At 42.9% G+C, this 72,089-nt stretch overlaps 1 protein-coding gene across 1 annotated transcript; it reads right to left on the bottom strand.

Moving 5' to 3' along the window:
* Positions 1–34,278: 34,278 nt before the first annotated feature.
* BOD1 (biorientation of chromosomes in cell division 1) lies at positions 34,279–46,396 on the bottom strand. The gene is made up of 4 exons (XM_048491559.1): positions 46,062–46,396; positions 41,245–41,369; positions 37,028–37,227; positions 34,279–35,105 (listed from the first exon to the last, which is right to left on the bottom strand). The coding sequence occupies exons 1-3, from the start codon at positions 46,251–46,253 to the stop codon at positions 37,029–37,031; spliced, it is 516 nt and encodes a 171-aa protein (XP_048347516.1). The 5' UTR covers positions 46,254–46,396; the 3' UTR covers positions 34,279–35,105; position 37,028.
* Positions 46,397–72,089: the final 25,693 nt, after the last annotated feature.

Raw genomic sequence — 72,089 nt, 5'->3', positions numbered from 1 at the left:
TAACATGAGGTTTAAGCATCCAGACCCCTCGGGGGAGGGTGGCAGCTCTTGTGTTGCTGTGGAAAGAAAAGGTTAGGGTGGGGGTTAAGTGGGGGGGGAATTAGCAAAGCCTTTGTCCTCTATGGCGTGGTTCCAAACTGGCTCAAACAGGGTCCTAGAGGCAGGCACGTGTTGAATTTTTTTTTGAGAATGGCTGCACCTAAGCTTGAGAAGCTCATCATCTGGGTCTCACTTGAGGTTCCCTTGCAGGCTGGGATCCTGCTCCTTCCTGAGGTACTGGCGATTTTGCTGTTACTGGAGTGCTTTGAGCTTAGAGGGCCCTGCAGTGCTCAGAGGCTATGAAGTCTGGCTTGAACCTTACAGCTGGAGGGGCCAAGGGGGCTTCAACTTTTATGAAGGACTCTAGGCTTAAGGCCATGCGTCTGGCGTCTTCCCCTCTCCATGCCTCATTGTCCTGTATGTGACATTCTGAGGAGGGGTTACAAAGCGGCAGTCCTCTTGGTTAGTGGGAGCCGGACTGGGCATAGTGCCAAAATATTTGGTGTTTTCTTCCGTCCAGCATTTCTTCCGATACCCAAGTCGAAGTGGTTTTGCAGGGGATTTTGAAATGTGGCGCCATTCTGTGGCAGCGGAGGCATGGTGACTTCAGAAATAGAAGGAGCACGAGCAGAGCTGGGAATGGAAAGCATGAGAGGGAGGGGCGAGGAGCAGCGAGATTTAAGATCAGCTGAGCTTAGGTGGAATTCAAGTGAAGGCATAGAGGCAGGAGGATCCAGGAGGAAAGGCAGGCATTGGACACCTTGAGGAGGCAGGCATCATCTTCCGTCAGGAGTTTCCTTCCTCCATAGATCGTGGTTAATCGCTCTGCCAGAGTTTTGAAACCCAGCGCCGTGCGATGGCTGAAGAGTCGTTGGCTCCAGAAAATGAGGGAGGGAGGTGGAAGGCAGGCCCGAGGAGGAGGCGGCCGAACTGAGTCTGGCCAGGGGAGAGTTTGAAGGAGGCAAAGGGAAGCAAGTGAGGCGAAGGAGGACAAGCGTCCAGCTTAGAGGATAGAAAAATTCGGGGGGTGAAACTGAAGTTGAAAGATCGAAAGGAGGCCTACAGCAAGGAGCCATAGGTCTGCAGGCTGATGGCGACATAGCATTGTCTCCACGTCAGTAGCAGTGACACCCGACGCAGCGAGCTCTCTGTCTTGAAAATTAAGTCGCCCGATGTTTTCCCAATCCTTAAGATTCAATGTCCCCCCTCCGGGTACCATGGACATTGAAGCTTCCAATCTCCTCAACCAATTTGCGCAGCTCCCCTCTCTTCTGGGGACCCTGCGGCTTTTAGCTACGCGCTTTTAGTTGGATTAGCGTGCTTGTCATAAGCCCTGCTTTTGCAAGCTCCCATACCGGTGTTCCGTCGGACGAGAGAGTGTCCTAGGACTCGGGTCCCTGGATCGCCGATCCAGCGGACAGGCGATACGAAGGTGGAGTCCCTGGATGCGCCCGATCCAGCGGGCCGTCCCGGTACCCTGACCCTTTCCCAGGCTGACGGTAAGCAGGGTGGAGAGCTCAAGGATTCCCGGGTTTTCGGCACCAGCTTGTAGTCATCCCGCGGAGTCGTAAGCTAAGGAAAGAGGCGAGATCACGGAGGTTTCATCTGGTGGAGAGCGCCAGCAGCGGGAGGCCGGGTGTCCGTGTTCCTAAGCGACTCTGCAGCGTGCTGGTTCCCTGGCACCTTTTATTATGATTCTAAGCCCGAGTGTAGAAGAGGCGGAGCGAGGGAATTCGGAGAGGCGGGGAGACTGAGAGATCATCATGTGATGCATGATCTCACCTGGCTGCTACGTGCGGAGAGGAGCATCAGCGTCTGGGCCTAATCCTCACCTGGGGGCAAGACCATTGTCCCTTTGTCCGGGACACCCGGTGGTTGTGAGCCAGGTAGTTCATGACCTGCGACTCATCGGGGGATGAGGGGTGGGGGAGCGGTGCGACCAGAAGGCCGTAGGAGCGCCGGTGTGCCATCGCTCTACTTACGGTGCTGCTGGGTCAGCAGTGCATCCCTACATCACGGCTAAAAATTACGAGCATTCTAAAGTATAGTAAAATGTTACTAAAGCAATCTGAGTGTGTTTTTATCAGGGCAGAGGAAAGGAGGAAGTGATTCATCATACAATGACGTAGATTGCCACCCCCAGTACCCTCTTCCCAACATCTCCCACTGGTTGCCAGCAGGGGCCTGGTAACCCTACCCCCTGCCCCCCAAGTATGACTGTGATACGAACCATGTGTCTAATTTTGTAATTTATTTGTGTGTACTCATACCAAAACTCTTGTGATGAAGTGTGTTTTGGTTCACAAAAATTTCATAACAACAAATCTTCAGTAAATAAATCAGTAATAAATCTATCAGTTTTACCTTGACCTACCACAAAAGGTGGGGCAAATGGATTATGAAGTGGTGCTAGATGAGAAGTACTTGGATCATTGGGACTGATTTTGCCAATATATTTTAAAAAATGTTTATGCCATTTGTCATGCAACATGAAGCTCGATGTCTACCATGGCAAAGCAGCATTGACAAAGTAATATTAGATGTGTTACCAATATAACAATAACCCATTGCTCAAACACCATTTAAAATGTAATTAAATGTAATGGGAGGAGGAGTTTTAACTTTGGTTCTACGTGTGTAACCACTAAAACAGATCAACATTCCATTACAATCCATGTAAAGGGTGGGCAAGCATCCTTTTACAAGTTAGATAGATCATGGGGAAATATTAACTCCCCACCCCCCACATACACACACACGCTTCTTTTCATAATATTGCCATACTAAATTATAAATTGCCAACCTGGGATAAGAAGGAGTTGAGACCAAGACTGACAAATAAAGGTGGGATTAGAAGGGGGGGGGGAAGAGAAATTAAGGTGGATCATGAAAGGAAGAGAGCTAAATGAATAAAAACATGGAAAAAAGGAAGAGATATCAGTGAAACAGGTGAGGTTGTTTTATTTTTTTACAATACACCAACAGGGAAGATCTGGCTGAGAAGACAAAACTATGAAGAGCAACAGGGAAACAGACTGCTGGAAGCAACAGCTTTGTTAGGAGGCTGCAGCCTGGCAATGACTGTAGCTGTGGTGCCTAAACTTGCCTTGCTCCAGGACTGGCCTAGTTGATAGGTTTATCAGGATAAGCAAGTATTTGCCCCCTTATAGGAAATTTTGCAGAAAGGCATAGGCAGCCCAAAGAGCTACTCCTCTTCACTATGCTTTGCCTACCCTTCCCCCTATTGACTACAATGCTAAACTGCAGTAGAAGCAAAATAAATTGGATGCATTCCAAGAGCGGCCTGATGCTGGCTTCTGGGCCCCACCAGCTGATGCGTACATGGTGAATTTCATTCCTCTCCAGTCTGTTTCCTAGTCACCAGCCCTGAACTTGCCTTAAAAAGGTTTGGAAACAGTGGGATCATGGAGTACAGGTGTGTCATATTTCCATGCTTATTAAATAGCATTGTGCACAATCAGTTAGGAGTTGTGATGAAAAACAATCTGGCAAACATCTGCCCAGAATACTTTAGGTATAAATGGCTTTGGGGGATGTAGGCTGGAACTGTAGACTTCTGTAAATATCAGAAATTCAGCAGATACGGCAGTGATGGCGAACCTTTTCGAGACCGAGTGCCCAAATTGCAACCCAAAACCCACTTATTTATCGCAAAGTGCCAATGCGGCAATTTAACCTGAATATTGAGGTTTTAGTTTAGAAAAAACAGTTGGCTCTGAGGCATGTATTACTCGGGAGCAAGCTTGGTGGTAGTCAGTGGCTTTGCTTTGAAGCAACCGTGCAACTCTTCTAATGAGTGAATCACGACCCTAGGAGGATTAACTCAGAAGCAGCCCCATTGCCAGCAACCGAACTTACTCCCAGGTAAAGGATTGTGCTTTAGTTCTGTTCATGCCTACAGAGCGGGCTCTGAGTGCCACATGTGGCACCCGTGCCACAGGTTCGCCACCACTGTGATACGGTGAGTGAAAACTTTGATGAAAAGAGCTGCTTCATGGTGTAAATATGAACTTTCCATGCAGCCAGTTTTCAGTCTCTTCCTCCTAGTCTCTCTACCCTGATTGTATGCAGAAATGTGGCTGTTATTCTAAAGAGATTTAAGGATTATATCATGGTTCTTAGGGTTGGAAAAAGGCACAACTAATATTGCTTGGGTCTTGAACTGTATCACATAATGCATTGTAATGAGGAGTACGACTGTTCTGGTACAGCCCGTGCTCAAGAGAACAGCAGGGCTGTAGGCTAAATAAGGTTCACAGGAGTCCAGAGAGACAGGGAAATTAAATTCTGTTGAGTGAGTTCTCTTAGGTCAAATCCACATATACAAATAGCCATGTGTGAGCACAATGCAGCTGAATAGCACACTTGGGCAACGTAAATTCCTGCTGTCTTGGATTTAGTATTGCTTAGGTGTGCTACTCACATTACCTCACTCAGTTGCAGAGGGGATGGGTCCAGAGTCCTCAGCCACCCTAGAATAAAACCCTCTGTGGCCAATCCTAGTTTCGTACATGGCTGAAACAGCTGAGGAGAAGGATGCAGATTTTGTGACTATAGTGTACACGCACGGCATTCTTCAACACTCTAAAGCCCCTGAAAAATGCCTGTAAAAAGTAATAGCCCTGAGATGAGACACCACTGAGGACAGCCTGTAACAGCAGACTAATGTGGCAGAGTCAGCAAGCTGATCCTTGCTCATTTGTGCACAGCTGTTCCCAATTTAGGGTTTTGCCAAAAATTACCAAAATATTTGGTTCAGCTGCCCAGCACCTTATTCTGCCAATCACCTGAGGTATACTTTGCCATCTTCAGAACAAACTGTAGTACTAGGGAATGAAAGGATTTTTTTTTTTTTGCTCAAACCAAAATATTTCTTCTGAAGGCCTTTTTCCAAGAAGTTTTCATCTTCTTTATCACATAATAAGGACATAACTATTTTCCCTTGGCACCACAAAAGTACAGCATGTATTTTATGTCAGACAAACCACTGAGTCTGAGAGATTAGGGGACTGCTTTGCTTTTCGTGATGCCAAATGCAATGGTTTTTAATTGAGGAAAAATTCCCTTGGGCTTCAAGTGACTATTTCAACCATGTTTTTCATCTATTGTTAATTCCTAAGAAAGTGGCAAGCTAAAACCCTAAAACATGGAGCCAGCCCAAGTCCCATTAGTTTCAGTAGGGAAGAATTATGCATGCGGTCCTGTCTACTCTACAAAATTAAGGTCCTGTTGCCTACTCTACAAATTTAGTGTATGCTGTTTAACTCATTACTGCCTGTCATCTCCCAAATCCAGGGCACTGTGATTTGACAAGATCCTGACAATTTTCTGTAAAATTTCCCTCCCCACACTATCGCAAAGCCACAATTTCAGGATTTCCTCAGAAGAGGAAAAGACTATTAAACCAGTTTCAATCAGTAATTTGAATGGGTAGCACTGACTTAAATGTGCATGTGCAAGATGTACTGTAATTACCTTAATGAAAATGTAGCAGGTAGAGACTACTCAGCTATATAACACAGATAGTCATTTAGGGCCGGAAAGTTATGAAGAAAGGAGAACAGCATGGGTCTGTGTAGGTGACTGTGGGCAGATGGGCAGGTGTACCTTCTGGTTTTGATTCAAATTCAATATTTGTGTGTATTTAATAGGTATAGACTGAATCACACAGTTATAATACTGGTGTAAAGTTTGGCTTATGTTCTGGGTGAATTATATAACATCCTTTTAATGGAGTCTAGTCTGCATGATTTCAAACTTGGAGCAAACTTTTCCTCTATGGAGCACTCTGAAACTGGTACCTGGCACTGAAATACTTCAGATGATTTCTGAAAGAAAACTATGACTAATCAGCACTAAAATGTTACTCCTTACCAGAACATTTAAAGTAACTAAAAAAATGCTGATAAAAAAAAAAGATTGTTGGGCGAAACCAGAGAATTACAAGTCCGGTGTTACAATTATTCCAGACATACTGGTGGAAAGCATTATAAAAGGCAGAATTACTAAGCATATTGAAGAACACTGTCTGTTTTATTAATGAATGAAACAACAGCAGAATTATCACCAGTTTCATCTTTCTAAGTCCTATAAAGTCAATGGTCTTAGAAGAGTTAATTCTGTTTATGATTGTGCTATAAATTATTCTGGTTGAGGAAAACCAGACTGGGTAAATAGCAACAAAATGGCTGGTTTTATATAACTGAGTGAGCCTAGACAGTGACTGCCTAGATACAAAATCTTGAAACTCTGGTGGATAACTTAATGAAAACATTAATTTAACAGTCAGAAAAAATTAAATACTAGGGATTTTAAAAGGTGAAGATAGTCCTCTGTGCAAGCACTGGGGCAATACTGACACATGGAATGTTGCCATATCGTGACATTTACTCTGCTTATGGGGTGGTCAGCCATTGCCTTCCCCAGTCATCTACACTTTAACCTTCAAGCAAACTTGGTACTCATTTTACCAACCTCAGGAAAATGGAAGGTTGAGTCAATCTTGAGTAAGCTACCTGAAGCTGACTTCCATCAGGATCGAACTCAGGTCATGAGCAGATTTTTGACTGCAGTACTGCAGCTTACCACTCTGCATCATGGGGCTACCTAGGGATAATTAGGAAATGTTTTATTTTATTTATTTATTTTTATGTATTTATTATTTAGATTTGTATACTGCCCCATCCCCAAGGGGCTCTGGGCGGTTTTAAAAATAAAATGTCCTTTTACCATCTTTATATAAAACTATGGTGTGACTGCTTTTTGAATGCTGTGTAGAATTCTGGTTACTTCATTGCAAAAGGAAAAGGGTAATCAAAATGATCAAAAGAAAAGGCTCACGGAGGAAAAGGATGGGGGGTGGGGAGTAACCTAGAAATAGAAACATAAGGAGGGATACTCTGAAGGAGTATGAAATTATGCAAATTCCCCCCCCCCCCCCAATAATTCTAGAATTAGGAATCATCCAATCTGGGCAGTATATTCCATAGAGACAAAAATAATGTAAGAGGTACATTGATTCAAAGGCATGTTTGCCTCACAGATTTCAATGGGCTGATTATGCATGAGGTGTACTTCTTGTGGCTCATATCTATTGCTAAGCATGGAATTTAGCTGTTAAACATGATTACAAAATAAGCTAGAAAAATCTCAGAACTTATCTACGATTGACTGAAGATTCAAATATTCAGTATTTACACTTCATTCTCACATCAGAAAAGTTTGGAGTTGGAGGATGGCAAAATGCATTCCTGGAAATAACTGTATGACTGAATGAGGAATTTTATAATTTTATAACTGAGTTTTCCATGACATCATAATGGCTTTTCTAAAGTCTGAAATAATGTGTCCAAAGTTGCAAGCTTCCTAAGGTTTGAAAGGCTTGTTCAATAAATGGATTTGCACAAGTTTTTGGGCTTTCCTTGACATGTATTCATTGGGCGATTATTTTCTTCAGAACAACATGTGGATATGACTCGCTAGGAACACAGATCAACCATATCTTCCTGAAGTCTTATGGCATGGATCAAATTCTCAGATAATATAATCTGGCTCTCCAACATACTGGTTATGGTAAGTGGGTGAGCATGAGCCCTGTGTGTGCTTCTTACATAATTGCCATTCAGTTCACAGGTTCTGCTCAGCCAGCCCTGTTGAAATGAGCAGAGGTCTACCTGAAACTTTTTGAAAATGTGCATCAACAACACATTTGGACTTATTCCCCTACCTATTGCAGAACCTGGAATAATAATCTGGCTATATGTCTTTTTTCACTTCAGCAGCATTTTGAATGGATATTTTAGTAAGTAATATATCGTGACTCTAAAATATCTTTCTGGGATGGTTACAGCTAATGTTGGAGAATAAAAGTACATTTTTGAAAATTCCAGTATACACCACTTTGCATTTGCTTGTGATCAGTATTATCTGCCATTTTGTTACCCAGATACACAGTACAGAGGTATTCTTTGGAGCTCTCTACAGATCTTTTGATTATCCTGAAAAATGTGTGCAATCAGAAAATTTGCCACTTTACTACTCTTCCCTGACTCCAATAAGTTAAATCAGACCCAATACAGATTCTTGGGAACCTCCACTGTTTATGTTGCTCCTTAATGAAAACTGGCAATTAATGAGATTCTTTAAAATAATCAAAATCTATCAATTTCCATCTTAATTCAGCTGTACAATTATAAAAGTGTGGATGTGGCTGTTCTAACTTGGACACACATGGACATTGGGTGTTCTCTGCTGCTAACCTGTCTGAAGTTATCCTCCTTAGTGAAGTTCTCTGAAGCTTAAAACCTTGTTTATTCACTCTTGCAGATATACACATCAACAAAAAGTATCATCTTTCCCATTTTGTCTCTTGCCATAGTAATCACTGCTGTAAAGACAGATGTGGCTGCCCTCCAGTGGGCAGCAGAAGGCAATGTCAGAAGAATGGATATAACTTAGAACATAAGAACATAAGAAAGAGTCTGCTGGATCAGACCAGAGTCCATCTAGTCCAGCACTCTGCTACTCGCAGTAGCCCACCAGATACCTTTGGGAGCTCACATTCAGGATGTGAAAGCAATGGCCTTGATACCTTCATAGAACTAGAGATGAAAAGGAGACTGAAGTAATGATAATATGAAACCAAAATGTGTTGTTGCCATCATCACTGTCAAAGGATGGTCCCAATGACATGCCGTTAGAATATTATAAAATGTATTCATTATTTTAGTTTGCCTGCTAGTAACCTGGTTTAGTGAATATGTAAAAGCATAATCTAGAGATCCAGTATGGTATAGTGCTTAAGAGGGGCAGACTAATCTGGAGAACCGATTCAATTCTCCACTCCTCCACATAAAGCCTGCTGGGTGACCTTGGGCCAATCACAGTTCTCAGAACACTCTCAGCCCATGTGGAGGCAGGCAATGGCAAACTACCTCCAAACATCTTTTACCTTGAAAACCCTATGTGACCTGACAGCACTTTTCACCTCCAAAAGCATAATCTATCCCACTGAGTGAAACCCAAGATCATGATAATACTGGAAGGAATGTTACACCAGTAGCTTCTTACTGTCCACCAGCATCTACAATAGTATATCCTCCGGCACCATAACATTGAAAGGTAATATATGAAACAAGCAAATATGTGGTAAGAGTTAGTAGTTGTCCTTATAATACATATCTAGCACTGTGGCATAGTCAGTGAACAGGCAAAACCACTCTTACTCAGGATTTAAACTGGTATGCAGTACTGATTCAAGGTTATCTTCAACAGAGCATCTTCACAAACACTGTGAACAGCTCCTAAAATCTGTCCTGATGAATAAAAGATCCAATTTTATAGCAGTGTGCTCTCAACTGATACCCTTTACCTTACAAGCAGGCTCGTAATGGTAGCACTGTGGTAATTATAACTACAACTCTCTACCACGCAGAAAAATTGTAGAGGTGTAGTGTGAAAAGTACCTCAACAGATTCAGAACATCTCCATATTTAGTCACAACAGCATTGTAGATTTGGCTCATAATTCTATGGAAGGCAATTAATCTTTCTCTCGCCACTCTCTCTCCCCTGAAAACCAGCAGGGCCTCTCCCTTTTCCCTGCTCCCTTCTTTCCTTACCATCAACCACCCAACCTCCCTTTATCTATCCCCCTGTCTTCAGCTTTCCCTTCCCTCTCACTGGCAATCTCTAACTGGGAAATATATGGCTTCTAGTACACTCAGTTGTATGGTACCAGCCTGTCTTCCAGGCTAAAAATGGGAGGTATAGCAATCTCTGATGACATAAGAGGTTCGATTTAATCATGGTCCGGTAGATGTTCTTTTAGTTCAGAAAGCATCTGTCTGTCCTTCCTGTAAAACACTCATTTCATAGAATTTATGAAATCTTCCAATGTTTTGGGTTATGTGTGGGGAAATTATATTCCAATCATTGTGTACCCTTTACAAAGGAATTTGTTGGGACTTAATCCTGACAAAATCTGTAAGGGATATGTCTTGAAGATAGCTGGCCTTTTGTCTGACAGGATCTCTTGAGAATGATATTTATAACTTTGAGATTATCCTATGGCCTTTAATTAGCATTGACTCCATTGAGGTTTTTTGTAGTGATATCACCAACTTGTGGAGCTCTTTATACTGCCATTTGTTTATTTATATTGATATTCTACTTACATGGCCTGTCTGTCTCAAGAGTTCTGACAAAAGCCACTGAATGCTTAAAATATAGAATCAATCCAGGGGGCTTTTTATTTGATATTATTTAAAGGATAAGCTGTAATAGTTATGAGTACATTATAGTGACTGCATTGCAGAGAGGGAAAGAAGCTAACCTATGAATCTGAAGGGCCCTAATTAGAATTTTATCTCTGTGATGAATTCACTTGTTGGTCTCAGGTAAGCCATAATCTCTCAGTCTCCAATCTGTAAAATGGGAACTGTAATACTGATTTATTTTACTAGGCTGTTATACAAGGTTTGTGAAGAGCCCTCTGAAATACTGTATAATGCATAATGGTGGTGTTGGTGCCAGCTATAATCCATAGTCACTGAGACACTACTAGAGATGTGAACTCCCAAGGCAAATTTTTCCTCTCCCCTCTCCTTTTTTCCCCTAGCCCCCACATCTCTAAGTACAACACACAAATCAATCAACTGATTTTTTTTCATTACAGATGAGAGTCACATAGATGTTAGTAGGCTCAAACATATCTGGCCTTTGCAGGCTGATGTTCCATCTGCCTAACACTTACCAGAAGTGCAGTGTCAAATCTGCCAAGAACTCTGCAGATGTGGTCTTAGCTTCACCATGTAAACCTGCTGCATTTTAAGCAAAACTATATGCAAAGGGCTCTTTCTCCATATACCTGTCCTTTTCAACAACCTTTGGTGATGCTGTCAACAAGCAGGCTGGTGACTCAGAATGTCGAAGATGCTGGCTGCTCCCATCTTCCAGTGTCCAGAGAAAACTGTTGTTCTCAACTCCCTTCAAAGTGGATGCTCCCACTAGCCAAGGTTGAGGAAACCTGAGTTCTCCTTCCTTCATATCTTTGCTGACCTAAATGCTTTGGAACAATATGCTCCAGAAAGAACCCAAGTGGAAAATTTCATTGTTCACAAAATTCCTCTTACTAACACTGTAAAAATAAATGTGAATGACTGAGAATGGAATGAGACTTAAGGTGTGCCCTTTTCTCCCATGTGTATGGAGAGCACACCAGGTCATAACACTACTGTCTGTCATGGGATTGGGACAGATGAAAATTGTCACATTTTCAGTTAACTGGATCAGATTCCAACAGTGATGAGAAGGCAGGGAATAGTAATGGAAGAGCTCAATAGCCCCCTACCCCTCACACTGGGCTAAATATTCTGGGTCACATAGCTGAGATCCTCGTGATGAAATTCAATACTGAGATGGATCAAGCAGTGCTCACCATATGGAACTAGCATTCTCCTGTGCTGACAAACTTGGTATGTTCAACCGATCCTCTGAGAAGGCTAAGCTAAGCTGTTAACCATATCAGTGCCTACCTGATCTGGGTAGGACAGCTGGTGAATGGAAATCAGGGACATGCTGAGCCAAGGTGGCCTACGAATGCCGCACACTCTATATTTAGTTTTGGTTTTGGAAACCAGCACTGGGCAAATATGATGTCACCCATATTACTGTTTTGGTACCAGTTAATAACACAAAATACACTCTGAAAATTTCCAAAGATTTGTTGTGTTTTCTTCTCTCTTCTTGTAACAGACAGTGTTGCACGTATCTCAAAAAGTTTATTTTAAAAACATACTTCATATTTTCAGTTCCCAAATTATCATGAAGAGCAATTGTATTCCAATAAATAACCATGTCAAGATTTTGTGCAAAGAGAATGTAAAAGCCTTCCAACCTATAAAATTTTCACTAACACATATATTCCCAAATCCAGACACAGTAAATTCTAGGGTATCATTTACAAGCGCATGGGAATACAAACATGTCTATTGTAACAATGTCATTGTTACAATAAACAATGAGCCAGTAGGAGAAACATGGGTGGTGGTGAAAATGAAATTAGGCTATGCGCAAAATTGTGGGGCAGTGGGTGGAGCCAGTCACAATATGGAAGCTTGTGCAAAAATCATGACATTTCAGAGCAATTCTTCTGCGCTTGAGTGGGCAAACCTTTTATTTGTTGTTTTCCCAAAAGCAAACCACACCACCCCCATAACATCTTGTCTGGGCAAAAATCTGGGCATGACATCAACTAATGTCCTGGAAATTCTATGGTAATACCATAGAATTTCTAGAATGTCAGTGGATGTGCTGATGTCACATTTGGATGTAGGCATATAGCTCAACATCATTCCTATCCCTTGTCCTACATTCAAAGCTCCTAGGGATGCTAGGCCACCATATGACACCCCTATTTACTCCCTTCCAGCAACAGCAAGAATGGAGGGTGGTAAGCAGTGCATCATGACGTTACAATGTTTTCACCATACAGATCAGGGATTCCTAGAATGCCCATGAAGTTACTACTGGGTACAACTGGAAGGGATGTTGTACAGTGTTACTCGGCTCTCCCCTTTTTGCTCTCACTGGAGCAAATGTCACCTAGCAACTCTTTGTTGGCTTCATGCCCTCAACAATCCTGAAAGCAAACTTGGGTCAGTGTAGTTTCAACTCAGTTAAAGGAGGGAGGGGTTGCTTAACCATTAAAATACCATAATTTCTAGACCTAGTCTTTTAAAAATGTTGGAGACAATTAAGTTGGTTTTTGAATTTTAAATAGTTAATATTGCAATATCTAGGTATTTTAATTTTTTTCAGATTTTTATCATATTTTTCAGTTAGAATTTTGTAAATGGAATAGGCCTATTCTGATGTTGGACCAGAATTGGCGGGCAGGGGGAGTGTGGACAGCGTAATGTAATAGAAATAGTGGTAAGCTTTGTTTCCAATAGCAAATGGTGCATGTGCCCTCAGAAGAAGAGGAACTCCAGTGGACTTTCTGTTGGACAATTCCCCACAAGCAAAATCATCCTGGGATAGCCCTGGCAGGTGTCCTGGGACAATGGAGAACTCCCCATGTCTCCTGGGTCAAATTCGACTCAGTCCCGGCCCAGCCCTGAGATACCCCCCTTATCCAGGGATTTTCAGAAACCACCAGGAAGGTACATCTTTTCTGGCAATTTCTGGCGATCCCGGGATGAACCAGGTATTGTGAGGAATTGTTTTCCTGCCCTGTTCATTTCCTGTTCATTTTGGCAGCCAATCATAGCACAGTGGCCTGGGCATGTGCAGAATGGGAGACTTAGGGTGGGCAGGAACATGCACCTTTAAAAAAATTATTCCTGCATACAAAGCCACGACCATACAACTAATAGGTGCACATTTGTGTGCTGTTCTTGGCCCCAAAGCTCTATGCTTTGTAATAACGTAACTATGTAGCCGTTTTGGGGAAAAAAGGGAACACCCGTTCACGTCCCCGCCCTAAAGCAACAGCCAATCAGGAGTGAGGAGCAAAAGAGCCGCAGAGCTGATCCCGGGCTCTGATCCCGGTTTCAACTCCAGACCTCGGCTGTCGTGGGGAATGACAGACCGGGATCAAAAGGTACTGTATTTCATGGTCCCGGTCCAATCCCAGAATGATTTTCCCCATGGGGAATCGGCCTTAGTCATATTCATGTTGAGAGGGACCCAGTGTGTTCAACATAATTCTAATCACACTAATAAAATGCTTAGGGATGGTTTAACCAAAGGCACATTTTACTCCATTGAAATTAATAGAATTGAGGTAATATAATTTTAACAATTTAACTCTTTAAGCTTGTTTCATTACCCCATTTGGAGGCATGAATCGTCACAGGCCAACTGACTTCATTAAGACTGAGTATTAGGAACACATCAGGATTGAAGTTGTGGAAGACTCAAAGCAAAGTTTGCTATTTCCTGCCACTTCTCCAGGTCACTTTAACCTTACTAGTTTTAAAGAGATAATAATAGTACACAATATATAGAAAAGAAAGCAAATTGTCTATTTTTTCTTGAGCTATCATAATGGTATACTAGAACTTCATGTTCAGTTACTGGCTTTGGTAGAATGTCATTGCATTTTTCTTACCTTCTTGTTTCTGCACATTTTGCCCCCGATGGAAGTAAAACTTCAGATGGATACCATTTGAAAAATGAACATGAACTGTTAGCTTTCTATTGTCTAATCTTAGAATAAAAGTTTATTAAATGGCTATATTCATTAACAAAAAGAATTTATTTCTGTATTTCAAATGAGCAAACAGAAATGACTATAGTATAAGGATTGATCCTGCCCCAAGAATGTGAATTAGCCAATCCCTCCACCCTGAAAAATAATCCCTACCACCTAATCACGTCCAAGACCACATTCTTTCCCCAAAATTATTCTCTGTGGCATGCTCAGTTTCCAACAGTTTCTAAAAAATAAAAATATCTTTCCTTCTGACCCAAAGTGCTAAGTGTAAAACTAAAAAGGGTTTATTGCACAGTCATGCCTTGATGTCACGATCTGCTCAATGAGTTGGCCAGTTAAGGAGGCTCCTTATTTTGCACAAGTGAGCCATAAAACTTTGCAGACATTATATGAAGTTCCCCAATATGAAAGAACATTTTTTTAACAGTGGAAAAATCATACTTAGCCAATGAAACCCAATGCTATTTTAAATGCAGGCTAGCTATGTCACCTAATAAAATACTCAACGTCCTTAGAACCTTGAGGACTTCATGAAACTTTGTGGCAACTCCTGGCCATCCTGTCTTTTGGATATTATGAATATAATCTTCCTTGATCGTGATGATAATGAGCGTGCAAATTGCAGTAATGTCAAGAGCATTTGGGTTTGGAACAGGAATCTGAGATCCACTGAAAGGCTTTGAAGTTTGCTGTTTATGACTGGTCTGGTAGGATTAACACAGGAACATGGATACTTCTGTCCATGTGTCCCTAGGAGGTCACTTGAGTTGAGTATAATAATTAAGTGTTGGATACTCCCTACTTTCTGAAGTGGGAAACTAGCTAAAATGCCAGCAAGCTTAGCTTCCTTTGGAAGAGAGAACTTCTCATGACCATGTGTCCCTAAGAGGTCACTTGAGTATAATAATTAAGTGTTGGATACTCCCTGCTTTCTGAAGAGGGGTGCTAGCTACAATGCCAGCAAGCTTACCTTCCTTTGAAAGAGAGAACTTGGGAAATGAGATGCCAGCACCAGAAAATCAGGAAGTCTTTGTTATATATGTATTTTAATATACACATGCAAAATGGAGATGAGGAAGGAGCAAAGAGCCACATCTATGAGACAGTAAACCTTGCATCAGATCCTGAGAGAGAAGAAACTGTTCATCAGAGATGGCTTTACCTTCAGCCAACTCATAGGTCTTTCTTTCTGACTCCCTCTCTCTCTCACACACAATCTCAGATGGAAGACTAGCACTTCTCCAAGACCAGAACAAGAAATCTATCATGAGACAATCTCTGGAGAATTCTTCACCCTTGTGGAAATGTTTACAGCCATTAACAAGCATTCTTTGGCTGATGTGGATTATCCGGGCTGTGTGGCTATGTTCTGGTAGTTTTTGCTCCTAATGTTTCGCTCACACCTATGGCTGCCATCTTTAGAGGCATGTCACAGTGAGATATGTTTCTCTCCAAGGCACAGTGTGGAGTGATGGGTATAGTTTTGTCCCCCTTACAGGGGGATGAGGCACATTTGCATGAGTCTGGGTTGAGTTCTCCCACAGCTGGCAATGGAAACTTCGATGGCTGGCATTATCCAAATAGCAATGCAAAGACTGGGGAAGATGTTCTTACCTCCATACTGAACAATTCAAGAAACTCTTCAGATCTTGATATGTTCAAGTTGGCTCACCTTGACAGCAACATTCTCCAGTCCAAAATTTCTTCCTGTAGCTACTGTCCATCATCAGAGTGGTACAATTCATCCAAATTTTCACACATCTTTAGCTTGTTTCTGTTGGCATTGTAACACAGTCTTTCAAAATAAAGAAGGAACCCAAACACGGTGTCTGTGTCATGCAAAAGAGCTAACCTTCTGTCCATTTATCTAAGAAGATGATTGAATGTTCCCTTTATGACTCTTTCAATTTCCTCCCTACCTGTTAACTCAGAATCTCTCTAGTTCTTATCAGTCAGCATCTTTCTAGTTCTCATCAGTCATTCATTTATTTTGTCTGTAACATCTTTCAACTTCAATATTACATTCTTGACAGAGACCAAGCCCTTCTTGGAGTGACTCACTGACCAACCCTTCTCTTTCATCATCAAAATGATCTCAGAAGGCAACTTACCTTCTAATCCTTCCCCAGTGTTGCGCAGAAGTTCCAAAACACTGTATGGAACTGAGCTGCCTGGGAGAGTTCCCCCCTGCCATTCCACTGACTCTAGCATGATCTCCACAAATTGGGTGAGTGGGTGACAATGTGGCAAGTGAAGTTCAATGGTATTAAGTGTAAGGTGATGAAAGAAGAAAAAGAACATGAATTGAATCAAGGACCAAAAATGTTAATGTATGTACAGAAACACACATTACAATACTCCTTGAAAACACATGTTCTGGGCCAAATGGTGGCCTCACAAATGTGCATAAATATAAAGAACCGTGATTGTCCCTGACCAAATGCATTTTGGCTCATTGGCCTTCTTCAGTGGTCAAATAATATAGATATTAAACATACAGGAAGGCTCCAGACATTAAAATGATACATACATAATCCCTAAAATAGACCAAGGTGAAGTGTAATAGTCAAAGAATAGTCTCACCTAGTCAAAGAATGAAATGATGTCTGGAGCCAATATTCATGTTATAGTGCTGGTTACATTACATGGCTGTAAGTCTGTACTGAAAAACCAAGGGTTTGGGGACTAGGTCTTATTAGTAGACCACAGTCAGTTAGATACGCCAGACTTATCTTCAAATGCCTAGCAGATAGCTGATGTGTACATAGACTTGTGTTAATCTGCATGATTAGCAACAGCTTATGGGAAGGGGCTCTTGAAAGATTACCAAGACATTAAAATGTGGTATAAAGCAGGACTGAGCTTTACTGTTTTCCATCAAAAGATCTAAGTGGAATTGTGAATTCATCTGCTGCCACTTCCCCTCCCTTCCTCCAACCCTCCTCCCATCCCAAACACCAAGCTGGCCCTGGAGGGGCAGCAGTGCTCAAGCCAGGCCCAGCAGTCTTCCAAAGCCACCTCCAACCCTTCCCCCGCCCCAACAACAAGGGACCATTTTCTATTGTGGAAGCATGCTACTCTCTCTCTTCTGCCGAAGCATTACTAATCACACTTAGATATTCCAATGGAAAAGGGTATAGATGGAAAGACAAAAAGGGGTTATAGAAGGGAGGGGGAGACAAGATGTGATGGAGAGACACTGAAGGTAGTAATCTCTGAATGGCAGAACTTGACTACAAACTTTGGATCTGCAAAGGATAGAGCAGATGAGAGCTCAACAACTGTCCTTGAAAGTTGCAGCAGCTGGCAAGAGCTGAAGACTAGTATTTTGCTGGCAGCTGAACTTTTCATTGACTGTGCTGAAATCAGCACCCTAGTACTTCATCTGGCCAGGAGACAAGGGGAATTTCCCCTAGGGTAATGAACAAGTTTGAAGACTTGCCTAGATTTTCACAGGAAGAGCTGCTGCTATGGCAAGTACACCTTTCTTATATCTGGGACTCTGCTCCAGACTCAGCATTAGGACGGGTACCTAGTCCTGTCTGTACCTTCTATGAAGTGGATCGTGAGTAGGACTCTGCTATGAGAAAATGGTTAGTGAAACCACATTGATATATATGGAAACGTTTTCATAGTAGAACATAAGAACATGCCAGCTGGATCAGACCAGAGTCCATCTAGTCCAGCTCGCTGCTACTCGCAGTGGCCCACCAGGTGCCTTTGGGAGCCCACATGCAGGATGTGAATGCAATGGCCTTCTGCGGCTGTTGCTCCCGATCACCTGGTCTGTTAAGGCATTTGCAATAGCTAATAATAAGTAGCTAATAATTCCTACACACACACACACACACACACACCCCTTTTCTTTTTAATTTTTTTTAGCAAAAAGCATTTTTAAACTAATCGTCTTGCCTTTGATAAAAGGTATATATATTGCAAGAAAAGGGAATTTGTTCCATTGCCAGGAGCAGAACAGCTGATTTGCTGGCAGTGATCAAGGACAGATGGCTGGGGAGTCCCAGAAATCCAGTACACATGGTCCTCATAAATGTCCTGTCTCACAGGTGGCAGTATTAATAAGGCATGTGGCATCATTAATCATTAATGCTCCAAGAACTATCCATTAATGCTCAATAAGTTATTGGTTTTTGTCCTTTCCTGTATGATTATAACATTCATACAGTGATCAGGACATTTCGAACAAGAAATTTCTAGTACTGATCCCTGTTTATCCTACTTTCTGTCTGGGAAGAAGTTACAGCAGGTAAGGATTGCAAATGTATGCCATTAGTTAAATATACAGTCCAATATTTGGTGGATGTCAGCAGGCAAGATTAAGAATGTATGACTGCCCCCAAGTAGATTTGTGCAATTAGCAATGCAAAGGGGGAAAGGGGGGGGGGGCAGGCAAAGACAAGAAAAAAAATCTTCTTTTTGTTGCCTCTTCCCTTAACCATTCATTCGCTCTCTCTCTCTCTTTTTCACATACACACATTTTCTGTCATACATTGAGCCTATGCTTCTCTCTTGTGCACATATCTATTCTAAAGAGTTAGTTCTCATATTTCCTCTCACACATATGGGAACTCATGTTTTCATTTGAACACACAAGCAGATGGACTTCTTTCTCCAACAGAGGTGACAATTGAGGTTACCAATATGACCTTGGTGATGCAGAGGGAGGGAACCCATTAATGTTGTGTTGAGTTTGGGATCAACAGGAGAGTGCCCTTCGGCACCGCCCGGAGCCCTTCGGGGATCGGGCGGTATAGAAATTGAAGATATAAATAAATAAAAATAAAATAAAACTTCCCCAGCTATATAAGGCAGAGCCCTCCTCAGACTCTGAAATAGTTGGAAGAACAAATTCGGCAAAGCAAAGTAACATATTACAAGGATGTGTTAGTTTTGGCATGCGAGTTGGCCAGCCTATCTGACATTCACATACTTGCAGGATCGTCTTTCTTTGTATGCACCCCATACACCATCTTCAGTTTTCCCAGTGGAGTTTCTTCTCTCTTCCTTTCCTCAGGCAAGTAATATCTGTTGCGGCCTAGTCTCAGGACTTTTCTGTAGCCAACCTGCTTTTTTGGAACAGTGCATTTGGCTATTCAGAATAATCCCATCCCTTTAGGGAACTGTAATACTAAGCTTTTTAGGAGGGCATTTGAGGACACAGTGATGTGAGTTTGTGGTTCTGTTTGTCTCTGGCTTCTTTTATGGGGTTTATTTTACTATTTGGATCTGCAGTTTTATATTTTGTTTTGTATGCCACTTTGAGGCCCATTTTAGGAAAAAGTCTGGTTTATAATATTACAGATAAATAAACCGGTAAGTTAGTAGCAGTCCTGTGGAGCAAAACATATGACAGTAGTGTGGCTGGAAAGAGGCATATATTCCCCTTTGGAATATATGGCAACCCAGAGGCCCAAAGTGAAGAGGGCTGACTGGTAGAAAACTATGGTTACAATTTGAACCCTCAGGTACAATTTGTTGCATTTCCCGCCCAATTTTCTGTGTGAATTGGTTACAGCACATTCAGATTTCTATTGCAATAAAAAAGTCAGGCCCAGTTTTGTGGTTGAACAACAGCTTGCATGCTCTGGGATTACCCTGACATTATTTATAGTTAACCATAAAACTGAGATACTTTCATTAAACCTCTTCATTCCAATATCTGCATTTTTAAAGGTTTTCCAGATTCCTGTGTGTCACATGCTTGCTCCAGATTTTTTAATATTTACTTTGGCCAGTCTTCAAACTAGTCAGCCAAAAATTTGAAAACTGCTGCCGCATACACAGAGTAGGCAACTGAAAAATACTCCCCAAGGAGAAAGTTATCCTGAATTAACTGAAGCCTGAAACAACTAGATGCGTTTCATAAAACTACCAACTTCTAGATACCCAGGGCAGCTTGAAAGCCTTGAAAAAGTGGGTCAAACGTTTGGCATCCAACTGATTCATTTCTTAAGGTTCTGCTTGCCAGGAGAACCAGCTGGAGAAAGCTAATTAGCATGACTAGCTGTCACTGTGACACTCTTGACCAAAGTGTAACCTGCTGTAGGTTGTCAGAATGTGAAGGCCAGCTGCTGAGCTGGTGTTGCTGCTGAATCAGCACGTGCTGTCACTTTAAGTGATACAGTAAGTGAACTCAAAGCCCGCTGGCCATTTTCTGGTTCAATATTAGATCACTTCAGACTACTTGAACCCACCAATGCGGACAGAATTCTGGCTGCAGTTTGGCCTACCACTTGCCTCTTTAATCCATGCCCCTCCCGGCTGACAAAAGCCAGTGAGGAAATGCTGAGGGACTCCCTGCTAAAAACTGTTAACTTCTCCCTTGAGCAAGGAGAATTTCCGGGGCAGTTAAAAGAGGCAATGGCCTGCCCCCTCTTGAAAAAAACATCTTTTGATCCTTGGGATCTGGCCAATTACTGTCTAGTTTTTAATCTACCATTTCTGGGCAAGGTAGTTGAGAGAGTAGTTGCGGAGCAGCTCTAGACTTATCTGTGTTGGTCGCCATTGTGGACGAGGTCCGTCAGCAGCTTGACAGAGGTGGGTTGGTGCTGTTGCTGTTATTAGACCTTACCACATTGTTTGACATTGTCAATCTTTTGGTCCACTGCCTTGCTACCATGAGGATTCGGGGGTCAGTTTTATCTTGGCTGGCTTCCTTCCGTGGTTGGGGGTCGCAGGTGGCATCAGGGGCGAGGTCTCTAAATGGCATCTCATAAGAACAAGCCAGCTGGATCAGACCAAAGTCCATCTAGTCCAGCTCTCTGCTACTCGCAGTGGCTCACCAGGTGCCTTTGGGAGCTCACATGTAGGATGTGAACGCAATGGCCTTCTGCGGCTGTTGCTCCCGATCACCTGGTCTGTTAAGGCATTTGCAATCTCAGATCAAGGAGGATCAAGATTGGTAGCCATAAATCGACTTCTCCTCCATAAATCTGTCCAAGCCCCTTTTAAAGCTATCCAGGTTAGTGGCCATCACCACCTCCTGTGGCAGCATATTCCAAACACCAATCACACGTTGCGTGAAGAAGTGTTTCCTTTTATTAGTCCTAATTCTTCCCCCCAGCATTTTCAATGAATGCCCCCTGGTTCTAGTATTGTGAGAAAGAGAGAAAAATTTCTCTCTATCAACATTTTCTACCCCATGCATGATTTTGTAGACTTCAATCATATCCCCCCGCAGCCGCCTCCTCTCCAAACTAAAGAGTCCCAAACGCTGCAGCCTCTCCTAATAGACAAGGTGCTCAAGTCCGTCAATCATCCTTGGTGCCATTCTCTGCACTTTTTCCTATCTCCCTCCAATATCCTTTTTTGAGATCTTGGTGACCAGAACTGGACACAGTACTCCAAGTGCGGTCGCACCACTGCTTTATATAAGGGCATGACAATCTTTGCAGTTTTATTCTCAATTCCTTTCCTAATAATCCCCAGCATAGAGTTTGCCTTTTTTACAGCTGCCATGCATTGAGTTGACATTCCCATGGAACTATCAACTAAGACTCCTAAATCCCTTTCCTGGTCTGTGACTGATAGCACTGACCCCTGTAGCGTGTATGTGAAGTTTGGATTTTTTGCCCCTATGTGCATCACTTTACATTTTGCTACATTGAACTGCATTTGCCATTTCTGAGCCCACTCACCTAATTTATCAAGGTCCGCTTGGAGCTCTTCGCAATCCTTTGTGGTTCTCACCACCCTACATAATTTGGTATCATCTGCAAACTTGGCCACCACACTACCCACCCCTACTTCCAGGTCGTTTATGAATAGGTTAAAGAGCACTGGTCCCAAAACGGATCCTTGGGGGACACCACTCCCGACATCTCTCCATTGTGAGAACTTCCCATTTATACCCACTCTTTGTTTCCTGTTTCTCAACCAGTTTTTAATCCATAGGAGGACTTATTCCTTCATTGCTGAGTTTTCTCAACAGTCTCTGGTGAGGAACTTTGTCAAAAGCCTTTTGGAAATCCAAGTAGACAATGTCCAGCGGTTCACCCCTGTCCACATGCCTGTTTACACCCTCAAAGAACTCTAGTAAGTTTGTAAGACAGGATTTGCCTCTGCAAAAGCCATGCTGACTCTTTCTCAGCAGGTCTTGCTTTTCTACATGTTTTATAATTTTATCTTTAATGATAGATTCTACTAATTTACCAGGAACAGATGTCAAACTGACTGGCCTGTAATTTCCCGGGTCCCCCCTAGATCCTTCCTTAAAGATTGGTGTGACATTGGCCATCTTCCAGTCTTCTGGGATGGAGCCTGATTTCAGGGATAAGTTGCATATTAAAGTGAGAAGATCAGCAATTTCATGCTTGAGCTCTTTAAGAACTCTTGGGTGAATGCAATCTGGGCCAGGGGATTTGGTAACATTTAGTTTATCAATGGCTGCCAGAACTTCTTCCTTGTCTACCACTATCTTCGCTAGTTCCTCGGATTCGCCTCCTAAGAAGCTTGGTTCAGGTGCAGGAATGTTCCGCACCTCCTCTTGGGTGAAGACAGATGCAAAGAATTCATTCAGCTTCTCTGCAATCTCCCTGCCATCTTTTAGCACACCCTTTGTTCCTTTGAGAGCGGGGCCCTTTGTTCCTTTGTTCCTTTGTTCTCATTGAGAGCGGGGCCCTGCAGGGGGCCATCCTCTCCCCAACATTGTTTAATATCTATACAGTGGAACCTCCGTTTTCATTGCCTTCGGTTTTCATCGGTTTCGATTTTCATCATTTTTTTCAGTGAAAAATTTGTCTCGGTTTTCATTGATTTGCAGTAAGGTGCAGGGGTTTGTGGAGAAAAATCACCCGAACAAAGCTGTTGCAGGCCATGTCTGGAACTTGTTTAATGACAATGTCTTGCCCCATTTCAGACGTATCTTAAAGAGGCATCAGAAACAGACCTCTTTGGACAGCTTTCTGGTGCGACATTGGTCCACTGGTTCTGAAGCTGGTCCTAGTGTTATTGTTTGTTACTGTTTTCAGCATTAAACATTATGTTTATTCACCAAAAAATGTTTTTGGTATGTTTTTTGGAGTGCCTAGAACGGATTAATTGGATTTACATTGATTCCTATGGAAAAGTTTGCCTCTGTTTTCATTGGTTTCGGTTTTCATCGATTCTTTTCAGATGGATTACTAACGAAAACCAAGGTTCCACTGTATGTATCCTGTTGCTCAGCTGGTGTGGAGTTTGGGGCGTGTGTCATCAATATGCAGATGACACCCAGATCATTCTCATGATGGAAGGCCAGCCGGCCCCTGCCCCTGAGGCTCTCCAGCATTGTTTGGAGGCTGTGGCTGACTGGTTGAGAATGAGCAGACTGAAGCTGAATCCAGCGAAGATGGAGGTTCTTTGGCTTGGTTGGGGGGAGAGACCTATGGCTGCCAACCTTAAAATTGTCCACATCAGTAAAGAGTCTGGGTGTGATCCTGGACTCTGGCTTAATGCTGGAGGACCACATCACTAGAACAGCCCAGACTGCATTTTTTCATCTTCGCCAGGTACAGCAGCTGGCTCCAAATCTCCACATCAGACCTTGCCTTTGTAATCCATGCAACGGTCACTTCAAGAATAGACTACTATAACTTGCTGTATGCTGGCCTACCTTTGTCTTTGAGCTGGAAACCAAAACTCATGCAGAATGCAGCTGCTAGGCTGCTTACTGATGCAGCCAGTTGCGATCATGTAACACCGATCCTGAAAGAACTACACTGGCTGCCAATCAGTGGCATAGCGCCAAGGGGGTGGGAGGTGCACGATGCACCGGGCGCACGCTGGTGCAGAGACATGGCATTCCGGAGCATGGCGGGGGCACGCTTGTCCCGGGCGCAGTTTCCCCTTGCTCCAGTCCTGCTGCCGATTGAGTTCTGGATCATTTTCAAAGTATCAGTATTGACCATTATGTCCTTGAGCAATGTTGGACCCACATATCTCTGAGACCACATCTGCCCATATTGCCCTCAAAGGCCCCTCTGCTCATTAGAGAGGAACCTTTTGTCCATCTCCAGCCCGAAAGACATCTGGATGGCTTTGACAAGAGCCAGCGCTTTTTCAGCCCTGGCTCCGGCCTGTGGAACAAGTTGTCAGGTGATGTCAGAATCCTGCGCAGTTCCACAGGGCCTGCAAAACTTGGCTGTTTCACTGGGCCTTTTCCACCTAGCCAGCCGGATGGAATAGAATATAGTCATCTTATTTCGGCCTCTGGGGCGGGGGAGGTGGGGGGGAGGGAACAGGGTGATCTGGGAGGAAATATATTTCGCCATCTTTTTTGGGTAATGTATAATTGTGTTTGGGTGCTTATAGCAGTGGTGTAGTGGTTAAGAGCAGGTGTACTCTAATTTGGAGGAACTGGGTTTGATTCCCCACTCTGCTGCCTGTGCTGTGGAGGCTTATCTGGGGAATTCAGATTTGCTTGTGCACTCCAACACACGCCAGCTGAACGACCTTGGGCTAGTCACAGTTCTTTTGAGCTCTCTCAGCCCCACCTGCCTCACAGGGTGTTTGTTCTGGGCGGGGGGAGGGAAAGGAGTTTTCTTGCAGGAGAGAAAGGGGGGAATATAAATCCAACTTTTTCCCCTTCTTCTTCTATAGTAATATTGTTTTAATTTTTGTATGGTTTTATTTTAAAATGTTTTAATGAATTGTATTAATTGTTGTGACCCGCCTTGAGTCCTGCGTGGATAGGGAGGGATAAACATTCAATAAATAAATAAGAACTTTATTGAAACAGCAAAAGGCACAGTTTGACTCAACACTGATGGAATGAAAGTAGAAAAGTTCAATTCTGTGACTGAATTTCACACAGGATTGGCTGGATATAGCCCACTGTTCTTTGGCTTTGTGGATCCCATCTGCATAATCCACAGCAAACTCTGGAATCATTGGCTGTTAATGCATTTCAAATTCCCAGTTTGCTCCTCAATTAATTAAGATGATCAATGCTCTCCTTCTATGCAAGATTGCTGTATTTTCCTGAAATCTACACATTAATTCTAAAGGACACTTCTCCCATTATAAATCATTACAAAATGTGGCATATTTATGAATGCACCTATTTTTGAAAAACAAGAATGGCTTTGCAAGTTTCTTTATCCAGCCTTGAATCTGAGTCTCTAAGAAGTGCTAATTCGTGCTTCCGGACATACATATCCATATCAGGCCAAAAATGTTTGTAACAGTTTGGCTGTTCTCACATCACAAGTTGCAAGCATCTTTATAGACTGATAGGAGATTATTATCCTGGAAACAATTTAGCTCAAGGACAGCCTGTCTGAAGGACTGGAATGTTCTGCTTGTCACATGGACTTAAGGGCCCTGTTTAATAGCCCAAGTTGTGGAGTGTCTTTCACCCCTATCCCTTCCCTGCAAAAAATGAATTTAAAACCTGAAATCACATGCCAACCAAGTTCATTAAAGCAAGTACAATTTCTTTTTAAATGGAATGAGCTGGATACCAACAAGTCTTCCTTCAACAAACAAGTCTCCCTTAAACAAAGACATTTTTTCTATTAAGAATTTATCCAATAGAAAAAGGCATTCTTCGCTGGATTAATCTTTCACCCTTGAAGGAAAATTTGGCATAAGATCTTACTCTAAACGTTAACAATGCTTATCATCTTGAGACCTATAATGTCGGTCATATTTGACATCGCATTTTCTGACTTAAGTTATATTTCTAGCAAACAAAATGCACAGGGCCTTTACAACCCAGAAAACTTCAGGCCCTGTTGGAACTAGTTTTTAAATGCCATTTCTACTGGCTGGTCAGATTTTTAAAAGAATAAATCACAGCTAGTCTCCTGTGACTCGGCAGATTAATTCATATGGCCAGGACAGAGGAAAGCTGAGGGCAGAAAGTCTTTTAAGTTATTTCACGTCATAAATGTATCAGATGAAAAATGCAGCAGTTTCCCGAGGCCTACTAAAGGCATAAGTGTCCTCTTCAGACTGAGCACATTTAAGGTATTAAGTGACAACTCAAAGAAGCAGAAACTTTTTCAATTAGAATTTATAAAATATTCTTGTAAGCAGAGGACCCATTTGATCTTGTAAACTACATCTTCAAACAACTGTCTGTTCCTTGGACACCTTTTCTAAGGAAAGCAACCAATTCCTTCTTGAATTACACCTTTGATAAGTCTCTTCCATCAGAGTACACAAGCTACTCACAATCCCTGGCCTCTTAAACTTAAGGCCATTGCTAAAAGACAGACAAGATAAATGACTGATTCATTATCTGCCCAGGACTACTATGCAGAAGAAAAGCATTTTCCATTCCTGAACTGTACACTGAGAAGAGGGGGATCCAACGAAGATTAGTGATGTCCATTGAACTGTCAACTAAATATCCTTCTTGTTTTTATAGCTCCACTCATACATGGCTTCTGTTCCAGAAATACCATGTAAACAAATTCCAGGATCTCTCTGTGAGTAACTATGACTGATGCGGTCAAAATAATGACAAGCCTTGTGGCACATTAAAGACTAACATACTGTTACATAATCTTTCATGACCAGAGTCCACTTCATCAGTTACTTGACATGTTATATTCACTTGGCAGACAGATTTATACCCAGGGCACCAACAACAGGAGGGAAAGAGGAGGGTGTTGCAAAGAAAGGCCAACTTTCCAAAATAAGGTGAGTTACATTACATTGCAGAACACAGGTGAAACATAAAATCTAATAAAAAGAGTAAGCAATCCAATTAGCAGTAGCTATAGATTTTTGCTATGTGGATATATGTGTGTATATTAGTCATCTGATGAAGTGGGCTCTGCTACAACGGTTCATGCCACAATAAATGCATTAGTCTAAGGTGCCACAAGAAACTTTGTTAAAATGTAAACAGCGACCCTACACAAATCTCCTGAAAAGTTCAGCTTAAACCAGTGCATCCCACTTCCGAGGAAATGTGTTAAGGATTAGGAGTTAGAACTAAATTCACATGGCTGTTGACTAATATTAATATTTGAGGCATACAGGCTTAGTGCAACAATTTGGTAACATACAATTTATGCTAAACCCTGTTGCTGCACTTTCCATTATGGCTTCCAGGAAACAACTGCACTTCTGTATATGAATCAGAAAGGCTGCTTGTGTGAGACAATTTAAATTCACGGGGACTCAGTAGTTAATTTACCAATAATTTTTACATTCAAGAAGCTGATACACCAAGCCTGAGCTTCAACTGTACTGTAGGATTTGTGGCTTTGGAAATCTCAGCAGAAAGTCTCAAGGATTCCCTTGTTGAATAATAATTATCCATCTTCATGCATTTCACCTTAACGAAGGATACATCTATATATAACCTACATAACCAAGGATACATACTCCACAGATACTAGTTTTATTTTTTGCACATCTCCTGTTGCACCTGGCCTCTGGGGATCAGACACTGAACTACTCAAGCACTACTTTGCTTCCAAGAGCACTGACGATCATGCCATCAATGCACATCATAAGGTCGCCTCTATGTGTTTGTCAAAAAATCACCCAATATATAATTTTTTACAAGGCTCACTCAAAAGTTGACTCATTTGTAATCACCATCATATCCAGACAGGAATGTTTTTATTTGCTGTGTCTTAAAAACTTGTTTACAGTGACACCAGTGAGAAGCACTGGAAGTTAGAAGCAGAAGGGGCTACATTACCACACCACATAAATATTCTATAACATTAAAGCTGCACTCAAATGACCCTGCTTGTGAGGAACATTGCAAGCTGACGAATGATAGGAAGGGCTAGAGATGGATGCAGGAAAAAAAAGCCTCAAAAGCACAGGTGTCAAACTTGTGGCCCTCCGGATGTTATGGACTACAGTTCCCATCATCCCCTGCTGATCCCTAACATCTGGAGGGCCGCGAGTTTGACACCTGTGCTCAAAAGGGACCAAACGGAAAATGAAACTGCCAGTATTATAATGTCTCTGTATAGACCTGTGGATGGGAAGGAAAGTAGTAAAGCTTGATCTCAACAGTTCTCCAAAGCTAAGCAGGGTCAGTACTTGAATGGAAGACCACCAACGAAGGCTCTGCAGAGGAAAGCAGTGCCGAATGACCTCACTTCTCACTTGCCTTGAAAGCTCCTTACCGGGGTCACCATAAGCTGATTGTGACTTCATGGCACTTTACACAGACTTAAATTTATGGTGCACATCATTTGAAATACTGTGCGCGGTTTTGGTCCTGCATCTGAAAAAAGGACATTGTAGAATTGCAAAAAGTACAGAAGAGGGTGATCAAGATGATCAAGGGACTACAGCACCTTCCCAATAGAGAAACGAAGGAGACCGGAACTTTTCAGTTTAAAAAAAGGACAACTTTTGGGGTGCGTGCAGTGCCAAGATATTTACAAAATTAAGCATGGCCCAAACTACGAGAACTTGAGTGCTCTCAATAAAGTTGATGAGTAGTAGATTCAGAACAGAAACAAGGAAGTACATATTTACTTAACAAATGATTAAAATGTGGAATTTACTGCCAAAGGCTTTAGTAATGGCCAGAGGCATAGCTAGGTCAACTCGAGCCCGGGGTGGACTCTTTCAGCCCCCCCCCATGGGCCTCCGCGCACTGCCGCCTGTGTCCCCCCCATGCCCCACTTAACTGTTGTAGCCCTTCAACAAAAACTGGTACCTTTTTGAAGTCGGCTGGGGGTGGTCACGGCATGAGAGGGCTGGCCACGGCATGAGAGCCAGGCAGAGGGGGTGGTGCAGCTGCTCTCGTACTGTGGCCACCCCCTCTGGCCAGGCTGTGCCATGAGAGCTGGTTGCGCCATGGCCACCCCCTCTGCCCAGCTCTCACGCCATGGGGCAAGAGCCGGGTCAGAGGGGGTGGCAGCAGCCACTCTCACATGAGAGCCAGGCAGAGGGGGGACGCACAGCCTCGGCCAGGAAGAGGAAGTGGCCATGGCCCCAGAGAATTGGCCAGGTGCCTGGGCAGTCCCCTCGCGTTGTGGCCAGCTTGGCTGATGCCCGAGGGGTGGGCTGATGACCTGGCCGTGGCGCAGAGCAGATAGGCGCTGCCCAGGCAGGCCTTGGCCCACCCCTCAGGCAATGGCTGAGCCACCTGACGGGCTGAGAGGCCTGCCTGGGCAGCACCTGGGCACCTGATCGTCTGCTGCCCGAGGGGTGGGCCAAGGCCCGTCTCTCAACCAGAAGTGTAGAGGGTGATTTTCCACCCCCCACGTGATTCAATGGTGTGCGCCTGAGGCTTTTGTTTCTGGATGTCCCCATTGTAGCTACACCACTGGTAACAGATGAAAGCATAGATGGCTTTAAAAGATTAGATAAATTTATGGCAGATAGATTCATCAATGACTACGAGCTCCAGTGACTAGGCAATAAACCTCTGAATACCAGTGAAAGGGGGAAACATCAAGGCAAGGCCTTGGCCTTTTCATCTTATTGTTTGTCCTGTAGAGTAACTTGCTGGCCATTGCATAGGACAGATTGCTGGACTAGATGGACCACTGATCTGATCCAACAAGGCTTGTCATATGTTCAAGAAGCAGGCTCTTCCCTGGTTGTGTTAGGCCCAGAGCAAACCAAATCTTTCTGGTCTGGATAAGAATGTCTCTTAGAAATTTAGACGGATGCATAAAATATGGAGCTGTCCTCAGACACTCCACGGTTTGTAACCAGGTTTACAAAGATGTTAAACTTTTATGGCTATCTGCACATAAAAGCTGAGCCTTTCAGAACTACCTGAGATAAACATCGGTTTGTATGACTCCATGCCATGGAATTCCATACACAGATACTAGATCATGCACCTCACCCTTTATTTAGCTTTTCTCAGGCACATGCAGGGTCTTGTTCATACTGTATACTGAGCTCTCAAGCAAACTAACCCACACTTGTTGGCAGAGCTGTGAAGGGAGGCCAGAATCCTGCCTCTTTGGATAATACCCTTAACACAAATAGCTTTTATTTGCTTATTTAGAGTCAACACTTTGCGGTGTCAGATTTTAGATGATCTCAGCTTGTGTACTAAAACCTTAAGTCAATATCCAAACATTTATGCGAATTTTTAAAAGACAAATTAGTAGGCTTGCTCTAGTTTTTTTCCTCTTCAGTATCATTCCCTTCTGGCATATGATTGAAATGGACCAGAAAAAGCCCAGGTATGAAAAGTCAACAAGAGATGGGCATCAAGATACTGCAGTATCCATAATCACTGTCCTAGAACTTATTTCAAAAACTTTCAACACCGTCATTATAAAAGACAAGATAAGAAAGCTACCAGTCACCAAGGGATCTTCTGTAGTCAGAAGCAGGAAACCACTGAATACCAATGCCTTGTTTGTTAGTTCTGCAGGGGAACTGGTTCACCATAGTGTAAAGCACATTGTTGGTCTAGATGGATCACCAGTCCAATCCAGAAGTATTTTACAATCTTAATGCCAAAAAACTCTAAAGCTTCCAGGACCAGTCCCCACAACATTTCTAAAGATGAAGGGGACAGATACACAAGGACAAAGATATCACAAGGATAGCCATACAAGGTTGTAAAAGGCTGTTAGGAGAGATCAGAGCACCATGTTCCAGGATTTCAACATTCCATTAAAATAAATAAGAGCTCTGGGTCATCATAAAGGCTATTTTTCATTCTAATATATGTTTTTGGGGACTTGAGACTACTTTGTTTATGCTCTAGGAGTCAATAAAAGGACATGGTATAACAAAAAGGCTAATGTTTAAGATGCCAGAGATTTCTGTTTAATTTTGGTGCAAGTGACTAACACGGCCACCCATCTAGAAATGTTTTATTGAATCACCAGTATTCCATTCTTGGGTAAGAGGATGATAGTGATTGCAAGCAATTTCAAAGGGAACATGAATGATCCGCAATGATCTAGATTAACGCTTTCCATAGCCAGCCCTATTTTGCCTCACATTGGCCAATTGGCCGCAGGGCCGATGGGAATCTCTGACTCCTCAGATGTTCCTGAACTACAATTCCCATCAGCCTCTGTCAGCATGCTTGTTAGCCACATGCCTGGTAGAAAACTGATAGAATGGATTCAATTTATCTGGATGGCTCATATTCCCTACCCCTGATCTAGATCCATCTAAATGTGAGCTGAGATTACCTTGGTTGCCCTAGTAGATGACCCATGCTAGGAGACAAGGCAAGGAGTACACCTCTTTTGTTTTTGTGAAAAGTCATGCTTTTTTTTTTCTCTAGTTCTGCTTGGCAAAGGGATATTATGCAACAGTGTTTCAGTCCTTTCAACTACTGCTTCGCTTCATGGCTCATGGTGCTTCTAGTTTGACTCATACACTGTTTAACATCCACAAAAAGTCACTGGGGAAGTTATCTAAAAGACTGTGGATACAGTAAGGTACAGAGAAAGTCATTAATTTCACAAACAACTTCCTAAGCAAATAAAACTCTGCAATGCAAAAATTGTTCAGTCATGCAGCTAAGACACTGCAATATACATGGAGGTAGATTAAAGGCTCCATTTAAGGCTAAGCAATATAGCTGGATATAACCAATTAAGTGTGCAAATTTGTTCAAGAGATAAATAAATTACAAACAAGGAAGATGATTAACACCAAGCATCACTTAAACTAATCTTTTTGTGGAAACGGAAATGTCAAAATCAATTCAACCTGCAGAAAGCTTTCACAGCATTCTCATTATCATGCAACAGTTCTTATGCTTTCATAAGCACTTGGGACTCATAGTTCTGAATTTAGCACATTTAGTTAGTGTTAAGCTGTGTGCTAGGCACTAATTCCCAGAAATCTCTTATTCCACTCGGGAAAATGGGAAGGATCCTCTCTGCTACCCAGAAAACAAATAGTACAACTACAGGTATCCTCATACATGCAACACCCAGTACAGATTTAGGTTTCTTAAACCTGTGATGCAGTCAGATCTCTGCTCATGACTTGAGTTTAATCCCGACAAGTCAGTTTCGAGTATCCGGCTCAAGGTTGACTCTGCCTTGTATCCTTTCGAGGTTGGTAAAATGAGTACCTGGCTTGTTGAGGGTAAAGTGTTGATGATTGGGGAAGGCAATGGCAGATCACCCTGCAAATGTAGTTTGACTACTAAATGTTGTGATGCGTTGTCACCCCTTGGGTCAGTAATGACCTGGTTCTTGCACAGGAGACTACCTTTTTAAACTTGTGTTTATGCAGAAGTGTGCTGAAGCACTATCCTCTTTGGAAGACTGGTATCTTTGGTAAAACAGAGTTTTTATTGACTATGAAATGATATTGGAAAAAGGCAAATACAATTAGGGACAGTAATAGTCAAAGCCAACACCAGTTGCTGTAACCCCTTTTATATTAATTATAGCACTCCAATGCAAGTCATCCAGAACTAGTCCTGAAAGGAATCCCACCAAGGAAGGAAAGTGTGTTTGTGCATAAATGTGTCTAAAGGGGACTGGACCTAAAGGGAGCTTAGCTACAAGAAAAGGAAACAATCATGAAATCAGACTATGAGGGAAAGTTGGAAATGGGATCTGGGAGGCCTGGGACCAGGCGCTGTGGAGGGAACAGAGCACAAAACATTCAGGAGACTGAAGAGAACAGATTTAGCTGGGCCATGGTATGCAACAGCAGGTCCAAGGAGGGATGAACAGATGGGGTGGGGGGGGAGGGAACAAGCCAAGGCTAGGACATCTCAGGCAGACTCTGCTTGATCCTGGAGAGTGACCATAATTTCAAGCAGAGGAAGCAGGTTTGAAGGATGAACCTAACCTAAAACATGTCTCAAAGCCTGCAATATTTAGGCCAAATTGCCCGGGTTCTCGGAGTCTTGTGAAAATGGAAGGAACTCAAAAGTTAACTCACAAACTATTCTGAGGCCTATTTTAATTTTGAGAGAAGGCTGAATTCTCTCTGTATCCGGAAGATTAGATTGCCCAATCTGATGGGCTGGTCTCCAAGTATTCGGGAAGTCTGCTGAAATCTCACAAGTACAGACCATTCTTATGATAATGGAAATCTGGGAGAGATCTCATGTAGTGAAAAAAGCTATATCAATAGTTTCTCATGGGGCATCTGTCTGCTTCACCATGACTTGGCATCTGTTTTTCAACAACAGTCTTCTCATTTATCAATGATAGAGTCCCTCTCATGCCCACCTGGAACCTCTGGCCATGTGTTTTGCTGGGATTATGAAGTGCAATTTCTCTTATATCCATTTGGTATCTTATGGCCTGAAGGGGTAGCACATAAGGAATGTTAAAGCATGTCATTCTGTTTTTCTATATTCTGTCCTAACAGTAGCCTCTTTAAGATCTCCCCACTGAGCCTTTTCTAGGATTCCTCGCTCATGCTCACTGCCAATGAGATTTATCTTCAATTTAAAAACAAATTATTTGAGCAGGAATATCATTATCTTCTCAGCAAGGCTCAGAGTTCCTGTTCACCCCTGCACTTTGGGATTATTCCCCGAAAGCTCTGTGTTGCCCATTATCTGAACCAACTCCTTAATTATAAACTCAGAGGGGCATTTTCAAGAGCAAGATGCAATTTCTTTCCATTGTCACTACTTCAAGGCCGGTTTTCAAACATCTTTCAGCATGAGAGACACTGCTCTTTCTGCCCTTCTTATATTAACTCCTGTGATCATATCTTGATCTTCTGCCCGAAGTACAACAGCTTTAGGCCTGACTTCTCTGCCTTAACCTCAGTTGGGTTCTCGGATCTTTCCATCAATGCAAAGATTACTTTTTTGCTCAACAATCCTAAGGCTGAAATAATTGAAACCAGTTTTTTACTGTGTGTTTTGAACTAGGTATCCTTGGCTTCTGCTCACATTACCTTTACTGTTGTTTTTTACTGGATTTGCTTTTCGATTCTGTCCCTTGCATATGCCTAATAAAGGTCTCTGAATTATCAGTAGCCTCTTGCCCAGAGTGCAGGTTGCACATGAAAGCAATCAGATGATGTGGCACGCCCATTTCCTTTAAAACCAGCCACAGTTATAAAATGACATTATATCAACAGAAAAGTCCTCACACAACTAAGGTCTTTCAAACATTTTATTATAAAAGTTCTGGATTTTTGCTAACCAAATACTTGAACACAAGTGTCAACTTGAGAGCTTGTGTGACTCTCTAAGCAGAGTCTAACAGGCACCTGAAGAATCTCATGGTCAAGAGAACTTCCCTTGGTTGTAAGGCCTACAGAAAAACCTCTTGTACCACACCCACTTTGTCAGACTTCCCTAATGAGTCTGGGAAATCAGTTGGGCTGTGACGTAAGTCAGACCCCATTCTCAGAAATCTGCAAAACTTGTATCTGAGTATTCCTAGAAAACCAGCAATGAATACTACTTCCAGTTGTAACAAACATGGACAGGCACTGTGAATTAATAAAGTTGACCTACCACATAGTGCTCAATGATCTTTTGCTGAGAAGTGATCAGCCTCATGCTTGTATGCTGAATGGTCTTTTATCCAGACCCCTTCCCAGAAGGCTTTCTAGCAGACAGCAGCCTCCCAGGATACCAAGCACCCCAAAATGCCCTTCTTCCTACCGCTATACTCCTACCACCAGTTTCACCAATATCACACCAGAACCCTCTCCCCCCTAGTGGTTCCTTCAAGAGAGGCAAACACCCAACACATAATTAGCAAAGACAGATGCTACTTCTGCCCAGATCAATACTTCCACATTTAGTCTATCCTTCCAAACCATGTAGAAACCACATGTGACTTCTGCCAATCCTTCCCCCAAGTCATGGTTGATATTAGCAAACAAGCTGCAGTCCTGCAACAGGCAGGTATATACCACACTGCCAATCAGATTCAGCCTGGGTTTTGCAATCGCAGCCAAGAAATACCGGAAATGCACTGCAAAAAGAAAGGAAAAATATCAGATTACACAATTTAACATAGCTGTTGGCCAGTCATAGAATTACCTATACCCATTTCAATATAGTTACCCCTTGAAAGTCAACATTTGTACAAAGTTTTCAATTAAAACAGAAAAAACACTAGGGCCATATGATTACGGTTAGGGCCAAAAATTAAAAGCCTTGAACCCAATTTAAACTTGCCCGAATTACAACTTAATCTTATGCTCTGCTATGCAGGGACTGCAGACCACAGTTGTGCAACAGACTTGTAAGACTGTTATCTAAAAAAGCACATAATGTATGGACTGGACTCTGTGGCACATTTCTCTAACAGCAGGCCTTTCCTCCAGCAAAGCAGCCCTCTGCTAGTACAAGAGTGGAAAAGTTCTGCTAATTCTGCCAGTGGAAAAGTTCCACAGGATCTACCTCTGATGGCCAGCCAGTAACTATGGCCCCCATTTCTTGGAGCTTTCAATGGACTATGAAACAGTCTGTCTTGCTGCTTTGGAACACCTTCAACATAAAAACATAATATCAGGGATCTCCTTCCCTTTTTCCTGAGCTACAGAAGGACAAGGACCTTCCCTATTCTCATCATCAGCTTGTGAGGCAATTCTCCCATGGAGGTGGGGGGTAGGGGGAGGGACTGTGCTCTCCTTGACCTTGCAGTGTGGTTTGCAAGTGTGACAGCAGAAATATGCCCCTCCTTTCTCTCACCCCTACTGGATCCCTCACACAAAAGGTCAACATTTATCTCTCCAGTGGCACAAAAATCATCATGTTATCTGCTTTACTGAAACATTAGAAAAGACATCTGAGTGGTGCTGAAGCCTGTTGGTCTGTTCATTGATAATCGGCAAACCAGAGACAACATGACGTGTATTCCTAAGGAGAAGCCCACTGTCTTGAATTTCATAGGATATGTCAATAGAATTTCATTCTATCTCAACTGGAACAGCATTTCTCTGTAAATTAATTATGTATCTTTCCCTTCACCACTCACTCATCAATCATATTAGTGCCCTTGCCTTGGGGTCTGCAGCCTACGGCTCCGGAGTCAAATGCGTCTCAGCACATAACCAAGGAAATGAAATTTTTAAGTTAAGGTATTTCTGAGAGATAGGTGGCATGCTAAATTGCCAGGGAATGACAAGCAAAGATTTTTATGAGATTAAAGGGCTTCTTGCCCTGACCTAGATAGTCCAGGCCAACCTGATCTCATCAGATCACAAAAGCTAAGCTGGGTCAGCCTGGCAACCATTTGATGGGAGACTTCTAAGGGATACCAGGATTGTAATCTGGAGGCAACCAATGGCAAATCAGTTGTGAATAACTCCTGTCTTGAAAACCTCACCAGAAGTTAGAAATGTGACTTGACAGCACAAAAGGGCTTCTTAGATATGTTTAACAGAATGAGAAATGAAAGGGTTGAACAGCTGTGTTGAAGCTGTGGAAACCTTTTGAAATAAATATGTGAACCCATGTGAATTATTACTATTGTTAAAAGTTTAGTTTCATTTATGCAAATAGGGTTTCTTATACTGGATCTTTATTGGTCACTTGGGAATTTTGACAAACTCTGGCTCTTATAAAAGACTGTTGACCCCGATCTAGCCTATTAAAAGTCTTGCTGCTGCTGATAAAGAAAGCTTAGTGGCACACAACCAGCCTTCTAGTGGCAGAGGTATTCCATTAAGGAGATCTGCAAACTCCAAGGCCACAATTGGTTCTTTCTCCTGGATGCAATTTTGGTGCTAGTTCAGCACTGAATACCATGTTCTGGCCTTCTGGCTAGGCTAATTTACATTATTTGTGTGCCTAATGACACAAAGAGTAACAAGGGCATGTAAATGTTGCCAACAAGCCTCCACACATAATAACACAAGAGGAAAGAGAAGGGAGCTGGCAATAGCAGACCTTATGAGGCATCTTGCGATGGAGCAGGAGGATCCTGATTCTCAGGCTCTGGGGGAGGAGCTGGCACCGATTCTTCTTTCTTCTGTGCAGCCAGGAACTCATGAATTGCCTTCTCTATTTGTGGCCTGAAGATGTGGTTTAGTTTTGGATCTACCACCTGAGAAATAATTCTGTCCACTCCAGCTTCCAGCATCCCTGACCTGGGGCAAAGACAAAGGAGTCATTCAGCTCCTCCAAAAAAACGTTGCTCCTACCCTCACAGGGAGCTCTCCTGAGTTGTCAAGTCAGTTGCAATTAGCATTCACATGGTGTGAACTACTGCTCTCTTGGTAGGTCCTCCACGGGAGAGTTATTCCACCCTCAGCAAAGCAAACTAGCAGGGTTTGAACCTGCCACCTCCCAGGGTCTTTACAGAACCTGACAGCAGACATCTGGTCACAGAATCTCTTAAAAGGGACATTGGATGGGAGTCATTTCAGGCACACAAAAGCAGCAAGGAGCCAGAAACATGTCTTGGCACAGACTGGGGCTGGGGAGTAGGGAACACATCTTGGAAAAGATAGCTGGCGGAGGCAGGGAGGCGATCTTCTTGGCTAGTGCATTTATAGCAAAGAGACATGAAGGCTACCTTCACCCCAGGACCTGCCACCATCACCTGCTCCTTCCATCTGCCAGTCTAGACACACGGGCACTTTTTACAAGACAAACAAAAACAAACACATGCAGCACAAGACAAAGAGCTTTTTTGGGAACAGCATGGCACAAGCCAAGAAGGGACTTCTTACTGCAAGGGCTGGTTCACATAACGAGAGGGAATGGGCAGTCTAGTGGGGTTAAGTCATGTCTCTAACTTACCAGGGGAGGCAAAACAGACATTCCCCAGCATTTAGGAAAGCAGCTGCAAGCCTAGTCTGACCCCAACTGCAGAGAAGACTGACAGCACGCATTGCTTTAAGGCCATGTAGGCATCATGTTCAAATTCTTGGTTTTTTTTTGGGGGGGGGGGGGGGGGGGGGGAATGTTTCTAATCTGCCACAAATGCAAAGACCAAACCTTCATCAGATGTCTTTTGATGCACATGCAGCCCCTGCAATTAGCAGGCTGAGCCAAATTCTGAATCATCAGCTGCCTACAATGCAAGTGAGCACTGTAATAGTGCCAGCATGGAGAATGCACTTTCAACAATGACAGAAGTGGTGTGGATATGACTATGCATCTCTACTGTTTACAAAAGCAAAACAAAACAGAAGTAACTGTATGGTAGCCTCCCCTCATAATGAAGCAGGTCTTTGCTTTACATTCCACTGTTGGAAGACAATTCCACAAGGCCAGATCTGTGTGGTGTTTCTTTTAACTTCTTACTGCTGATTGCCACTTTGCCCTATACATTGTTCCACCAGGTAAAATTTCAAGGGGCCATAGCAGGTTGCAAAGTGGGAAGGGACTGAAAGGAGGAAAGTTCATTTAAGCAAGTGCGACTCCATTTGTGTAAGATAAGATCTAGCACCAAGTGTCTGGTACAGACTGAATATGAGAAGAGGACCACAATAATGCAAGCTTTGGCTGGGGCAGGGTGGGGTATTAAATAATAAGAAAAGAAATCAAACTAAAAACGTATGAGCCTGTAAGAAAAGTGAGCCAGGAAGACTACATGTATGTAGGGTTCCTGCATCCCACACAGACGCTCTGCAATAAAGCCACTTGCCACAGTTAAAGGACCACGCAGCAGCCCAAGTTGACTTTGGTTTGTGGCCCACACACCTTACATGCACATGAAGGTCATGGAGAAGCAAACTTCTGTCTCCTGCACTGGGTTTGTTTTGTGATGTCTACTTCATAATGAAAAATAACAGAACTGGGACATTACCAGGAGAATGTGTCTGAAGGACAGATGCACTGAAGGATGTTTTAACTGGTTTTTTCGTACCCAATGTTTTACAAACAAGAAAATGCTTAGACTTAATCTATGCCCTCTACGGATGGAATCACTCAACTGACTAAAGGACAATAAACTAGCATGTTCATAGCCAGTGAGCATAGATGCCATCTATACCTTTTTCATATGGAAAGGCCACAGAAACCCATAAGAGTATCCCTGGGAAACAGGTTTTCAGGACTATTGCTGAAAGCTTCTGGAATGATATCCCCAATGAGGTTCCAAAGTAACTCGCTTCATTCCCCCTCAACTTCACCGATACAATATCCCAATGACATAAATAAGGCTGAAAGTGTGACTGGCCCAAGGCCACCCACCCAGGCTCCAAAGCAGAGATGAGATACAAACCTCAGGCTCCCACATCTTGGTCAGAGTCTCTAATCACTACACTGGCTCTCAGATTTTCTTCCTTTGATCCCAGCTAAGCTGCAAAAGTCATGCACTGGTCAAGCTGCAAAAGTCATGCAGTTGCAAGTTGCTTAAGTGAACTGTGAGGTAGACACGTCCACACCCTATCAAGCTGCACAAGTTGTGCTGAATCTGCGGCTGGGCCCAGATGACTTGTATGGCAACAAGTCTTCTGGTAGCCATGGCCACATCTGGAAGAGTCACATAAATTGCATGGTATTAAGTTGCCCTGGGTCTGTTGCTGGGCCTGGCTCCAATGGGTTATCCCTCCGGAGCAGCAAGGAAGGGAGCAGGTATAGACTGGGAGGCCAAAATAACCCCCAGACAGCTGTCTCCCTGCCTTTTACTAACATAAACCAGGTTTGAAAATAGACAATATTGTGGTTTCCTATCAACCCCTACAATGATCTCCTTTCTTAGACCTGCTCCAATTATGTTGGGGGCTTTTAATGTTCTAGTGCCGTGGTGGCGAACCTTTGGCATTCCAGATGTTATGGACTACAATTTCCATCAGCCCCTTCCAGTATGGCCAAAGGTTCGCCACCACTGTCCTAGTGTGTGCATGTTTTAAAGATTTAGGTTTTTCTCATGTTTACATGATGTTCTCTCTTGTGTGTTCATGGCCCCAATGTCTGGATTTAAGTATCCACAGATGAGGCAATGTTGACAATTAGATATATTGCTACAAATAGTTTTTGCAACTTTTGCCAACTACTCCACACTGAAGGTCCTTTAAAATATCTTGCATATTTACTACCAACTTTCCTCCAAGTAGCTTGCAGTAATATGCATCTTTCTCCTCTCCTCCTTTGCTCTCATGACAGCTCTGTTAAGTAAATTGAGCTAAGGGAGATTGGCTCAAGTCTCCCGGTAAAGTTCACGGCAGAAAGCAGATACTGTCTGTGCCAGTCCATCTGGCACCAAAGTTAGTTACTCTGAAGTTATAGGGGAAGAATGAGGGGATGAAGAACTGTACTGGTACCAATTAAACAGCTAAAATTTACAGCCTTCTAAATCCCACCCGCCCCTCATTCTCAGCACATTGCTACAAGTTTTTTTAAACCCATGAATATCAGTTTCAGACTCCAGCTCTCTAGATAGCAGTATGATATTGACAGTAACCTTTCAAATTGTGTTTTTGGCTTATTTCAGTGAGCCTTTTACAACTATTTGCACACTGGAATCTATTATTTCCCTACTGTCTTCAGAAAGCAACATATGTTACTCTCTCTTCTCTTGGAGACAACAGTGTATATACCAGTAAATAGCTTACAGAAAATGAAGGCATTTAAAATACCACTGGTATTAGTATATAGATAAAACAACTGAGGTCAGCCAAAACCCCTCATGCCACATTGAACCTAATGGATTTGCTGTACCTCCCGCTCCAGAAATCATACAAAAACTCGTGTGTTTCCACTGCTCTCTGCTGGACAAAAATAAAATAAAGCCATCTAGACTCTTCAAATTGATGCTCCTCCCAATAAAAATGAAATAAAACATTCCTAAAATACAGCAAGTTAATAAGAGTCCCTTTCTTCTGGAATTTGATGGATGCTTGAACCTGTCCATCAAGGTTGTACAAATTCCATTTTGGGGGAAAACATGACAATGATTAATAAGAGGATATCAAGTTCTTACAGTGAAATTCTAAGAAGGTGTTACATTCTTCAAATACCATTAGTCAATGGGCTTAAAAGGATATAACTCTGTTTAGGACGAACACCTAAAATGATCAAGAACCACAATCCAAGAGTAACCTTACCTCCATAAAGTCCATCAACATTAAAGAGACATTGTTATAAAATAAACTTTTCACCCACAAATGATTTCACCTGAATGATTATTAAAAAAACAAACACATTTTACTTACTGAGTTACACTCTGCCTCAGACCATTCCGCAACTGGTTTTTGTTCATGGTTGGATTCCATTCCTGCTTATCCAGATGAGTAGATACAAAATTGTCCACTTTCTGTCTCAAATTCTGATAGGCTGGCTAAACAAAACAGTCTCATTAATACATGCTCAAAGAGGCTCAATCCCTTTTTGAAGTGAGGTTTTGTATTCTATCACTAACTTTTCACAGTTTAGCCTGCTTGCAAACGTACTCGCATTTGGTGAAGCTTATGGCTCAACAGTGGGCAGCAATTTCAGTACAGAGTAAATAAAATAGTTCTTCATACCACATAATCACTACCACAGGACATGGTGCTTCCATTATATTAAAAGGGGATTAGATAAATTCATAGAAAAAAAGTCCATCAGCAACTATTGACCATAATGGCTGAATGGAACCTCCATATTCAGAGGCAGAAGAGAGGGCCAGAAGCAGAAGATGGCTTTGGTATCTGTGCTCAGGATCTGTTTAGTTATTATAGGGAAACAAGATGCTGAAATAGTTGTTCTTTTGTGATCTTATGTCAGATTCTAATATGCCATTAGATTTACTTTGGTCTTTCCAAGTAAACTTCAACCATAACAGTTGAACACTTACTTTATAATAGCTGAACTCAAACCAAACTACAGCATATTCTTTGTAAAATACACTCAAGCAGAAACATCAGCAAGGGGAAGCTTCCTACGCAGATCTGACCAAGCAGAGCCAAAGCACAGGCAGCAAAATGTCGACTGAAGAAGCAGAAGGTGGAGGAATGTGGGGCTCTTGACATGTGGTTGCCATCTTTTTCTGATGGGAAAAAGGAACTTTTTTTTTTTAACAAAACCAAATGGTTAGATAAATGTGCTCTGTCAACAGTCTGAAGAGTTAATGCCTTAGAGAAATTACCACCTCGTTTTCCACTGTTCTGTCCTTCCCCCATATTTTAACATAACTTTAAAACTGCAGATCAGGGCAAAATTCAAGACACAATGTTACCAATAAATTCTGTGGTGCAGTGTTTCAATCTACAGGTTTGTCAATGGCTCAGAAGGCCCAGATTACTGAGAATGCCCTACAACTGGCATCAGCTGTTCTCAGCTTTTTTCTCCTCAAAAGAGGATCACACACTCCTTAGCTAATTAATATTTTCCAAGGTAAAGTGACACCTCAACACCTGAACAGCACACAGACCTGTTTATATGAAGATTTCTGTCCCTTGGAAGCAGAAGATGAGTATTTGGGCTTCTCATTGCATCAAATGCAATTCTTAGAATAGAACTGGGGCACTTAGAAAAAAACTGTCACTTGAAGGTCATTGTTGGTATAAAGCTATGTCTTTGGCTCAAGCTCAACTTTAACCCATCTGGATTAACCCCCTTAATTCTCTTAGACAGCTACTGCTCAGGTTGAGTGTACGTGGTTGAGAATAAAACACAACTTCTTTGCTTCTCTCCCTTAGCAATATGCCATTTTGGGAGTCAAAGAAATGGTTAGGCAATGAATCTGGAATGCAGACAGAGCACGGACCCATCTCTATCCAGTAGCAGTAGACTTTTTTTGTGCTGACAAACTATCTTGACCCTTTAGAATTTCCCAAATACCATAGAGCTTTCAACCTAGCCTATTTTAATTGCCTGCCCTCACTGCTAGTAAAATGGAGATACTTGCATATCTGCTATTCCCAACATCTGAGTTCTTGCCAACTAAATGTAGTCAAAACAGTGGAACATTTACTATTGCCCATTTTATAAGGGTATTCATTAGACACATCTCACCCACACTATCCAAGTTTCTAGAAAGATCTGAAAAATTCTACACATATCTACCCCTTGCAAACTGTTCCAATTAGACCACTTCCTAAGTGGCCAAATTCTGTGAAGAGACTCTGTACATAAGGATGCAGATATTCCAAACTTTTTAATAACCGTTAAGTATAATTCATTATAGCACAATAAGACTATACATTTTACTCTCTGTAATTTCACATCTGTATGTAAATTGTGTCGTAACATTGTTATTGACTGATCTCTTGATCGTAATAAATGTTGATTGATTGACAAATGAATAAAAAAAAATCTCCCCAGACAGTTCAACAAAAAATATCAACAGAGTTCAGATGTGCACACTCTTTACCTTTCTTACCTAGTACATCACTAGTTGGGAATGATCTACATTGACTAAACCATTTATTCTTTTGACCTATTCTAATTTAATCTGGGTCTACAACATAACAAAACTTTTAGAATGTTGCACCTTCTAGCCTGTAATAATACTCGCTCTCCTTCTTTTGTATGTATATACCAGTGGTTCTCACCTTTCCTAATGCCACGACCCTTTAATACAGTTCCTCATGTTGTGATGACCCCCCAACCCTAACATTTATCAATTTTACAGATGGAGAACACTGATGCAGAGTCTTAGGTGACCCCTGTGAAAGGGTCGTTTGACCCCCAAAGGGGGCGTGACCCACAGGTTGAGAACCGCTGGTATATACATTCCTGCCAAACATTTCCAACATATATCTAATGAAGTGGTCTTCAGCTCTTGAAATCTTGCACCATTACATATTTATTTGACTCTTGTGCATTCTTTTAGTACTGTAAAGTCAGTTATTCTATATTTTCAGAAACACTAAAGGCTGATTCAACAGCTTAATGAAAAAAACTGAAAAAAGGACATGGGACTCAAACCAGGCTGAAGTATTAAAAAATTATAGTACTTTCAACAGGTATTTCCTAAAACTATTTAGAAAACCAGCCCTGCCATGGATCACCCAGGCTATCGTGATCTCATCTGTTCTTGGAAGCTAAGCAGGGCAGGCGCTTGTCAATATTTAAGATGGGAGACCACCAAAGAAATCCAGGAGTGCTAGGAAGAGGTAGGCAATGACAAACCACCTCTTGCCTTGAAAACTCTACAGGGATGCCAAAGGTCAACTGCTACCTGACAGCACTTTCCATCCCTATCACTATTTTGAACCCATTTTTTTTAAAAAAAGAAACAAAAGCCCCTGCCATTTTCCAAAAGCGTCTTACACAAAGGTGAACATGAGCTACGCCCTGGTTCTTTCCAGTTTATGGGAGGAGGAGAGAAGAAAGGCAGAGGATACGTATATAGCTATTTCAGACTAAGTCCACTGGCGTAATGCCCATTGGGCAAGGTGGGCAGCTGCCCAGGGCATCATCTTGTGGGGGGCATAAAAATGCTGGGTTCGTTTTAGGGTATTTTAGTGGTTTTCCATTTTTGGCCTGCAGGGGGCGCAGTTTTTAGGCTAGCGGCACCAAAATTTCAGCATATCATCTGGAGACTGTCCTTATGCTAACCCCCAGGTTTGGTGAGGTTTGGTTGAGGGAGTCCAAAGTTATGGACTCCCAAAGGGGGTGCCCCATCCCCCATGGTTTCCAATGGGAGCTAATAGGAGATGAGGGCTACAGTTTTGAGGGTCCATAATTTTTGTCTCCCCAACCCAAACTGCACCATTGAACTTAGGGTATCATTAGGGCAGTCTCCTGATGGGCTCCCTGAAAGCTTTTGAGACTGTGCATTCAGAACAACGTGCCCCCACCCCAGCCTGCACACCCCCATTGACAGCAATGCAGAAAACTCAATGCAGGATACCAGTATTCTTAGGCAAAATTTTGGGATGTTCTTGCAGGAGGGCATTCTTGGACGTTACATCTATCCAGCCAGAATTTCAGGGTATCATCTGGGAGACTGTCATGATGGCACCCCCAAGGTTTGGTGCCGCAGTTTGAGTCTCAGAAGGGTCCAAAGTTATGGACCCTCAAAAGGGTATCCCCCTTCTCCTTAGCAAAGAATGTGGGATGGGGTACCCCCTTTGAGGGTCCATAACTTTGGACCCCCTAAACCAAACTGCACCAAACATGGGGGGGTCCCATCAGGACAGTTTCCAGATGTTACCCTGAAATTTTGGTGATGATACATCCAAAAATGCGCCCCCTTCAGGAACATCCCAGAAATTTGCCCAAGAATCTTTGTTCTGCATTGAGTTTTCCGTATTGCTGTGAATGGGGGTTGCAGGCTGAGGGGGGTGCATTTCTGAATGCACAGTTCTCAAAACTTTCATGATCTCATCAGGAGACTGCCCTAATGATACCCCCAGGTTTGGTGCAGTTTGGTTCAGGGGGGCCAAAGTTATGGACTCTCAAAACTGTAGCCCCCATCTCCTATTAGCTCCCATTGGAAACATTGGGAGATGGGGCACCCCCTTTGGGAGTCCATAACTTTGGACTCTTTGAACCAAACCTCACCAAACTTAGGGAGTAGCATAAGGACAGTCACCTGATGATATGCTAAAATTTTGGTGCTGATAGGTCTAAAAATGCACCCCCTGCAGGCAGCAATGTCCTGGTGCAAAAAAAAAATTGGTCGTGGTGGAGTGGCCGCCCATTGGGGGGGGGGGGGCGCATCCAACTGGGTTTTGCCCAGGGCTACAGTTTGCCCAGGGCTGCCTTGTTACACCCCTGACTAAGTCTATTGATTTCAGTGAGCTTAGACTGCAATAATTCTATCAAGAACTGCCCAGCATTCAATGAGGAGAGAGCGTCAGTTAAGGTAATATTTTAAGTGTTGCCAGCCACTTCGAGGATTTAATGGTTAACAAGCGGTATAGAGACCTGGCGAATACGTGTAACTCACAACCAAGCCATCCCCTCGAAGAGTGCTGTGTGCATATGCGGGCATTCGGGGAAGTTCGAAACAAGTAATTTTGAAAACAAAGCCGTTAAACGCTCTCCGGGGCGGCGGGGGGGGGGGGGGCTGCAGGAGGAAAGGGGGGGAAAACTCCACCTTGGTGTCGACATCGGCCAAGCAGTCCCTGCGAAAGGCGTCGAAGAGGCCGCGGCTCTTGAGCTGCCCAACTATCAGTGCGATCAGCTGAGCGTCGCCGGGGGGCAGCGAGGCAGGGTCCTTAACCGCAGACCCCCCGGAACTCCCGCCGGCTCCACCCGTGCCGGAAGACACCCCGCCCGGCTCTGCCATCCCCCTGCCCGGGCCCTCGCAGGGCCTCCCGAGGGGCCACCGCGTTGCTGCCACAGGAGTGCGAGAGGGACGCAAAGGCGGCGGCCGCAGAGGACCCGTAGTTGTCGGAAGCGGTGGTGCTGTGGCGGTCGCTCAGGATGACGCGCCGTATTCTGCGTCACGCCTTTTCTTTGCATGCCGGGAAAGCAAGGCCTCCACAGAACTGTCAAGAAAACTCCAAGTCCCAAGATGCCTTACGGGGACAGGAAAAACGGCGAAAAACCCGCCGCGGCGGCACAGCCCTCTGGAATTTGTAGGCGTCTCTTATCCTCTCGCGTAATACATCAAGCCCGCGCGCGATTCTGACGATGCAGTGGGAGGAATGACGTAACATGAAAGCTTGCCGGCGAGGGCTGTTTCTCATGCCACTTATAGTGGAAAGAACAGGACCCACCCCACCCCGTCTTCTTCATTTCCACGATTTCTGGCCAATGTACTTGCAGCTGGATCGTAGCCATGCTTAATTTGAAAGAACTCCCCCCCCCCCCCGTGTTTCTCCAAGGGAGGCCTATAATCCTACGCGCGTTTACTTGGGAACGAAATCAGATGACTTACTTGCGAGTAAAACATGCCTAGCAGGGTACATGCGCGTTTATTTAGGGTTGTGATTTGAGTGATCTGCTCTTTGTAGGAGGGGAAAAGCACAGCCGAAGAAACGACATAGTTTACATTTCGTATTATTTTTATATTAGAGTATTATAGTATTTATATTAGAGTACTATCCAGCCTCGTGGTGCCACTGGAACAATCTAGAACTGAACACACTTAAAACCGTAGAAATGGTGGTAGATTTCAGGAGAAACCCTCCCATCCTACCTCCTCTCACAATACTAGACAACACAGTATCAACAGTAGAGACCTTTAAATTTCTAGGCTCCATCATATCTCATGACCTAAAATGGACACCTAATATCAAAAATGTCATTAAAAAAGCACAACAAAGAATGTTCTTTCTGCGCCAACTCAGGAAGCTCAAACTGCCCAAGGAGCTGCTGATACAGTTCTACAGAGGAATCATTGAGTCTGTCATCTGCACCTCTATAACTATGTGGTTTGGTTCCTATGCTCCAACAAGATCAACTAGACTTCAGAGAATAAATCAGAACTACAGAAAAAAACAATTGCTGCTAACCTGCCTTCCATTAGGGACCTGTATACTACACAGATTAAAAAAAGGGCTGTGAAAATATTTACTGACCCCTCGCATCGTGGACATAAACTGTTTCAACTCTTACCCTCTAAACGTCGCTACAGAGCACTGCACACCAAGACAACTAGACATAAGAACAGTTTTTTCCCGAATGCCATCACTCGATAATGTCAAACTATTTATTATATATTTATTATATAATTACTGCACTACTTTTGTCATCATTCCTATTACCCATCTCCTCCCAATTATGACTGTATGACTATAGCCTGTGCTGACATTTCATTTTATTTTATGATTTTACATTTTATGTTTTTATTACTATTGATTGTTTCCTGATTGCTTACTAGACCTATATGACAATCATTAAGTGCTGTACCTTATGATTCTTGACAAATGTATTTTCTTTTATGTACACTGAGAGCATATGCACCGGAGACAAATTCCTTGTGTGTCCAATCACACTTGGCCAATAAAGATTCTATTCTATTCTATTCTATTCTATACAGAGTCCTGACTGGGGCCCTTTCCCCACTTACCCTTTTCCGAGGGTTGCTGCGCGCAATTCCCAGTGTGGCGGCATCCTAGTCTGGTGCGCCGCTCCGGGCATCCCACAACCCCCTAGCGGCTGGGTCATCAAAAGGCAGCCCTTTGAAGTTCCTTTACTCCACCTCTACTTTAAGCCTGCCAACTTGCTACTCTCCGCGATAGTAGCGCGGGGTCCCCCCACTGCATCTCCCACATCAGGGCGGCAACAGCGAGTAGCCACCCGGCCGCTGCTGCTCGTTTTGCGTTCCCTGCCAGTAGCGTGGCATCCCTGGCGCTAAAGAAAAGTTCAGCGCTTTGAGCGCTGGGTCAAATGGTGATTCCTTAGACGCAGTCACCATGGGATGCCTTGCGCGCTCAGAGCATACAGCTGCAGCGACGGCAGCAGCAGGGAAAGTGGGGAAAGGCCCAAAGAGTGCCAGGAATGCCTCGCGCTGAGGGGCGCGACAGCAGCAGCGTCGGGGTGGCTGTGCTGTCGCCGCCCCTCTCAGTGGGGAGTGCCGAGGGACCCCGCGCTACTCTCCTCGAGTAGCGCGGGGCTTAAGGTAAGTGGGGAAAGAGCTGGATAGACCAGGCTAGCCCGAGCTCCTCAGACCCTGGAAGTTATACACGGCCGCCCCTGGTCAGTATTTGGACGGGAGATCACTAGTCCACGGCTGCTAGCAGGCAACTGAAAACCTTTGTCGACTGCAACTTGAACACAAGTAAAAGGGAGGGGCGCACGGGTTGAGGGATACCACTTCAAGGTTTGGAATCATCATCTGAAATGGTTTCCAAGAACTGTGGTTAGGCATAAGCTTGCTACCAGCTTGAAGCCCTTTTTCTCATCTTGTTAATACATAAAACAGGGTATTTATGGTTAAAATGTTACACCAAGACTGGAAGAGTGGATGTACATTTGGCATAATATTTGTCTCGATTGAATGGCATTACTTAAAAGTATTTATTTGGGGCCAAACAGAGAGTAGACATTATTATTTGATTACTGAAGACAGTTTAACATTCATTGACTAGAAACAAACAATTTTGAGTCTTATTATGGAATGATGCGGAAGGTTGTTGATGAAATGTGGGGACCAGTGACTTGGAGGAATAAGAAAATAGGTTCACTGAGGACTTGTCAAGCTTATTGGTTGGACAATTGCATTCTGTGTATAGTAACAATTAGTTATTGTCACCTTGTGTGTTTCAGGGGTAAGTTCAATATCTTTGTTATGGTATTTTTTCAGCATTGATTTCTAAAGAGACCAGCATCTTTTCAGTCATGATTGACTGAAACAAAAATGGAAGTAGATTGTGCAGAGAAATAAAATAACCTTGCCTAAGTTTTGCTGTGGATCATCCAGGTCAGGTTTTGTTTTTATATACAAATAGTTCCTAATGGGAGCATAGTAGTAATAAATTTTATTGCATTTGGCCAAAAGCCATTACAACACAAACAAGGCCTAAAGATAAAAAAGTGACAAATTAAGCATAGTAAGTATCTATTGGTTGGTGTTCTCACTATACAATGTTAATCTTCTCCTACGAATTCAGGTTCACCTTCCTATGAATTGTAAGAGACATCAACAGTCTTGACTTTCTGAAATGCTCCATTCCTTCAATGTTGTGCTAAAGTCACTTTATGACATTTTCCTGTAATTTAATCTACTCTCATTTTCCTACTGTGCACACAATAATTTTAATACAGACCAGTGATCTCCAACATGGTGTTTGCTGATGTGCTTCCAAGACAAAGATACATGGGAAATCAGGAGCATTCTGAAGACTAACGAAACATATGTCATGAGCCATTGATACAGAGCTCACTTCCTCAGATGCATACAAGGAAGTTACAAAGCAAAGAGCCATTAAATGTTACAAAGCAAAGAGCCATGCCCAGCTTTCTTGTACCTCATTGGTTGTTCTGAATCTGGAAGAACCCAAAAGGTCTTTGCATCTTTAGGAAGAACTGCCTCCCACCTTGGTGGCATCCATTTTGTGGTTATTCCTAGTTACTTTTCTCAAAATTCCACTAGTAGTTGGTGTAGGCCAGGGGTCCCCAAACTACGGCCCGGGGGCCAAATGTGGCCCCCTGAAGGCATTTATCCGGCCCGCCAGCCATGGCGGCGATGGCTCCATTCATGTGCAGTGGGGGCTCGAGGGAGAGGAGGAACCGGCCCCAACAGCTGTCGATTGCAATTACATGATGGCACCCCCAAATCTCCATGAATTTTCTGTCCCAGAGTTGGAAACCTTACACGTGGCAACTCCTGCTCCGCCCTTCCCTCTCGGCTACTCCATGTGTTGCTCTCAGGCTTTCTGTTCTGCCTCACTCCCATTGGCATCAGCCAGGCTGGTGAATCGCTCGCTGGCTGCTAGGGAGGAAGGACCCAGGAAGATACCTGATCCTGGGTTAGATGGAATGCTTCATTGGGAAAGATCTGCTTTTTTTTACAGGGGAAGGTATTCCACAGCCTCCCCAACAATATTTGGAGCCCACCCTGTACTTGACATACTTTGGTCACTGTTCTAAACATAGACCATGACAGAAAGGCTGAAAGGTGAAATCAAACATTTTACAATCATTTGTGCATAGGAATTTGTTCATAGTTTTTTTTAGTCCGGCCCTCCAACAGTCTGAGGGACAGTGAACTGGCCCCCTGTTTAAAAAGTTTGGGGACCCCTGGTGTAGGCAATTTCGGAAGAAAATGCTACAAAAAACTGCTGGAACTGAGTAAGCATAATGTAGCTTATAGAATTAGTGGCTTCAGCTATGGGTAATGCTGAGACCAGTTCTTCTCCCTAACTTCTCTTTGTTCCTTAATCTAAATCTTAATCTAAAAAATAATTTTACAGGCTTGATGTGAGGATAAAATGATATAATCCATGAATGTTACCTCACGGTCCTTGTAGGAGAACATCATGTAATAACCTCTGTTCTTTATAAAAGTCACCCATTGTATTATGTAAATTGGCCATGCGGGGGTGCTGCAGCTTTGCAGCTGTTAAACAGAATATAGAGTAACCAGGTTAGGTTTGCTTTGAAGAATTGGTTGGGAAAAAATTAAAATTCACCTACTTATGTTATCTCACTTTAATCACATGTGATGAACAAACGGCACAATGAGTGTTCATTTAAATCTCAGAAATGGGTTCAGATGCCACAGCATAATTTGCACGTTACTATACATGCAAATTATCACAAGAGATACAGCTGATCATGTGTCAAGTGAATATGCACTTGTTGCATGGCAACTAATCTTACAGAACAAATCCTCCAAATGTGTTGCAAAAAGAAGATGACTAAAATGGAGACAACCACCCAAAAGCTCACTGTAGCGATAATTGTTTTCTGATTTCTCCTGATCTTGGTACATTTCCAGCAGGGATCTGGTACTTAGATGGAAGAGCAAAAGCCTGAGTGGGGACGTGGGCAGATTCACCACCACTCAAGCTGAAGGCTGGTTTTTGATTTAATACAGAAGTACACAATACTAGCTGGATCTACCTTAGTCGTTAATCTGAAATGTTATTTATTTTGCTCCTCCGTAAGATATCCCCAATGTAGTTTAGCACACAATTAATTAACATATAATTTTAAAAAACCTCAATGTAGGTACTAAACTTCATAAACTAGCAAAATACTAATTATTAATCACACAGTTTTAATGATTGAGAATTCAGACAATGTACTATTTGGCAGCCCACTGCCTTCCAGCATTTTCTTTGTTGTATTTTAGACCTGTGTTGTACCTTTTTATTAACTTCAATGTAATTACAGTGTCATCCTGTGTAGTGTAGATAGTGGAAGTGCGACTCAGAGGTCTCAGGACTATGGCCACTTGAAATTTTGTGGGGTGGGGGAAATTAAATGCTTTTTTTTTCAAAATGATTTTTTTATTATAATTATGCTATGCTATATTTATGGTATATTTAATTTATCTATTGCCCTCCCTCGAAAGGGTATATAAATTATGTATATAAATTATTATGATGTTCCCTCTCTGCCAGGGAACAAGAAGTGATAATTAACTATCAGTTAATGAATACTATGGACACTACCAAAGAAAGAAGGAAGTAAACTGTAAAACTTTGCAATGCTTGTGAAATTTCACATATCTCTACTAGTGTTTTAGTGTTGCAGCCAAAGAGTGACCTCACGAACTTACCCTTCACTCGTTGCCTGAGTTTATTTTGGGGAGAATTCCATTGCTCCCAAATATTATTTTGCTCATAATAGTAAATCAAGTATTAAGAGCATGTTTTCTATTTCTGTGCCCATGTGGTATGCATTCCTCAGAGTAGGTGCTTAAAAGGGCAGCTGCTGTGTTGGCAGCTTGGTGCATGTGTGTTGATAGCTGAAACTGGTTTGGAATTAAAGCGGAATGTATATAATTTACCAAACAATAACCTGCCTCCTCCTGAGTCTCCTGTTCAGCAGTTGCCAAAGTAGCAAAACTGCAGTGCCCTAATGGCAGACATGCAGACTGCCGATTTGTACTCTACAGTTCCCACGGGACAGCACAAGAACATTAACGTGTCTTTCTTGGGAAGGAATGATGCATATCCAAGTCTTTTTCTGTTCCATTTCTAAAAACAGAGAGTGTGGGGATTACCCAGAGTTATTCATGTTTGCTTATATTCAGCCCAATTTTTCCAGTGATGTGAGAGCTCAGGGCTGTGGACAGATGTGATGCTGGGTGTTGCCAACCAATGTAGCCCCTCGAAGTTGGGGTTTATCACCATACTTCAAAGGGAGATGGAATGGCAGTAGCCTGCAATGGCTTTGGAATCGTCCCAGCTATGAAAGTAGGAAGTGAGGATGGCAAAAACAGAGAGCAGCTATGAATGAGCATGCTGTGTAGGCTGTGGGCATGGAAGTTACACTCCTTTTCACAATTCATCATTACTAACCGCTGTTGCTTAGGAGCCATCTGGAAGATTTTCGTCACATTGACAAAAAGAGAGACAAAGACTTTTCCTGGGTGTGCATCTGAGTAGAAATTGCATCCCCTGCCCCCCCTTGTCTTTGGAATCTTCTTCATCTGATTATTTTCCAGGCACAGAAATTGGGCATCTGGCTTGTCAATTATGCTCCTTTTCCAGTGTCTGATATTGTGCCTGCTGTTTTTTTTTTAACTGGGATTCTGAGAAATATAAGAATGGCATGGAGATAACTTTTTTTGAGAAATACCTGATTCCTTGAAAAAAAGAAAAAGGGGGCCTTTCTGTTCTACCTCTGTTCACATCAATGGCAAAACTGCTTAACCACAGGAAATAATTGACAGGTGTTCTTAAACTGTCTTGACAACCTCTGACCATGAAATGGAAGAGTCGCTTAACTGACATTCAAAAGGCTTTCACTTTGCGAGTGATTAGATGGAGGTATGTAGACCAAGGTAGCTTTAGTGAGGCACAGTGATTGCTGAAATGCTGGCTGAATGTCAATAGAAAATCTTTGCAGAATAGACAGAGGGTGGGTCTGCATTGTGCACATAAGGTACCTGCAACAAGCATTCTGTCACACATGATTACTGAACTCTAGCAATTTGGATTGACACCTCCCAGTGCTATAACCAAGAGGATGATTGCATAGATAGGTGGGGCTGCACAGCTTTACAGTGAGGCTGCAATTTTACATTTCCTTTTTTGTGCTGTGGATATCATTTATGAATTTCTCAGCTGCCTTTGCTATTGACAGGTAGCTGAAGTGACACAGCAATAAAAGGGCAGCAGCAATAGAGGAGGCAGAATGATATGTGAGACCCCCAAGCTCACTGGAAGAAAGGCAGGATGAAAATAAAAAACAATGATAGGGATTTTGTAGAAATTTGTACATAGATAGGTAAGGGAGGGGAAAATATGGTATCAGGACCACAACAGACCTTGAATTAAGCTGAAAATAGAGGCGATCTTGAGTTAATGCAACACATGCCTTTCATAGATCAGCAAGGTGGCTGATGGTCATGTGGTCCCAGCAGCCCTATTCATTTGGCTTTACCGCCTTGGCTTTTTGTGTCTGTCATTTGAGGGCCTCAAGTAATCTATCTTCAGCTCTTTTCCCAGCCTAGTCTCTTCAAAATATGGGTTTACCCATTTCATTTTGTACAGAGAAATATCATTTGAAGATGGTAAAAAAATCTGTTCACTTCTCCTTATTTACCTGTTTATTTACACAGGCGTCTGGGTGGCAAAGACAGGTACAACAAAGAAGTTCTATTTTTTTAAAATGGGGTATTTTCAAACACTGCGTCGCACAGAGAGGCTTTAATGAGTCATGTTCGCTCTGATCGCAATTTTGTTTGTACAGTCAAAGTGGCTAGTGGTTTGGAACAGTTGGAGGTGTTTCACTATTCCCTTTGTGGAGAAACAATTCCAATCTGCATTCACAAAATGCAAAAATACTCTGGATTAATGAAGCCAGAATACCAAAACAGTCTAGCCAAAAGGTTCCCCTGAGCATACATTGGAGGTAGCCAGGAATGTAGCCTTTTATCAATACTGACTTGAGTCACTCAGGCTGCTCAAAACATGTTAACTGCTTGGTATTAATTTTATGTGAAAAATCTGCCATGAAGTCCTGTGTAGTGACTCTTTACCTTGCTATTAATAAGGAATGTTGCTGGCATAATCTGGAATTCTGATAGGATATGTGTGCAGTTGTAAAACATACCCCATTTATTTATTTACAATATTTGTATCCTGTTTTTGTCTCCTTACAAGTACCACCAAAGCAGCTGACAATTCAAAAATGCATAACATTACATTTTAAATTACTAAAATCAACCATCCTCCCAAACACATATCATTAAAACAGTTTAAATACTGAATTAAAACACATATAAAACATACAAACACTGTTGAGGAGGGAGAGATCAGTAAACAAAACAGTTGAGAAGGGAGGGATCACGAAACAATACTAAACAAAACAGTCTTTACCTGGGAGAAAGTGCAGCAGAGGGGGACAAACCAATCTCCATGCAGAGATTATTTCAGAGCTTTGGTACCATGACTGGAAAACCCCGCTCCTAGGATGCCACCCACCTAATCTCAGAAGGTGGGGCAACCTGAAGCAGGGCCTCTGAAGATTATTGAAGTGATTGGGTAGATTGATAAGGAATTAGGTGGTTCTTCAGGTGTATTGGTTCCAGGACAGAAGGAAATTCTAGCACCTTGGATTGTGCCTGGAAACAAACTGAGAGCCAGGGTAGATTGGCCAGGACTGGAGTGATAAGGTGCCTGTGACCCACTCCAATCAACATCTTGGCTGCAGCATTGTGCATCAATTGAAGTTTCTGAACGCTTCTCAAAGACAACCTCACAAGAAGTGCACTACAGCAATCTAATTTAGTGGCCAGATTTTTTCTGCCCAGGAAAGGCTGCAGGTAGCTAAATAGTCATAGCAGGTAAAAGGCCATCCTGACCACAACTGCTTATCTATATTGCTTACCAAGCGATGGACCTGGGTTTGAGAGTATCCCCAGGCTACAGACCAATTCATTCAAGAGGAGTGCAACCCCATCCCAAATGGGTGACACCTTAAATCCCGGATCAGACCTTTCAGCCACTAATTGCATTTTCATATTGTTGGGATTAAGCTTCAATTTATTAGTCCACATTCACTCCAAAATTGTCTACAGGCAGCAGTTCAAGATTTCTACAGCCTTCCAGGGATCAGCTGGAAGAATGAGACTGAGCTGGGTATCATCTGCATATTGGTTAAAGCTCAGCCCAAATTTCCAGATGATCTCACCTAGTGGTTTCATGTAGGTGTTAGAGCATAGGGGACAAGATGGAACCTTGAGGGATCTCATAGGCCAAAAAACAAGGCACTGAACAGCAGTCCCCCTGCACCACCGTCTGAAATCTACCTTTCAGGTAGGACTGGCATCATGACAGCACAGTAACCTTCAGCCATAGATGCAGGCGAAACGTTAAAAACAAGATCCACCAGACCACAGCCACACAGCCCGGAAAACCCACCAGAACCAGTTGAATCTGGTTGTGAAAGCCTTCGACAAGACAACAAAGAGCATTTATATATATCGCACTTATATAATCTCCCATTTCTCCATGTGTTCAAGATGGCTGGCAACTAGTTCATTTAAGAATATCCATTTAAAATGAAACAGATGAGCACAAGACAAAGTATCACCATAACATAATCTAATCCACAGATCACTGAACAAATTTAGCAACATATCACATGACAAGAAGTATGCCCTGAAAATCTCCAGAAGCCCATTCCAAAGAAGGAGTGCTATAAGAGAAAATACTTTTAACCTGTCTGTGGAGTTTTGACCTCTCAGGGAGCACTGGCAGGAAAAGCTGCTCCGAGGACCTAGGCAAGCACATGGGTCTATACAGGAAGAGGTGGTCTAAGGTTGTGAAGGGTTTTACAGGTAAAAACCAGGCCATTACACTGAGCTTAAAAACAGTCAAATAACTGTTGCCAAACAGGCATCATATTATTTTGACAGTTCACACAATAAACAAATGGGCAACAGAATTTCATAGTAACTGAATTTTTCAATGAACCTTCAAAGACAGTCCACAAGGGTATGATGCAGTAATCCAACCTAGGGATTCCCAAAGCATAGATCAGTGTGGCTAGGTCAATTGAATCCCAAAAAGAGAAAAATGTCCTAATTAGATGTGAATAATAAAAAGCACTCTGAGCAACAGGAGCAACTTGCACACAAAAAACATGGCAGGATCCCAGAGTACCACTATACTTTCCCTTGATCGCTAAACTATATGATCACAAGGTGACCGTTTTGTAAATACGCCATCACAACTGCTACCTCTACAACCACCTGAAATAGTCGATTCCTGTCTTGCTGTTATTATTGCTTCATAGGGGATGGGCGGGGAGGGGGGGACTTCGTAGGAAAACATAATGAATATATAAATAGAACTATAAAGCTTGTAATGTAGATTGGTAAGATCTGCAACAGGTTTTAAATTTTAAAAATGCAAAATTCAAATTACTTCAAAAACAAACAACTTCTAAAAGTCGGGCTGTTGGGAAGCCATATTTAGCACTATTCTAGGGCTGGAAGTTCTGTGCTGATTTGTACCAGGCAAATTCTATGGGTATTTTATTAATTGACCTTGTAACCATTCTTGAATCCCTTGCAGGAAAGAACTGAGCTGTTCCAAACTGTAAAATAAACAGCATGCTACTCCTGAGTTTTCAGTATAAAGGAACTTCCCCCAGCCTGCCACAACTAGAAAAGTTGAACCTTTTGAATTAACAATTGTAAAGGTACTGGAGCCTTTTCATATAGTAAATCTGGCAATCTGAACTGCAGATTAGATAAGAGACATTCATTCACTATGGAATTTTTTTTTAGAGAATCTGCTTGCAGCTCTCAACAGTATTTTGGAGATGGACTGGAGAATATGAGGGGAAAACATTTGTTGGTGGGGTGGGAGGGGGGAGAGAAAAGGGAGTGTTTGCTTTCCTTGTAATAGAATCCTGCTGAGTCTCATAGTGGCTAGGCTAGAGAAGGAGGGATGCAAATGAGGTCATTCCGGAGTGCTCTTTGTTGTTGACAAATGAACAGTGTTTGCACGCCAAGCACTGCCTTGTGCTGCTGCATGGGAACTTGAAATTGCAATTTGTGAAAGCTGACTCCTGACAAAGGTGAATTGAATCATAATGTAGTGAGGCCAAGTTGCAGTATGAATCATATTGTATCATCTGACATCTGCTTGCCAGTTGTGGGATGCAACAGTTACCTTTGGCTTAAGGCTCCTATGAATCTGCTCTAACTTTTTGGAGCATTTCACAAGCTCTGGTGCAACAAGGCATATCCCTCTACTATAAATATTTGCTTACCTGAATAAAAAGCACATTGGTTATTTTTCTCTGTATTCATACTAGTTGCTTGTGTATGACCAGGTCAGAAGCAAATTGGGGGCAAATGGCGCCAGCCCCTGAGCCCCGCCCCCTGTGCAGGCCTGAAAGCAGGAAAACTTATCCCTGAAATCAGGCTCCATCCCTGAAGACTGGAAGATGGCCAATGTCACACCAGTCTTTAAGAAAGGATCTAGGGGGGACCCAGGAAATACAGGCAAGTCAGTTTGACATCTGTTCCTGGTAAATTAGTAGAATCTATAATTAAAGATAAAATGATTAAACATGTAGAAAAGCAAGACCTGCTGAGGAAGAGTCAGCATGGCTTTTTCAGAGGCAAGTCCTGACTTACAAACTTACTAGAGTTCTTTGAGGGTGTAAACAGGCATGTGGGTAAGGGGGAACCAGTGGACATTGTCTACTTAGATTTCCAAAAGGCTTTTGACAAAGTTCCTCACCAAAGACTATTGAGAAAACTCAGCAATGAGGGAATAAGAGGGGAAGTCCTCATATGGATTAAAAACTGGTTGAGGAACAGGAAGCAAAGGGTGGGTGTAAATGGGAAGTTCTCACAATGGAGAGATGTAGGGAGTGGTGTCCCCCAAGGATCCGTTTTGGAACCAGTGCTCTTTAACCTATTCATAAATGACCTGGAAGTAGGGGTGTGTAGCATGATGGCCAAGTTTGTGGATGATACCATGTAAGGGAGGGAAGGACGGGGGAGGGGTGGCATGCAAGGGAGGGGAGGAAGGGGTGGCATGCAAGAGAGGGGAGGGGCCCCGGCATCTGGACATGGCCCACCCACTGTAGTGTGGGGAGGGGTGGCATGCAAGAGGAGTAAGGGGAGGGAGGGAGGAGTGGCATGCAGGGGAGGGAAGGAGAGCTGCCCGGTTTCTGGACATGGCCCACCCACCCTAGCAGGGGGAGGGGGAGGGGTGGCATGCAAGGAGAGTAAGGGGAGTGAGTGAGGGGAAGGCATGCAAGGGAAGAGGAGGGAGTGAGGGGTGGCATGTGAGGGAAGGGGAGTGAGGGGTGGCATGCAAGGGAAGAAGAGGGAGTGAGGGGTGGCATGCAAGGGAGGGGAGGGGGGGAGAACCGCAAAGGATTGCGAAGAGCTCCAAAAGCCAGACCTTGATAGAAATTAGGTGGAGGTGGGCTAGAAATGGCTTAAATGCACAGTTCAATGTAGCAAAATGTAAAGAGTGATGCACACATAGGGGGCAAAAAATCCAAACTTCACATACATGCTACAGGGGTCAGTGCTATCAGTCACAGACCAGGAAAGGGATTTGGGCCTCTTAGTTGATAGTTCCATGGAAATGTCAACACAATGTATGGCAGCTGTGAAAAAGGCAAACTCTATGCTGGGGATAATTAGGAAAGGAATTGATAATAAAACTGCAAAGATTGTCATGCCCTTATATAAAGCAGTGGTGCAACCACACTTGGAGTACCGTGTTCAGTTCTGGTCCCCACATCTCAAAAAGGATATCGAAGAGATAGAAAAAGTGCAGAGAAGGGCAACGAGGATGATTGAGGGATTGGAGCACCTTCCTTATGAAGAGAGGCTGCAGTGTTTGGGACTCTTTAGTTTGGAGAGGAGACATCGGAGGGGGGATATGATTGAAGTCTATAAAATTATGCATGGGGTAGAAAATGTTGATAGAGAGAAATTGTTCTCTCTTTCTCACAATACTAGAACCAGGGGGCAAACACTGAAAATGCTGGGGGGAAGAATTAGGACTAATAAAAGGAAACATTTTTTCACGCAACATGTGATTGGTGTTTGGAATATGCTGCCACAGGAGGTGGTGATGGCCACTAACCTGGATAGCTTTAAAAGGGGCTTGGATAGATTTATGAAGGAGAAGTCGATGTGTGGCTACCAATCTTGATCCTCCTTGATCTGAGATTGCAAATGCCTTAGCGGACCAGGTGCTCGGGAGCAGCAGCAGCAGAAGGCCATTGCTTTCACATCCTGCATGTGAGCTCCCAAAGGCACCTGGTGGGCCACTGCGAGTAGCAGAGTGCTGGACTAGATGGACTCTGGTCTGATCCAGCAGGCTCTTTCTTATGCTCTTACAGCACAGGGTACCTATGACAATAAATAAGCTGGGCAACAAATCTTTTGTCACTACCTCAGACAGCACTGTTCTCCATACTGTGTGAGCACTAATTAATCTTCAAGCCATATCTCTCTCTGGTTAAAAAGATATATGTTTCATGTTCTGAAAGGTTAGGGTTAAAGCCCTAGTCAGCTTTTCTTTAGCAGCCAGAGGAGGTACTGGAGGAGCTCTTAAGAAGTTGGAAATTTAGAGTGAGCAGCTTGGCTATATAGGTGGCAAATCACCACACAAGTTGAGAAACTGAACGAATGTTTACCCAGCAAGTATTTCTCTTCTGAAGAATGTAGAGCTTCAGTTGACCCTGGCTACCCTTATAAAGAGTCATAGCTGAAGGAGACAAACAGTGTTATGTTCCTCCCTGGTACATTTGTCACTCATGTGGGGAACATGTTGTTTGCCCACCTTATGTACTATATATGATATCCATTCCAGTTCAAATCCTTGTTCAAAGCTTAAGCATCTGTTTAGTTTTACTGATCTGAGTAATTCCATATGCTAAAGTAAAGGCTTTTATATGAATTAAATCTGCTTCAGCGTTTGTAAAGCTAGGGCCTGCTGTGTTATTTTAAAGATTACTGACAGTTGATAAGGAAATTGACTCTGCCCCCCCCCCCTTTTCTCTGCAAGGCATGAACAAGGGAGATAATAGGCTAAAGTACTGGGACTTTAGGAATTTTGAGAAAGTATAGTGGGCAGTGGAAAAGCTACCAGGGGGCGGGGATGTGTGCGACGCACCAGGCGCATCATTTCTAGTCACATGGGGGACGGAAAAATCCCCCTCCCTCCATGGCCCCCCCGCAGCCCCCCACAGTCCCCCGCGATGCTCCCCCACTTTCTTTTAGGAATGGAACAGGCCAGAAGCCTGCCTGTGTTGCCTGGGCCTGGTGGGAACTACATTTCCCAGGGGCTCCTGGGAAATGTAGTTCCCACCAGGCCCAGGCAATGCAGGCAAGCTTCCGGTTTTCTTATCCGGCCTGCGCAGGGTGGTGTGCACAGGGGGCACCGTGGGGGGGGGGTGCCGTGGGGAGGGCGGGGGGTGCAAAAGCCAGAGTGTGCACCGGGCGCACTCTGATCTAGCTACGGCTCTGATAGTGGAGTGTCACCACTTGAGCCTGACCTTGGTTGGGAAAGGCAGGGCACAAGTCTAATAAACAAATAAACAAATGGTTGCCATGAAGGTGGGGACCAAATGCTGGGCAGTTCCAAGCCAAACATCTCCCTACTTTTTAATAGGCTTTCCTTCTGTGACTGGGAAACCTCTTTTTTCGTGCTTACTACTCACGCAGACAGAAGTTTCTATACAAACACTAGTACACAATGAAGGTCTTTAGGCACCTTCAGATGAGCACACATACATCAGAGAAGAGCTGGGGTTGCTAATAAATGTCCTGTCCTTTAAACAGAATTTAGTGTGTGGAAATGGACACCTGAGGCTTTTCATGGTATGGATGTGAATGACATCACCTTGTCAATGGCATCCCATTAAGACTCTATGGCAGCCCCACTAGCCACAACAGGCCAGGGGTATTTTTGAGCCTGATGGCAAGGACAGCCTAATTCCCAAAGGTGGAAACTCTACTAGTGGGAGCAAAACACGTGAGGAATGTCAGAAATGGAAGATTCTCTGTACTGAAGAACTAGCTGTTTGTTTACTTTTTTTAAAAGGATTGCTCCTTAATGGCATTGTAAGATTTGTCAGGGTTGTCTATGAATTTTACATTGGCAACCTCCAAATAAGTTCGGATCTTGCATTCTTTAGGGCTCTTGTGAAATATTCACCCTTGGACACAAGCCTGTGAAAGGCTGCTGCCTTTTAAGCCTTCTGCAGTGCCCATCATTTGTATTTAGCTGAAACAGAATATCCAAACACAATGCAGCGGGTTGTTTTAAGATCCCTTTCATCTGGCTTTGTGTTTCCTTAGGCAACCTGGAGCCCTGGGAGAATGACAATGCCTTTGATTACATACCGTAGCCACAACACCCGAGATGAAAGTTTAATGCTCCTTATTGTCTCAGCAGTTCTGAGTATTCAGCTGTGCTGAACAATGTGTCTATTGCCACAGAACTGAGGGGTTTATCATTAACTGATGGTGTATCTGTGCCCTTACCTTTGTCGTACCTCACTGCTGAAGGAGTCATCTACATGCTTGGTAGGAGCAGCTGGGAAGGCAAGTGACAGATGGGAAGTGCAGAGGTCAGGTACAATAATGCAAAGCAACCATATTTTCTGCAGAGGTGATAACAATTTGTGAGGAGTTAGCAAAATGGAAGATAAGTTGGTGGCTAAAAGTCCACTCCTCAGTACTTACTTAAGGGCCTGGTACATATTGGAGTGAAGCACAGGAACTGTTCATTGAGGTGCTAACTAGATGTTACAGAAGGCGCAAAGCTGCAGCACTGTTTCTCTTCCTCCTGGTCTCTCCTATAACATTTAGAGATACTTGGTGTGTAGTATGATGTCACTATGCTGTTCTACATGTTCCTACATGCATTGGTGATGAAGAAGAGTAAGGCCTTGAAGGGCGATGACATCATCTCACACCTCTTGAGATAGGAGAGGGAGAAATGACATAAGGTTGCTTTTTCCAGTTCCAGTCCCATGGCAGCAAGTTCCATTATGACATGCGCAGTATTGCCAGGTAAAGTTGTCTGCTTCCACCTTGGTGCCAGGAAAAGTTTCACTTGCTTAATTTGCATTTTCAGGCTGCTGTTTAAAGTCATCAGGGACAGTAAACAAGCTGTGTGTAAAGAGCTGTTAGGTCACAGCTGACTTAGGGCAATCCCAGCAAAGGGCTTTCAAAGCAAGTGAGTAACAGAGATGGTTTGCCATTGCCTTTCTCTCCACGGCCTTCCTTGGTGGTCTTTTTTCCAAGTACTGACCCTTTTTAGCTGACAAGATCAGGCTAGCTGATTTAGCTGACAATTGGCCATGCTGGCAGGGGCTGATGGGAATTGTAGTCCATGAACAGTCTGGAGAGCTGCAGGTTGCAGACCCCTGGGCTATACCATGCTTCCTTCCCTCCCCGTAAATAAGTTGGTTACCTTAAATCCCTAACATCCCTACCAGATGCAAATGCTGTGTGGTGTAGTGGTTACAGCTCTGGATTCTGACTAAATTCTTTTGAACTGTATCCCTCAGACACAGGAAGCAAGTGGGCACCACCAGGTAACACACTAATGGGGGGGCATGACATCCCAAAGCTTGCACTTGCATGACTGGGGTAAAAGCATGTCATGAAATCTGTTTTCCTACGAGGAAACACATCTGCTTCATTACAAATAGCACAGGCCTCAGCTGCCCTCACTGCTGTTTGCTTTCTTCATGTGGAGACCTTAACATATGTGCAAGTGCGGGTTTCCGTCACTAATGGTGACATGCCATCCCAAACCAGCTATGTTACTGGAGGCACATTACTTTTAATTGGAGAGCTGGAGTGGCTCTTGCATACAGATGCCCATGGCTGGTGATGTGGCTACAAGAACAGCTTATAATCACCTGCCACTTCAGGTCTCATGTTAGCTGAGCAATTGCCTTGAGACTTTGATCTTTCATGATTTACTGTGTTATAACTGGCTTTAATTATTACTGCAGTTCAGGTTATCAAGTGATAACTGCAAACCGTCATGTTTGTAAGGATAAAGTGTAGATAACAAAAGTGGTCAACATTTAGGCTCATTCAAGGGATTTGATACCAATGTAAACTGTATTGCCAGAGGTATGTCCTTCCTTCTTCTGCCTGTATTTTGCTTTGACCTTTCAACACTAAACATGCATCTATCTTTTAATCACAGCAAATTCTTTCTAGATTTCCTAGACCACTGTCATTCTGACTAATTATTGGCATGGTTCTAGTCTCATTAAAGTTGATGGTTAAACTCTCATTATTTTCCATAGATGAGGGCAGCAGGCGCTATGTCATATACTGAAACCTCACAAATGCTTTTTGTGACAGCCTGGTGAGCTTTCTTCAACAGCTCACAGGAGCTAATGTTCTTTACATCCCGCTGACCTTTTGGCCCCAATTCAATACCTGTTGCTGTGGAACCATGCAAGTGGAGGTCAATGGAAAGATGCCATTTGTCCGACACACAAGAAATCCAGTCTTGCTGAATTTTCATTCACCAGTTCCAGAGATATCAGAGCTAGCAAGCTGATACCCTTGAAAAAATGCTAATGAGGATTCAGATGCTAATTAATTAAATGTCAAGAAGGAAGGAGTGGGAATGGCCCAAACAATGTTGCAGTCAGTAGCCACTGGGACTTCCTATATGGCCTCTAGTCTATGATACTCAGGTTTTATGTGATTAAAAAAAACTCTAGGTTTGGTAGAAAAGATAGGTTAGGAGCACACCCAGGTAACAAAAAGCAAGAAATGTGTATAGTGTCAGAGACAAGGAGGAGGCAATGTATTTGTTCTAGGCCATAATTCTAACTCAGGCTGAACTCAGGGGATTTTCTTCTGCTTGGGTTGCATTGCACATTATGTGTTGGCAAATATATATTAGCTACCACTTAGATGAGTAGCAAAGCGCCACAGCCCATTCATCAACTCCAAGACAGAAGTGCATTTTAAAAATCCGTGGCTGAAAACATGCTTTTGCCACATGCAATGCTGTCATTATTACAAGAGCACATAAAATGTTTTGTGTGTACTGATGCAAACCTACAGTATGAAGCAGCCGAATGGTTTTTACATAGTTTCTCCTCAAATATAGAAAGACCTTCAGGTCTTCTATCACATGTTAGTAGTTCATCAGTGAGACTTGAAGGAGCAGAATTTCATTTTCTGAAGGAATGGATACTCTGTATTTCCAGGACAGCAGCCTCAGTAATGTCTAGGCAACTAGGATCATAGTTGTTTGTTTGTGTAATATTTTAGCATCTTGTAGGAACAGAAGGGAGATTGTTTTTGCTGCTACAGTCTGCGTAAACAACTAGATTTCTTAAGTTTCAGTGTGAAGGTATGGGGCACACATGACTTCTGCTGAAGGCAGCAGACTCATGCCTCCTCCTCCTCCTCCTCCTCCTCCCTGTCCTAGGAAGGTTTGCTGATTTACAACATGTGATATGATGTCATCACAGGTTTCACGTTTCACCGTCCCCACAAGCAGCCGCCAGTGAAGCTGAGTGGGCTGAAGAAGACACACTACATGATGTTGTCACATCATATTATTTGTGGTAACAGACATTTGGAAGGAGAGAAAAGGGGATGACACAAAGCTGTTCCTTTTGTTGGCAGCCACGTGAGATCTGTAATGTCAACTTCTAGTATAATAATTTGGTGGATAAGTGCATAACTCATATTTTCATGGGATTCAAGTTCCATCCAGTGGTGTTGTTTCAGCATTGTTATCATTAAAGGTAGCACCCTGTACAAGCACTGGGTCATTACTGTCCCATGGGGTGATGTCACATCACAAAGTTTACTAGCCAGACTTTATGGTTTGTGACTGTCTTCCCCAGTCGTCTACACTTTACCCCCAGAAAAGCTGGGCACTCATTTTATTGATCTCAGAAGGATGGAAGGCTGAGTCAACCTTGTCCTGGCTATCTGAAACCGACTTCTCTTAAGATTGAACTCAGGTTGTGAGAGAGCTTTGACAGTAGTACTGCAGCTTACCAATCTGCACCTGAATGCTTCTGATGGTGACAACTCTGCCCCTTGAGTGTCAGTCACAAGACCACACGATTCAGTTGCAAAAAGGCAAATGGTTGAAAAATCAGTGAAAGTTTATTACCAGAGCTCTTATCAACTAGGCCTAGTTGGGTCCAGGACAAATTTTGCAAGTGATACATTCATTTTTATAATGATACGTCAACAAGCAGCATTGAATTAATTATTGGCTAATTAGTTTTCTTGTCTATGTCTTGTCTAAATTTGGATGCGTTCCGGTATACGTGGTTGGCGACCAGTTTGTTGGCTCTAGCTATAGTTTGAGATAGATACATGTCACAGATAACCATGAAGCAAAGCTCCCTGGGGAGGGGGTCAGGAGGAGAAGAGAGCAGGTGGCTTTTCTGAGAATCACAAGAACACAACATCAAAGAGTATTTCTAAGAGAAACTTTGGTGGTTTTAGCAAGTACTTGGGTGCAGGATATAGCTTAACTTGTTTTCTATAAGGCAAGAAGTTTGCGGTCAGGGCGGTCGCAAGAACAATGCTTTTCAGAAAAATAAATGTTTTCAGAGCTCTGAACTTTGTAGGTTTAAGCTTCAGCAGAGAGGCCTCTTTAAAATCACAATTTTGGGGTTCACCTTACAATGGCACTGGACTTCCAAGAAGTGTCAAGTCAAACATACAAAATACAAAGCCTATTTTTAAGAATCATGAGACTTTATTAATGGATTGGTAGGGGAGGAGGGGAGCTGGGTCAGTTAAACTGCATTCCTAAATGAAGGTACATCCTTTTAAACCCATTAACTTTAATGGACTTAGAAGATGTAACCGCTGAGCACCTATGACTTTGATGGATTTAGAAAATGTCACCACTGAGCACGTGTGTCTTACCAGGTTGTATGTATTTTCTGTTATGACCTCTAGAAACTTTGTTTTTAGAGTCCCACTGGAGCATCAGAAGAGTCCTGCTAGATCAGACCAGTTATCTATCTAGTCCAGCATCCTGTTGTCACATAGCAACCAAACCAGTTGACCTGGAGGGCCATCAAACCGGGCAGAGAAAGACCAAGATGTTACTCTGGCACTGCCTTCTAGCAGTGATATTCAGAATGTTTCAGATGCTTTTGTACATGGACGTTTTCTTTAGTCATGCCTTGCTGCTGGTGATGGACCTATCCCCCATAAATCTAGCTAATTCACTCTTCAAGCCATCTGTACTCTTGGCCATCCAGTGACAGTGGAGTCCACGATGTAATTACTTGTTGAGTAAAGAAATATTTCCTTTTGTTTGTCCTGTACTTTTTGCCCATCAACTTCATTGGATGTTTATCAATTTCAAAGAGATCTGGTATTATGGGCAACAGTTAAAAGGTTCTTTCCAATCACTTCTTCTCCTTCACAAATAACCTTATAAACCGCTATCATGTACCACTCCAGTCATCTTTTTTATAAACTGCTAAATCCCACAGTCTTTAGGTTTTCTTCATAGGAAGGCTGCTGTTGTCCCTTAATAATTTTGGTTGTCTCTCTTCTGTACTTTCTCAGGATTTGCAGTATTCTTTTTGAGATATAGGGACCAGAACTTCACATAGTATTCCAAGTGGGTCTGCACTGTAGTTCTATATAAAAGCATTACAGTATTGGCCATTTTTTAAATCTTTTTTTATTATTAAGACATTAAGCACTATCTCTTTCCAAATAATCCCCAGCATGGAGCTTGCCTTTTCACTCCTGAAGCACGTACAGTTAACATTTGCATCAAGCTATCCACTATAACCCCAAGATATCTTTCAGTCTTAGTCTCATCCAGTTCAGATCTTATCAGCATATATTTAAAGTTGGGGGGAGGGTTGTTCCAGTGGGTGTTACCTTCCACTTACCAGTGTCAGACTCCATTTTCTACATTGTCGTCCACTCATCCAGATTACAGAAATTTTCCTGTAGCTCCTTACAATCCCCATTGATTTTTTAACCAGCCTGAATAACTGGGTATCATCTGTGGACTTGGCCAGCGTTGTATAATGCAGTAGACTCTAATCTGGAGAACTGGGTTTGATTCCCCACTCCTCCACATGAATGGTGAACTCTTAGCTGATGACCTTAGGCTAGTCACAGTTCTCTTAGAGCTCTCTCAGTCCCACCTATTTCACAAGGTGTCTGTCTGAGGAGAAGAAGGTAAAAGGAATGTTAAGTTTCTTTGAGACTCCTTACAGTTGAGAAAAGGAGGGTATAAATCAAAAACTCTTCTCTGCTTCTTCACCTCCCACTCCAAACCATTTATGAACAAATTAAATAGAACTGCTCCAATACCAATAACTGTAGGACCCCACTTTTTCCTGCTCACTGCTTTCTGTTTAACTGATTTTAATCCATAAAAGGACTCATCTTTTTATCCTGTGATCGCTAATGATAGTCTTTTCCCATAAAGAACATTTAAAACATTTTGCAAACATTTTTTTAAAAAAGTTATGGCTTTTTTGTCTGCATAGCATTGAAAAATAAAGCGTTTCCAGTGACTACAGTTCTTTTCTTTAAAAAAAAATTCTGTGAGAAAGTTCTGGAGATACTGAGACTTGAAATCTGTGCATATTGCTGATTCTCGTATTGTGTCTCCCTAGCTTCAAAGATAGCTCACAGAAAACAAAAGAAAAGGAAAAATGACATGTTCACGTAATCAACAGGCAATAATGTGTTTATTAATGTACATTAAAGATAGAAATGGCAGGCAGCCATGATGGCAGATGGGTAGGCATCTGTGAGAAACTTTAGCAAATGGTGGACAGCATGGAAAATCACTGAAGCAGTAGAAAATGGCAGGCAGAAAGCAGCAGAGAAAACGAAAGTATGAGCTTCAAAATAGGGCGGGAAAAACAAAATGTTTTCTGCTCACCACAAAACAAGCAAGAAACATCTTCAAAACATTTTGGCAATTTTTTTTGCTAGGTTAGCATTTTCAAATAAAATGGTTTGGGGCTGTAATAGACTGTTTTGAAAATGTTTTTTGGGAAAAGCAGAATTCCCCCCCAAAACACTTCTATTTCTGTTCTGAAGATGTTTCATTTGTGTTGTATGGAGTCAGCTATAGCCTCCCATTTCATCTTAAACTTGCCTTTGCATTGCCTTCCTAAGTGAAATCTGTTTAGCAATCTCCATATTGTCTGTATGTCTGTTGCTGAGAATTATTCTCTTTCAGAAGGTTTTTAGGCAGTAGTCATTAAATTCTGTCTTTGGTTGAATTATACAGTTTATTTTTTATGATGCTGACTTTGTAGCAAGTTGCTGGAAACTTTTGGTTATATTTTTATAATGGCTTGGTTGTTCAAAGTGTTTATTATGGACTGCATCCAGTGATCCATGCATATACAGATTGCAAATCTAGGTCTCTTGTGCTGTTTTTGACTCTAGCAAAGTTGATCTGAGAAGGATGTTCACAGACTAATAACCCTGCATATTTGGGAACGATAACTGGGCAGTAGTTATGAGGCAAAATTGCAGCTCCACTAATGCCAGAGGCAGGAAGGGCAGTTTCATCCTCTTCCCCCTTTCCCTACATGATATCAGTTCATATGGCTGTTAGTGTTAGTTCAAGTGCCCTGTGTCACAACTTCCCAGAGGCTGGAAAGAATTACAGAGGGGAATAAGGGAAAAAATTGAACCCATCAGTGCCATCTGCTGACTGATTGTTGGATCAAACCCAGTGGATTCATATTGTTTAGCTTTGGTTGTAATCCATTTATAGGGATGAATGGGAAGGAATGGTGGGCTAAAATACTGAAAAATATACATAATTTAGAGATGTAGAATTCTGCTTAAAGGCTCCCAAGTATAATACTGGCCACCTTTTTTTTTACTTGCTGTGCTCTTGTGCCTTTAACAGCAGGTGAACATGAAGCCATTAAGCAGATGAAACTGTCCCCGTTGGTCCATGCCAAGAACAGCTTCATCTGCTAAATGGCTACATGGCAGGCAGCTAAAGGTATAGGAGCACTTTTAAAAGGTCACTCTAGTGCTTTTGAATAACGGTCTGGATGGATCCTCTTGTGCTTGCCTCCAGTCAGAGATGCAATTAAACATTGCAAGGTCTCAGGGGAAAGCATATGATGAAAAGTGCATCAATGCAGGCATGGGAGAAGGGGGTTGGTTTGTCTTCACTATTCAAGAAAGTTTGAATAGTTGGGGCTTTTTCAAAAGTTAGGAAAAACAGATGAATAACACAGATCATAAAAGCATAGGGAACAAATGTTCACTCTCAGTTATGCAGTCTGGGTCTTCCAGTGAAATTGGCCACAGGTTCAGGAGGAATGCTTCATCATAGGATGATATTCTGGTCACTGTCATGTAAATTGTAAAAGCATTCACTTTTCAGATTTCTAACTCAGACCACCAGATATGTGTTCAACCGTTATCCAGCCATACTTGTGATCTTTCAATGCCATCTGGTTGGATAAAGTGGTCTGACCAAGTAAGATGATTTTAAATTATTTTTAGGAGGCTGAGCGGACTCCTAAAATAACTTAATGGTAGAATATGTGGTTTGCCTACAGAAAATTCCAAAACAGTTTCTTTACCTTTGTTTAAGGAAATTTTCAGTAGCCATGCTAGGAATGATCTCTGCCTAAATCCTGGAAGAGCCAATAAGAGTGAATTATACTGGGCTAGACAGACCAATCCGATACAAAGCAGCTTGTAGTGTGAAATATTTGTTGGGCTGACCTGGAGAACAATACCCCGCCTCTTTTTAAAAAGACTCAATGGGATGTTATCTCCCAGGTGATGTCAATTACCACCATGCCATAAAAAAGGTTCAACTGCCTATTTCCACACATTAAGCCTGCTTTAAAGGCTTAAGACACTTTTCTTCAGGCCGGTTGGCAACCTGATTTATTTGCCTCGTTTGAGCCCACTGACATTTGTTCCTAGCAATAATGAAATTTGGCTCAATAATGGTCTGTGGAATTTGGCTTTCACAAAAATTCTCTTTGCCTGCTGACCTTTGGAAGGCCACACTGTGACTTTGTTCAAAGGCAACCCCTTGATGTGTCCCTCCCCGCCCACTTCAAATTCATTATCTTTCAGTGTAGCCTTGCTCCTTAATTAAATAATCACTGACACCATCAGTATCAAGACTGTCAGTAGCTGATTGCAAAAAAGAGAGAGACTTGCTAGAGCAGTGGCCTAGTAAACAAGTGACCTTTAATGATTGTGACACCCACACGCAGAGTCTGGACCACCTTGAGGACAAAAACTTTCAGATTTCACTCAAGCCACCATGTCCTGTGGCAGGCCAGAGGCCAGAAAGTCTAAAACTGCAACCTGGTACAACATCAAACCATTAAAATGAGACATTGCATTCCTTCATGATTTAGACACCCTTAGGTTATTTCTGCACAATCCAAATATCCCAGGTTGAGCAAGGGAAATATCCCGGTTCTGCCAAGAAGTTTGTGTAGATTGTGGTCCTAAAGAGGATTTGTCCCGTAATATTTCCCCCATTCCAAGATTTTCAAAAATCGCCATGGTAAACCCGCTACTGTGCAAACACCACAGGAGCAGGTACAGTTTCTTTTTCCCACCCCGCCGCCTGATCTCCCTGCCCTGCTGCCTGCTTCCTGATCTCCCCACTTGAGTCATGTCAGCTTTCAACTCTGCTGAGCCGACAACTGTTGTAGCCTGCCCTTCCCAAAACATTCCCCCAAGCAAGTTTTCTGCTCATGGTATTGACTGGGTGCCATTTTGCCTGGGTTAATCAGGACTGGAGTCCCAAAATGTCCCTGTTTTATTTTCTGTACATGTACTGGTTGCTCAGAGCGCAAAGCTAGGGAGATGTGCATTTTGGGCCGAATGTTAGTGGGCATATCGGGGGGGGGGGGGGGCCTCTCATTTTCCACAAAAATATGAGAAGGTGAGTGTGAATGTGATGTGATGCTGTGCCCCATTGTTTTTTGCTGCCGCTTGCCATGTTGAGGCCTGTGCCGGACCCTATCCAGAACTGGAAAAAGGCGGGCTTAGTTTTCCCCCGCTGTTGCCCCCAAACAACAGCCAGTCAGAACGCAGGACACTGGGGATGTTTGCGCATGTGCGGATACACTTGTGGTGTAAATACAAAAGACTCGGGCTTGTGCAAAACAAACTGGAGTATTTCATCCTGGTCTTCACTTGATTCCTTCACAGAAACGGGCAGCCATGCGAAGGGAGAAACCAGGATAAAATAGACCCAGATTGTAAGATTCTGATTGTAACCTGGTATAGTTGTGCCGTGCAGAAATGGCCTTAGTCACATCACCACAATCTCAGCACCACATCACTAGTGCAGAACTGTAACAGACAGTTCTGCTTCAGCACATGCCCCCCTTTCCCCAGCACAGTCTAAGAAATGCTGCAAGGAATGTAAAGTTTACTGCAGCTAACCAGTGCTGGAACATTCTGCTGCAGTGTCCTTGAATGCCCTCCTTCCACCTGGAGCCGTTCCTTCTCTTACTTTTCTAGCTTAATCCATGTTGTGCAATATTCCTT

Source organism: Sphaerodactylus townsendi, linkage group LG03 (assembly GCF_021028975.2).
Source record: "Sphaerodactylus townsendi isolate TG3544 linkage group LG03, MPM_Stown_v2.3, whole genome shotgun sequence".
Taxonomy (NCBI): Eukaryota; Metazoa; Chordata; class Lepidosauria; order Squamata; family Sphaerodactylidae; genus Sphaerodactylus; species Sphaerodactylus townsendi.
This window is presented reverse-complemented; position numbering and strand designations above follow the sequence as displayed.

Excerpts from the sequence above, each read along its gene's own strand:
- BOD1 (XM_048491559.1), bottom strand. The coding sequence starts at position 46,253 with ATGGCAGAGCCGGGCGGGGTGTCTTCCGGCACGGGTGGAGCCGGCGGG. Across the intron at positions 41,370-46,061 it reads TGGCCGATGTCGACACCAAG|CCAGCCTATCAGAATTTGAG; the intron begins GTGGAGTTTTCC and ends TGTTTTGTTTAG. Across the intron at positions 37,228-41,244 it reads CTGAGGCAGAGTGTAACTCA|GTCAGGGATGCTGGAAGCTG; the intron begins GTAAGTAAAATG and ends TCTTTGCCCCAG.